At 41.7% G+C, this 72,089-nt stretch overlaps 2 pseudogenes; one reads left to right on the top strand and one right to left on the bottom strand.

Moving 5' to 3' along the window:
• Positions 1 to 45,078: 45,078 nt before the first annotated feature.
• LOC132693286 (ADP/ATP translocase 2 pseudogene) lies at positions 45,079 to 46,077 on the bottom strand (annotated as a pseudogene).
• A 13,085-nt stretch (positions 46,078 to 59,162) lies between these two features.
• LOC144616072 (thymosin beta-10 pseudogene) lies at positions 59,163 to 66,396 on the top strand (annotated as a pseudogene).
• The last annotated feature ends 5,693 nt before the right edge of the window (positions 66,397 to 72,089 follow it).

The following is a 72,089-nucleotide window of genomic DNA, read 5'->3' as shown; positions in this document are numbered from 1 at the left end:
TCCACATCAGGCTCTGTGCTGACAGCTCAGAGCCTAGAGCCTGCTTCGGATTCTGTGTCTGCCTCTCTCTCTCCTTCTCTCTCTTGCTCTGTCTCAAAAATGAATACATGTGAAAGAAAAATTAAAAAAAAAAAACTGAGCATGGCGTAAACGTTAAGAAAAAAAGAAACCTTGGCCAACTCAAAGCAAGCTAGAAGGATTGGAAGTCTGTAGTGCACTGAGGCTAAGCAAAGCAAAAACAAAACCCAAAGTCAAGTCAACACGTAACTAGGTTGATTTAACCTGCCACACTGAAAGCCTAGTAAATGATATGGTATGCCTGTTTCCAAACATTACTATTTACCCCAGACTGTACTGTTCTATACAAGACCTTTGGCTTTCATCCAAAAATAACAAAGCACACAAAGAAGCAAAGTCACCATCAAGAGACAAAGCAATTGGCAGAACTGAACTTAGCTGTGACACACTGGTTTAAATAATTATGATTAATCTGTTAAAGGCTCTAATAGACATAACACAGGATGTTAACTATACTGGCCTTAAAAGAATTTTTTAAAAGGTTCTAGACAGCATGTATGAATACACAGGTAAGTAAATTCAGCAGAAAAAAATGGAAACCATAATAAAGAATCAAATGGAAATGCTAGAAATAAAAAATAACAGAGATGAAGAATGTTTTTGATTGACTCATTAGTAGATGCAACACAGCTGAGGAAAAGACATGTCAATAGAAATTTCCCAAACCAAAACACAAAAAGAAAAAAAGAAGAAATATTTGCAGAGATAATGGCTGATATTTTTCAAGGTCAATAAAAATTTTAAAAAACACATACCCAAGAAGTTTAGAGAACACTAAGCAAGACAAACCAAAATTAATAACAAAACAAATTCCTAGACATTTATTCAAACTGTCAAAAACCAAAAATATCTCTCTCTGTCTCAAAAATAAATAAACGTTAAAAAAAAAATTAAAAAAAAAAAAAAAACCAAAAATAAAGAGAAATTTTGAGGGCAGTTAATGTAAAAAATCATACCACATACAGAAAAACAGCGATTAGAATTACAGTAGATTTATCAGAATTTAGGCAAGCCTGAAGAAAATGTATATGTGTGTGTGTGTGTGTGTGTGTTTGTGTGTATCTATATATATATATACATACATATATATATATATATATATATATATATATATAGACCAAAGGACAATATGCAAGGTCAAATGTATAGTGTATATCCCTTAATCAACTCAAGGTAGATTTGTAAATCGATTCCCCTAATAGACTCAATTATGTAATTCAAACTCTGCCAATGACCTATGTTGAGACAGATCCAAAGCTCCCTCAGGCCTACCTGAGTCCTCTGCTTACCCTGTATGAAGGTTAATTTTATGTATCAAATTAACTGAGCCACCAAGTACCCAGATATTTGGTCATCAAATGTTATTCTGGGTGTTTCTGTGATGGTGTTTTTGAATTGGATTAACATTTAACTCAGTAGACTTAGTAAAGCAGATTGTTCTCCTTAATGTGGGTAGGTCTGTTCTAATAAGTTGAAGCCTTGATGAGAACGAAAGGCAGACCCTACACCAACTAAAAGACAAGACTCCTGCCTAATGGCCTTTGAACTGAGTACATTAGCTCTTCCTGTTTCTACAGTAGCCTGAAGTCTTCAGACTCAAACAGGGACAACAGCTCTGCAGATCTGGGACTTGCCAGCCTCCATAATCACTTAAACCAGTTCATTTAAACAGATAGATGATAGATAACAGACAGAGATCCTATCACTCCTGTTCTCTGTAGAACCATAACCAAACTAGATGCAAAGGAACTTGAATGAGCCAGTTCTTAAATAAAAGTTTAAAGAGGCCTTCTTCCAGTTAATACTGTTTTTCATCCACACCAGAAAAAAACACTGTCCTTCCTTTTAATGATATCTTATTCATAAGCCCTTTGGAAATAATATAATAAATGTAAAAGGAGGACCCTTTGGATGCACCTAGGGGGCTGAGTCGACTAAGCATCCGACTCTGGCTCACGTCATGATCTCGTGGTTTGTGAGTTTGAACCCCACGTAGGGCTCTATGCTGGCAGCTCAGAGCCTAGAGCTTCTTTGTATTCTGTGTCTCCTTCTCTCACCGCCCCTCCCCCACTCACATTCTGTTTCTCTCTCTCTCAAAACAATAAACATTAAAAACTTTTTTTCATAAAAATTAAAAATCAAGAAAATAAAAAGAGGGCCTTTAGGGAATAAAAATCTACTTTTATCCTAAGTGATTTGAAACTAACTAATACAGCACAGAGAAAAGTACTTATTTTCCATTGGAAATTCTCGCAGTATCACCTTTACAAAGAATTATTTAATACTTCGGTGGAACTGATAACGAAGATGGTGGTGGTAAAGATGATGATGACGATGTGGGTGGCTCAGAATGTAAGTTTCCATGATATTTCTCACTGAGATATTTCTTTTAGTGTCTGAAAAGCGCTGATAAGATAGAGAATGAGCTGAACAAATCAACCTAAGTTACGATGATCCCATTATTAGTTTTATATCAAACGTTCCTGCATGGAAAATTACTTACCCTGCAAAAAATGTTGGTCAGTGAATTTAACTTGAACCCTCGCTAAAGTCTGAGAGTTAGTTAGGAGATTTAGTAGGATAAGTTTGTGTGAATGGCTGGGCATTTTTTTATTACCGATTATTTTATTATTTCATGGCACCATGCCCAACTCTAGGTTTTCGCCAGTGTGGAAATAACGATTTTCCACTAAAAGGAAGTAACAGGGACTGTTTGAAGATTCGTGACTGTGTTTTTTATGTACAGCCTTGAATCTGAATCAGGAGTGTGTCCCGATAAAATGTGCATAGTTAACGTTTGCTTTGTTTTTAAGGAGAAAAGTGTTATGAATGCACGAACATTGTGCTAAGTATCTTGGCCGTTTTCACAATATTCGCAGAAGCTAAACGACATTCTAACCCTGAATGTAGGGATAACGCTCAACATGATTATGTCTACTAACTCCACCAATTATCCTTTCCCAACTTCACCTGAAAGGATAGACATTGCAGTGGTAATGGTACAAAAAATGGAACTCAGTCACCAAACTTTCATTTAACAACAGCAAAAGACAACAAAGAAATTAGCAACCTTTAACAATGTAATACAGTTTATACAGATAAACATGCAATAAGTTTTGAGGAAAAAAATCTAGAAAAATGTGACATCCTTATTCCATCCCTTGTTTTCATTTCTCCCCAGTAGGTTTGTTTACCTCTAGAAATGTTATTTCTTTATCTGACCTGAAATAATATGGTTTACTTAGGAAAATGTGAGAATTATACCGCTGAGAGAAATGATCGTACAATTTTCTTAATATCCCCCCCCCACTTTTCAAGATTGATCTCAGCACAGAGTCACTGGCTCCATTTCATTTTAAAACTGAGAACTTAAAGCAAATGACATTTATCTAGGAGAGGTGCCAAGCAGGAAAGAGTAAAGAAAGCCATTTTAGAGTCCTGTGCTCATTCAGGAAAAACATCACCTGATGTTATCTGAGACACAGTATTTTTTTAATGTTTACTTGTTTATTTTGAGGGGGGAGGGGCAGAGAGAATCCCAAGCAGGCTCTGTAATGTCAACACAGAGCCCGACACCCGGGGCTCAATTTCACAAACCATGAGATCATGACTTGAGCCAAAATCGAGTTGGATGCTTCACCAACTGAGACACCCAAGTGCCCCTGAAACAGAGTGTTTTAGGTTGTATCTAAATGTCCATAGAATGTGCTGAAGAATGGAATAGTCATCAGTCAACTGGCTCTTTCGCTTACATAATGCCAAGCAATTACTTTTGGCTTGTTTATTTATTACTTATTTATTTATTTTTACTCAAAGTTGAATCCACCCACAGCTAGGATGCGAACTTTTCTAGTCTTGTTTGAAAGACAGGTTCTTGAGGAAAACAGTCAGAAATCTTTATTCGATGTGACTAAGGCACTTCTTAAAAGGAGCAGACTCACCTTAAGAGTAGAGCATCAGTCAACTAGGCCCAATGGCAAAGCCTCAGCGATGATGGGAGACATGAAAATTTACATATGGCCAGAGTCGGCCACTTAGCATATACAATCTATAAGAAAGGAGTTTTTGTTCCTCGTAGTGTTTTCAGCACCTGGAAAAATGCCTACCACAATAGTAAATTCTCATTAAATATAAATATTGAATGAATGAATGATTGAATCCTCGGTCCAGTTCTTCATAGAATTGCATTTGAGTCAAGGTGTTTTAACTATGGTGATCTGTAAGTGGAGAGACAGAGGAGAGAAAGATTGTGAGCAGAAACGTAGAATTATTATCTCTCTGTTTCTATGTTTTGCCCAACTGTTGGGGCAAAAAGCAGAAGGACATTCTGCCTTTCTGTAGTAAATCCCATGGTGCATTTCCCAGATTCCTTCTTTCAGGATAAGAGTGACTGACTCCCCCAACTGCTGGAAATATTCGCTGATGATTCATGGATGGATCCTTCCTTAGGAATTGCCCGCAGTGAAAGGTAGCTCTCTCCCTGCCAGGGTAGCCCACTTCCAATAATGGGTCAAGATGAGGGTACACAGGGGTGCCTGGGTGGCTTGGTCGGTTAAGCGTCCGACTTCGGCTCAGGTCATGATCTCACGGTCCGTGAGTTCAAGCCCCGCGTCGGGCTCTGTGCTGACAGCTCAGAGCCTGGAGCCTGTTTCAGATTCTGTGTCTCCCTCTCTCTCTGCTCCTCCCCTGTTCATGCTCTGTCTCTCTCTGTCTCAAAAATGAATAAACGTTAAAAAAAAATTAAAAAAAAAAAAAAAAAAGGTTGAGGGTACACAGCCTGGTCCCTTGCCTTAATGCAGGTCATATCTGAATGATCATCCCAGCTCCCAAGATCCTGCATTGCAGTTCAATTTCTGCCTCTGCTAGTTCTGCCTCTTTTACTTCACTACCAGGGTAGCTGCTGAGAACACCCTTCAATTAACCTTTGCAGGCAGAGGTCCATATCAGAGTCTGTTTTCAGGGAACCTAAGTCTCCCTCAATAAGATAAAAAAAGAAGGAGGAAGAAGCACCTATCCCACTTTATTTCTAGAACCACATCATGCTTTCACCAAAATAATATAGTTACAGTTATTTCAAGTAGTGACTCTGATGCCAATCTGATGAATATTTCTTACATTTACATCAACCTGAAGAGGAACTTCAGCGATATGTCATGATGGTCAGTGTTTATCATAACTCATTTAAACTCTTCCCCCCAAAATTCAAAGTGGAATATCTTCTAGTTATAAAACTAATGCGTGTTCATTTTAGAAAATGTACACAATAAAGAAAAATATAAACAAGAATGTAAACATCACTTGCAACTCTTCCACCAATATAGAATTATAATTCAACTGGTATATACCCTTCAAGATACACCTCTGCATATACAGACTCATCACACCCATACACACTCATCTTTTAAACAAAACAAAAAGGTTATTGCCCTATTCTTTTACCCATTAAACCATATAAAAATATGACATCATTTTTACTGACTGCTTAATATTGCATTTTAAGACTTAAACAGAATTTAATTCAATCCTCTACTGATACATTCAGATCTCCCTGATTTTTCAGGATTCAAAAATTATGTGAAAATAAATATCCTATTCTCACTGATCAGATTAATTCCTTTAGATTGTTTACTGGAGGAAAAATTACTTCCAAAAGAATGTGCATTCTTTAAAATTTTGCTACCTCACGTACAATTGCTTTCCAGGATATTTGCATCAATCTGACTAATAGTCTATGAAAATGTCTTTACCCCCACATCTTTTTTCATTCTTTTACTGCTTTTCTAACTGAATATGTAAAATGCAACCTCATTAGCATTTCAATGGACATTTCTATTAAGTATGAAGACATGTTTATCATATCAGCATATACCAAAATTGTAAGAAATAAGACACGCTCTTGATGACAAAAATCAAGATTCAAAAAGATTAGATCACGCTGAAAAAAATAGGCTGAACAAATAAATGAATTTAAATAGGGGTCAGCATAAGGTTTTAAAATAATACTTTTCAATTAACCACAGAACAGGATGGAGGAGCATTTTGTTGATGTTGTTTATGTGCTTGTCTGTTTATTAGTTTGTTCTAACTAAGTCAGTACAGGGGCGCCGGGGTGGCTCAGTAGGTTAAGCATCCAACTTCAGCTCAGGTCATGATCTCACGGTGCACGGGTTCATGGGTTTGAGCCTCATGGCCGGCTCTGTGCTGATAGCTGGAAGCCTACTTCAGATTCTCTCTCTCTCTCTCTCTCTCTCTCTCTGCCGCTCCCCCTATTGCATTCTGTCTCTCGCTCTCTCGCTCTCAAAAATAAATAAACATTAAAAAGTTTTTTTAAAAAAGCTCAAAAAAGGCCAAGTATTTAACTGAGTGAAAATTCAGACTGAGCCATGATGAGATGCAGCTACCAGAAACTTCAAGGGAAACTTAGTTTTCAGAATCCAGGACAAGGATGCTCCCTCAGTGTTCTGAAATGACTACCTTAGATCTGAAGCCTTTTGTTCAGTCCAACATTTTCAAGGGCCCATCGACTAACTATAACACCTCCAGAAACTAGGAGAATAAAGTGCCTATAAAACAGATCATAGAAAGAATAGTTAAAGAGATCAATAATATTTTATCAAATAAATAAAATTTAAGATGGCTTGGAACATGGTAAGAATGGAGTGGAGGGCATAGGGATGTAACTTGGCTACCTTCTTTCTTTTTTTTTTTTTTTTTTGAGAGAGAGTGTGTGTGCTCATGAGCATGAATGCACATGCACAAGTTGGGGAAGGGCAGAGGGAGAGGGGGAGAGAGAGAAGCTCAAGCAGGCTCCACACTCAGCACAGAGTCCACCACTTGGGCTCAGACCCACAACCATGAGATCATGACCTGAGCTGAAATCAAGAGTTGGATGCTTAACCAACTGAACCACCCACCTGCCCCAGAACTTGATTATCTTTAAATATTTCAAGGATGGCCATTCAGAAGAGGGATATGATTTCTTTTTTATAATACAGAAGGCAGAACTAAAAGCAGTGAACAAAAGTACACATAGGCAGATCTCATTTCAACCTTAGTAGGAAATATCTAATGATTAGGTATGTCTGTTCAATACTCTGCCTTCCCTCTTTCCAAAAAATGTCCTGTTTGAATTGCAAATTTCTTTCCAGCATTCAGCTCATGTCAAACCCCCTAAACCAAAACATTTAGAAAACACAGGAAAAAACACGAATGATTTTATATGGCTCTATTTAACTTCATTGCTTCCTCCAACACCAAACCTTTATGAAATTTGCACTAATCAGATATAACCTGATTTCTTTCCAACACGCTAAGCAAAGGAGTTCTCTGCAACTTCTACTTTTGTTCTCATTTCTCCCAGGAACCTCCTTCCCATCCCCAGGCTAGTTGCCATGTATACAGATGCAGATTCTAACACTTCTCTACATGTAAGAAAGAGAAATATTCAGGATGATCCCAAGGATCTTTGTCCCTTCTGCAGTATAAAGAGAGCCCATCATGCTTTCTGGGAAAAATTCTATCTAAGACGGATCAGACACCCAGCGAAAGGAGATGACAAAAATCTTCATCACTAGGCCTCTTTCTTTCCTTTCTTTAAGATGCTGCTAATAAAATCTCTCTATCACTCGAACTTAGCTTCTCAAAGACAGCTTCCAAAATTACTCAAGGGTCTGCCAAGTGTGCTTCGCGTCCTCAGTGCACTAATCAGGGGTCCTTTCTTAGTTCCTTCGGAGAGCATCAGCCTACACCTGTCATGGCCAAGCCAGCAGATGCCAAGAACACATGCACAGAAAGAGTGCCCTTGGGTGACAGCTACAGAACAAGTGAATAAGAAGACAGTCGTGCCATACGTTTGCTCTACATAAAGAGCCAAACCAAAAAAGTTTTAACTGTGTGTATATATGGAAGGACAGAGTACCTTTCTGAAAACAGATTCACATGAGAAGTAAAATCTGCAGAATGACTCAGAATATTTCACTCATTGTACCCAAATAAAGAACTATAAAGGATGAAAGAGACAGAAAGAAGGGCAGCCTGAATTTACAAACAGATGAGGTTCCAAAGTGCCTTCAGAAATCAGGATGTTCTTGGGGCGCCTGGGTGGCTCAGTTGGTTGAGCGTCCAACTTCGGCTCAGGTCATGATCTTGAGGTTTGTGAGTTCAGGCCCCACATCGGGCTGCTGCTGTCAGCCCGGAGCCCACTTTGGATCCTCTGTCTCCCTCTCTCTGCCCTTCCTGTGCTCATGCTCTCTCTCTCTCTCTCAAAAATAATAAATAAATATTAAAAAAAAATCAGGATGTTCTCCCATGGACACAACCTTGCATAATGCACATTGATTTCTAGGCAAATCCACAAAAGGCTTTTTTAACCCAATTTACACCTCGATGTGGTACTAGAGTGGTACTAAAACTAAAAATAATAACATGTTTTAACACTTAATACAGGCTAGTTATCACCTCATCTCATTTTTGAGTTACGTGTTATTTGTCATCATCATTATCTCATCTCAAATAGGTGGGAAAACTGAAGCTGAAGCTCCTAATGTTGGCGAAAGATCTGAAGACAGGTCTTCTGACAGCAGAAACACAACATGTTAGCCACGATACAACGTTACCTCCAACCTACCCACTATATATCATTTCTAAGACAAGGGGTCCAGAGTTCCAGCTGGAGGTACCAAGAACCTATCACCTCTGTAGCCCTAAAGCAGTATGTAGCTTCCACCTGTGCCCAGCTAACTCTGAACTAAGCAACGAGAATGGGTATCCCTCTATACTGAGCCAAATAATCATGAGGGAAGTGCTAATACATTGTGTGGAGAGTAAGAGGGAACGTGCAAAGAGTAGAGAAGCCAGCTCAAGCTGCTGGTGGGGAGTCCACAATTGAAGAGGTTTTTAAGAAATTGGGTCAGGGGCGTCTGGGTGGCTGAGTCAGTTAAGCGTCCCAGTCTTGATTTCGGCTAAGGTCATGATCTCACGGTGCCTGAGTTAGAGCCCTGCATCCGGTTCCAAGCTGACATCACAGAGCGTGCTTGGGAGTCTCTCTCATCCTCTCTCTCTGCCCTTCCCCTGCTCTCAAACACTCTTTTTTTCTCTCCCTTTCTCTCTCTCTCTCTCAAAACAAATAAATAAACATGAAAAAATATTATTTTAAATAAATTAGGTCTTACAGCAGCAAAGGGGACATCCCAATTTGGTGCTGCCAATTTGAATGGATTTTTGTGCAAATAAACTTAAAAATTTTTAATATGCCTCATTTTCTCTTTTCATACCTGGTTCCAGTAAACATAAGCATGAAAACTTGGAGAAATTAACCAACCTTTTTGAGCCTCATTTTTTTCATCCGTAAAGAGGGACTATTATGCCTCACTTGCAATGTTATCGTGATAATTAAACAATCTAGCATGTGTAATGCTTGCATTGTATCTGTTCATTTGATGGGAGTTTTATATTTATTTATATACCCAATCAATGCCTAGGTCACAGGGGACACTCAGCAAATGCCTGTTGGATACATGAGCGTGCAAGAACCATCCATATTTAAGCATTAAAAATTATGGTTCAGGAAACTTGTCCTTCGTTTTGTAAAATACAGATTTTGATCTGAGGAAAACATATTTTTGAAAACAGCATGTTGTTTGAACTGAATTGGGAGGAAAAGAGACATTTCAACCATTTATCGTCTGTTGATTCCTACCCACGTTTTATTCAGAAAATATGCCCACACAGAGGATATCCCTGTGGTAAAGCATTAACAAATTAAGCCAAATGTCATTAAGTTTGCCTCATTCCTCGTTCACGGGGGACTTTAATAGATCATATAAGCAGGCATGCTAATTCTCTATGCTCTATATTTTTCCAGTTTTCAAATGCTCTCTACTTTGCCCTGCTTGTTTAAGGATTGGCTACTTATCAGGCTGCTGTGGAGTCCTTTTTGCTGTTTTCTGAAGTTTAAGGAGAGAGATGTCTCACTTGAATTATGCAGACATCTCTGACTTTGCCATTCATATTCATGAAGCCCCCTGGTTGTGTTTCTTCTGTGTGGATTGCTCTTAACAGATCATTCTCCCTCAAACCCTTTGCATTCACACAAAGCCTCTTCTACAACCAACAGAAACATTATCGGCAGGTGAAATCTCCATTGCTGGTGCTTAGACAGGAATGCTAATTGGTTTCCAATATTAACCATTATTTCCTCTAAACTCTTCCTCTAAATATTTCGCCTGGACCTATTTGGATTTACTTTTCTAAAGACCAGAACGTCTCCATACCTGAAGAGAAGTAGATGAAGCAAAGACCACTGTGACAGTTTTATAAGCGTAAAAATTACCTCCAGATTAGGGTCGACGCCAGCATGACTGGAACAAGAACTCTTTTCCTGCCTCATTCTTAATTTTCCTAGTTCATCCTGTGCTTGTAATTTATGTTTCCTGGGCCGTTAGCAATGCCTTCCAAGAAGATGATTTGAGTAACAGGCTTTTAGAATAGGTCTTAGAAATCCTATTCTTGCCCGAACTCCTTCAATTTAGAAATAAGATACATACAGACGTAAGGAAGAGATTTAAGGAGTACATGCCCAGCTAGTGACAGGGCTGGAACTAGCCTCCAAGTCTCCCGACTCCATACTGGTTCCAGCAGGGAGGGGAATCTTCATGAAGTCAGGGGAGAACCTAACAGACACCGTTCCGCAGGCTCCAAAGCACCTGACTTACAATCTTCCTTTTGAAACCGCTGCCATGGCATTAAAGCCACCTCAATCTAGTAGCCTCCTGGTTAACTTAACACAGACTGAAGACTCAGGTCTGACTCGGGAGTCCCTGAACTTTCCATAGTGGTGAGGTGCTTCCCAACTGGCTGTAAAGACAGACATTTCTTGAAGAGCACCACGTGGCTTCAGGCTCTGTTCAGCTGTTTCTTTTCCTGGGGGGGCGACAAGGGTACAGTTTTAACAGAGTTCTGTGTGATCACTTTGAAATCATAGGCACTGATCTCCTTAAGCCTTAGTTTCCTCATCTGTGAAATGGGGGTGATAATAAGCCTGCTGCCATGCAGTGAATATAGATGAACGAGAGAGAACTGGAGTCGAATTCTTATTTCCGAGTTTAGCATTAGCACGCATTCAGTAAATGATAGCTTCTATTCTTTGATAGGTAGATACTCCCGCAAGGTTTTATGCAAGAGTGCCTACCCCAGGCTTTTATGTATGTGTGTTGGAGGAGAAAGTATTTTATTTCTATGTCTTTGTATGATTTCCCTTCTGAAATTGCAGTGTTTCCTTACGGCTTGATGTTCTGGGTACCATGTCCACTAGCCATAAACTCAGATAGAAAAATGAAACTCTTTCTGTTAAGTTGACTTGAAATTGAAATTTTTCTGTAAATGAACTTATTTTCTTCTCAAGCCTCAATTTTTCCCTGATGGCAGAAAACTTAATTCACTCACTTCTGGGTAAAACTCAGACAAATCCATTGATGTCTTACTCAAATCAGAATCTTGGCAAACCTCAGTCCTTCAGGGTTTCCTCTGTCTTTCTCTCCTTCTCTGTGGTTTTGGCCCTTGATCCCTAAAAAGCATTTTCACTCAAAATGATTGTCTCTGCCATGCATTTGTAAAAATCTACTTGATAAGATCAAATACTCAACCTTGAATGTTCTTCCTCCTTTAGATTTCTGAGGCTGAAAACCATATTGTATAGACAGGGTTCATAGAGGACCCTTCCTGCTGCCTGGTAAGTAGGGGGAAAGAGGGCAGAAACTTCTGAGCAAGAATAACACCTCACTTACTATGTCCAAATATCACCCCACTGCACAAGAACAGAAACCTACTCTAATTCACTTAAGTAAAAAGAAAAAAAGATGCTTGTTTTTAAGATGCAAGGATTTTGTGGATTTCAATATCAAGAAGCAAATGCAATCTGGGGGCGCCTGGATGGCTCAGTCAGTTAAGCATCTGACTTCTGCTCAGGTCATGGTCTGGTGTTTCTTGAGTTGGAGCCCCGCATCGGGTTCTGTGCTGACAGCTCAGAGCCTGTATCCTGCTTCAGATTCTGTATCTCCTTCTCTCTCTGATGCTCCCCCGCTCACGCCATGTGTGTGTGTGTGTGTGTGTGTGTGTGTGTGTGTGTGTCTCAAAAATAAATAAACATTAAAAACATTAAAAGAAAAAGCAATCGGAAGTATGGACATCAAAGTGCAATCTCTCCCTCCCTGTGCCCTGCCCTCTCTGCCCAGGACTTGTGGTTCATCCCTTCTGCCTCTTCCTAAGTGTCTGCCCCAGTCTTTTCTTTCTCAACCTGTTCTCTTTGTTTATCTTGCACACAGCTTCAAAAGCACTGCCTCAGCTCTATGTAAAGACTTTACGGCTCAGCCCCTGGAGCTGGTTTCGGTTGTCACCGAGTTTCTTAGTACAAGTGTCCCCAGAGAGACTCTGATTGCTCAGGCTTGTCTGGTGTAGTCAGACCTCACAGGCTGCTGACAAGTTTGTGGCTTAATGGCCTTTGGATCAGTTATCCATTCCTAGTGCAGTAAACTATTGCTATGGCAGGTACCCTGAAACACAGCTCTACTACTGCCTACGGAAGAAAAGGCATTAAAGATATTGCATGCTAAAAGTAAAGACAAGAGCAAGCCGGTCTTATTAAAAAAGGCTCCTTTTCGGGGGGGGGGGGGGCACCTGGGTGGCTCAGTCAGTTAAGTGTCTGACTTTGGCTCAGGTCATGATCTCACTGTTCATGGGTTTGAGCCTCACATCAGGCTCTGCTCTGACAGTGAGGACCCTGCTTGGGATTCTCTCTGCCCCTCCCCCAATCACACTTTTTCTCTGTCTCAAAATAAGTTGATTAAACTTTAAAAGGAAAAAACAAAACAAAACACTGCTTTTATGTAGGACTATAGAGGAAACTATGATTGACTGCCCAATAGTACTTCCTTAAGTTTTCTGGGTCATGGATGGCAGTCTGGAATTATCTATCTGTGTTACTTCTAATTGCCAATGTTTTCTACTTTAGAATATCTACTAAGAGAAAGACACTATGATTGTAAAAATGTGTACTCTTTTATTATAGATCTCTTTTTAGAGATGAGAAATAAGAATTTTAAGTTATTTTTCTTTCGAGTAATATTTTTTGTGCAAGGATATTAGCTGGGTGACCTGGGAGAGACCTGTAAACTGCCATGATCTGTCACTGGAGGATAAAAGAGGAGACGTAAAAAGGGTCTAAGGGATGGAATTAAAATAAAATGAATAAAATAAATTTGTAAAAGGGAGGGCTGAGGGAGGCCAAGAGGTTCTCAGGCTACCGTAAAATTTTATTTCATATCGACTCAGCCTGAGAGAAAGGACTCTCAAAAGCTTTCCATGATAATATTTTGGATCTTTGGAAAATATATTTGACAGGCATTTCTATTATTCAGGAAGTAATTTGGAAGCAGGGATAACACACTTATGTGAAATGAAAAGAAAATAAAGTTTCTAGAAAAAATTGTGTTAGAATTTTTATGACTTCTTACTGGATAGCATTTGTGATAAGATTCTTTCTGCTGTTTTAAATGTGAAATTGATGGGATTTGTATTTAATGAAGAACATGCCAGAAATCCCTCTAAACAGTCAGCCTATAACAACCCAAATAGCAATAAGAAAGATTTAGGAAAGGTAGAAGAGAGACAAAATGGAAGTAGATTCTAGTGAATCTTACCTTTATTCTTTTTTAAAGTAACTGAATTGGGACATCTAAGTGGCTCAGTCAGTTACGTGTCTGACTGTGGCTCAGGTCACGATCTCTCGGTTCATGAGTTTGAGCCCCGCATTGGGCTCTGTGTTGACTGTGCAGAGCCTGCTTCGGATCCTCTGTCTTCCCCCCCCCCCCCCCACTCTCTGCCCCTCCTCTGTTCACACTGTCTCTCTCAAAAATAAACATTAAAAAAATAATAATAATAAAGTAATTGAATTAACAGAACCAACCACAAGAGGCAGATGGGTTAAATCTCAAAATGAGATTCTTAAGATGATGAGTAACCATTTTCTCACATAGGAACACCTGAGAACCTTCCAGGGTGGCTACACTTAAAATGTCAATGGCCAATTGTATCAGAAGAGAACGGGGAAAGAAGAAGCAGTGGGAACAGGCAAACACTGGCTACAAGCGGTCAAACTGATTCTCATGAGTTCATTAAAGTTAGTTCCTATTTCTGTGATTTCTTGACATGATCGAAATACCTAAGAGAAATTGCCAAAATCAGAGAAGAAAGTCAGCAGGCATGGAAAGACCCGTGGAAAACTTAAAAACAAATCCTGCCTTGAAGAGAGACGAAAAGAGCGCATGCCAAGATCTGCAAGATCTGATGCCAAAGTCGGTCAAGTTTATGTTTGGGGGAAGGTAGCCGTTTGAACAAACCAATCCTTTCCTTTTTCATCAGCGCATTTTCCATCTGTAAAAGTAATTATGGGAATATATTTGCAAGACAGCCACAAGCCGCCATCTGCGTGTAATCCCTGCATGTCAGTTACATACGCCGACACTCTGCAAGCCTTAAACCCAGCGAGGACTCTTCTCAGGTAGAAGATGTGCCACTGCACAAGCATGCACCACTCAGAGCTGGAGTGATGGCTCAGGTGAGCAGCGTGACCGAGCAAGATGCGACACCCAATCTTGGGATACGAAATAAGTTGACTTAGAAGTTGTACCGTCTGGAACACTTTAAAACCCTAAGTGAGATGTGAGTCCGTGGAGTCCTTGCACGAACGATAAATCTTTAATATGTGTGCCAACGCTCATATGGAAGAAATATTTGTTGAAAAAGTATCCTTTTCCCTCCAAAAGAGCTCTCCATAACTGGCAGAGTAAACGGAGTGTAAAAAGTATCTACATTACATATAAGCGTCCCATGGGAAATAAGCGTTTCCAGATGCAGCCACGTGATTCTTTTGCTACCAGGTGACTTATGGAAGTAATCTAGAGGTAAAATAAAGGAAGGGTTTCTGCTGTGTTTTGTTTTGCTTTGTTTTGGGTTACGAACGGAAGAGCCTTCAATAATTATTGATTGCCAACACCGTTATGCCTTCCTTAGCTTAAAAGAGAAATTCAACTAAAAGTTATTCTTCTTCCTGAATAGGGGAAACAAGCAAAACACACGGGACACAATGAGGACAGAGGACTGATATCAAAGGAAATGCTAACGGTGTCCGTGAGTAGCACAGAGAAAGTACTCACAACTGATGACACCTGAAATGACATCCAAGCACTCCAGTTGGAAGACTCAAATCTCAGAAGCCCCGAGTCACGGCCTAAGTGAGTGACTGTCAAAGTGTGGTCCCTGAACCGAAGCATTAATATCACGTAGAAACTTGTTACAAGTACAAATTCCCCAGGATCCACCCTGACCAACTAACTCAGAAACTGTGAGGGAAGGTCCCAGAAAGCTGTTTTAACAAACCTAGGTCATTCCGATGCATGCTAGTGTTGAGAACACCAAACCTTCTTGTGCCTTTACCCACTTTCAGTGGATGTTTTTTAGGATGTTTAGGGCCAGTTTAAATGACCTAAGACAATTAAATATAATTTCAAATCTGCCTGTTTGGAAAAACTTTTTGTGCTATGTTCCTCAACCAAATATTTGAAACACTTAAACTTCAAAATGAAAAATATCTTCTATGCAAAAAAATATGAATTATAAAATTATATACATGTAATTGCTTGTATTATATGTAACTACTATGCTGTATATAATTGTATATGTAACTAGTATGCTGAACAAGTAGAACTCGAAAGGGTGAAAATTCCAACTTTATTCTTTATCATAAATACCCCCTGAAAACCCCCTCATCTTTTTCCTTGCCCCAGATAAAAACCTGAGTGGGTCATGTAGCTTTTCAGTTGCTTCTAGACATAATGGCAGTTCAGTGGAACAGAATATTCTACCGTGTCCCCTTTAGCTCAGGCCGACTTCAGGAGCAGCCTGCAGTAGGGAAGGGAGTGGGGGGCGGGCCAAACCTTTTCTGTTGCCATGATGCCGGCGCTCCTTCTCCAAGTTCCCTTGTTACCGTTCCTAACTCCTTCACCCCTCTGCAACCTTTACCCCAATACCCCCACCCCATCGGAGCAGGATGGCAAGGAAGTGAGGGAAAAAAGAAGAAAAGGTGTTGCTTAAATAGTTCTATGATCTAGTGCTGGTGCTTTCTGGTGCCAGTGCATAGTCAAGGCTGAAGTCCATCCGACTCCACAATTTCCTCATGGGTGATACATTACTGTCTGGCTAACATTTATCAGTCTTCCATTCCCCACTTCCAGCCTGGTGGTGGATCCACTTATTGCTTTGGCCTTCTTATTCTGACAGGACCTCCTCTTGGAAAGGGTCCTTCATGTAGCTTCCACCCTGCTGCCTTCTGTGGCATTCACCTGGCCAGTAGGAGCTCACACATCCTTACCAAGCCACTTAGTGCTCCAGTGTTGTCCCCTGCCCTCACCCTGCCATTAGGAGCGGTTCCTACTGTAGCCTGTGCCTTTGGTTCTCAGATATAAGTCAACCACCAGCCTCTTGTGTACATGTAGCAAGCCAGGATTCAGTTCCCCTCAAAATCCTTCTCACTATGAGGGGATAAGGAAGCACTCCCCTATCCACACCCCTGAAAGAAGGGGACAGAAAATGTCTCCAACAACTTTCGACAAAGGTCCTTTCTCACTCCCTTTCTGCAACTTCAACTCTTAATATCTCTTAGGAAGGGACAGGGTTACGGGTATAGAAGCCAACTTTTCCACTTCCTTTGAAAACGCTGCATGCATAATTTTTCTTTTTTATTGAAGTACAATTTTACATAGCATTATATTAGTTTCTAATGTACAATGTAATGAATCAATATTTGTATATATTGTGAAATGATCATGCCAATAAATGTATTTGATATCTGTCACCTTACATAGTTACAATGTTTTTCCCCCCCTCAGGATAACTGTCAAGATTCACTCACCTAGCTATCTTCAATTACTCAATACAGTATTATCAATTATAGTCACCATGTTGTACATTATATCCCCATGACTTCTTCATTTTAAAAGTGCAAACTTGTGCCTTTTGACTCCCTTCACCCATTTTGCTCACCCCTATGCTCTGCCTCAGGCAACCACCAATCTGTTCTCTATATACATGGGCTCAGGGGGGTTTGTTTTGTTTTCTGTTTCCTTTTAGGTTCCACATAAAAGTGAGATCATATGGTATTTATCTCTTTCTGTCTGAATTATTTCACTTAGCATAATGTCCTCAAATTCCATCTATGTTGTCACAAATGGCAAGATTTCATTATTTTTTATGGCTGAATAATATTCTACTATATATGTACATAGTAGATACCATAGATATTCATGTATATGTACATATATACTATATACATATATACATATGTATATATGTATATAGTACTATATATAGATATACACACACATGCCACATTTTCCTTATCCATTCATCCATTGATGAACATTTAGTTTGTTTCCATGTTTTCACTCTTGTAAATAATGCTACAATGAGCATAGGGGTGCATGTATCTTTTCAAATTAGTGTTTTTGTTTTCTTTGGATGAATGCCAGAAGTAGAATTTCTGGATCATGCTGTAATTCGATTTTTAATTTTTTGAGGAACCTCCATACTTTTTTGCATAGTGGCTGCACCAATTTACACTCTTGCTAACAGTGCACAAGGGTTCCCTTTTCTCCACATCCTCACCAACACTTGTTATTTCTTCTCCTTTTGAGAAGAGCACTTCTAACAGGTGTGAAGTGATGTCTCATCGTGGTTTTGATTTGCATTTCCCTGATGATTAGTGAATTTTTAATTATTTTTTTGAGAAAATGGCTTGGAGCCCCCCAGACCAGTGTACACTCCTTACTCATTGTAAACTCTGGAAAAGCATTTAACTTCTTGAGATCTATTTGTAAAATGGGGAAAATAATATCTACCCAAGGTCAAAATCATAAAAAAAAAAAAAAAAAACAAAAAAACAAGAACAGAGTGTTAAGGAATGAAGCACAAAATTAGTTCAAATGCCTTATATAAGGAAGAAAAGGTGAATTCATAAGCGAAAGAAAAAATGCATCAGCACGAAATCTAGACATGTCAGTGAGTACAGCTTTTCTGCATGTGTATGAACGTGAGATGTTTTCTAGGCCAATCATTGCTGTTTAGAAGAAAGCTAAAGGCAAACTTGGAACAAATAGAACAGTTATGTGTCAGGTTAACTTGACACATGAAGGCTTGGGGATGTGTGACTTTGTATATCACTACCAAAGTAAACTTTGAAGCAACACTCAAATCACATTTCATATGTCAATTTCAGACTTGTGCATCAGCCATTGACAATTTCAAGTTTTCACTTGGGAAAGCTGCCTGACGCCAGTGGTTCCATTCTGTAGCGCCATATCTTTGTGTGTTCACCAGTATTATTTGGGCCAATATTTCCATATTTGTCACATGTTTCAACTCATGATTGTATACAAATTAGTAGAAAACAAAGAACATATTTGTCAAAATATGCTCACTGGGGTTTTTTGAAGAAGCTTATTCAAACTTGCTTAGGCAAAAATATCCAAGGGCTCAAATATCCCACAGCACCCAAGATCAGGAATTTAGGTTTGGTCTCAGTAAGAACTGAAGCCAGGGTACTTATCAAGACACCATTCATTCATTCATTCATTCATCCATTCAATCAACAAATATTTATTGAACACTGTGACAAGCACTGAGAGATTTCATTGAACAAGTCAGACAAGGTCCCTGTCCTCAGGAAGCTTACTTTCTAGTGAGAAAGGCAGATAACATGAAGAACCAAAATTTGAGTCACTTTGATTCAGGCTATGAGAGAAACAAACAGCGATGAGATAAAAAGTAACTGGGGAATAACCTTGTAGCATGAATGATCAGAACAGGCATCTCTGAGCAAGAGATTAGAGCTGAGCTGGGAAGGATGGGAAGAGAGTGAGTGAGATGTACAAAGAACTTGGGAAAAAGACATTCCAGGTAGAGGGAATAAAAATGCAAATAATTGGAAGAACTCATGAGCTTGACTTGTTCCAAGCACAGAAAGGCCAGAGAGCAAGGGGAAGAAGGCAGGAGAGAAGGGTAGGGAGGTGGCCAAGACCTACATCATGAAGGGATGTATGAACCTGAGTGAAAAGTGTGGGTTTTGGTGTTGGTGCTGTGGGAAGCCACTGAGATGTTTTCAATAGGAAAGTACCATGGCTTTTAGACAGATAAGGGTACTTTTGCTGTAGCGTGGGAGTGTACCTTAGCAGAACAAGAGTGGATGTAAGGAAGCCAATTAAGAGGCTTCAGTAGTTGTCTATTGAAAGACGATAGTAGCATGTTAATGGGGATTGGAAAAGGTGATCTATTTGTGCCATATACTGGAGAAAAAACCCATAGGACTAGGCACCGGACTGAATAGTAGTTAGGAAAAAAGGAAGGCTTGAGGACAACTCAGGCTTGGATTGAAACAGCTGCACGATGAGTCATGAGTGACGCCATTTTGTGAGAAGGGAAGCAGGGAGAGGGGCAGCTAAGGGCAGAAGCACTGAGAGCGTCAATCTGGACCAGTGACAGCCAGGCGAACATATAGGTAAGAAGTCTGGATTATGGGAGAAAACTCCTCTCAAAAACAAATTTGGGAAGCTTTAGAATGCAGATGGCATTTAAAGAAATGGCTACAATCACCCCGAGTAACAGTTCAGAGAAGAGCGGAAGTCTTAGAACTGAGCCCTGAGGAAGTCCAGTATCAGTCAGAGAGAGGAGATGGGGTCAGCAAAGACGAAGGAGAAAGAGTGGTCAGGGAGGCAGGAGGAAAGTTCGCAGTGGGTGTGGTAACAAAGACCATTGTAAAAGGTGAAGGGAAATGAGGATGGAGAGGTTGGCTTGGATATAGTTGAATTAGGTCATCACCGTCTTCACATGAGCATTTTTTCTCCCCTCCTTCCCCACAGAGTCTCTATTTCTGATTTTTTTTCTTCTTTGTGTGTCTGCTTAATTCTTATTAATACTTAGTGTTTACTAGGGTGCCTGGGTGGTTCAGTCAGTTAAGGGTCTGATTCTTGATTCTGGCTCAGGTCATGATCTCAGTTTGTGAGTTTGAGCGCCATATTGGGCTCTGCACTGGCAGTGCGGAGCCTGCTTGAATTCTCTCTCTCTCTCTCTCTCTCTCTCTCTCTCTCAAAAATAAATAAACATTAAAAAAAAATACTTAGTGTTTACTATGTGCTCTGGCATTATTCTAAGTCTTCCTGTGTATAATAAACTCACTCAATCCTCAAGATAACCCTATGAGATAGCTTTGTTTTACAGATGAGATGATTCTTAGAAATGTGAAATAACCTGCCCAAGCTCACTTAGCCCACTTGTGATAATGCAGGGATTATGAACCCAGGAAACCTAGTTCCAGAGCCTATGTTCTACACTACAAAGCCACTGAGACTGATCTTTTTTGACTGCTCTAATGAGAGTGTATTACTGGTTGAAAGAAAACAAGACCTAACCCAAGCAAGCCCCCGTTCAGGAGGGGAGATCTTTTCCAAGCAATCAGGCTTTGTATGCACAGCTTACCCATGGCCATGATGGCCACATCATGCTCAGATTTCTCTGCTATGCTAAACACCACCTTCCTTCTGCTCACTCACGTTCCTGAGATTAAGAATCAATCAATTAGCTCATCTCATTGAGCCAGGCCACAGCCATAGTAGTCACGGGCCAGCCTATGCAAAGATCTTTCTGGTACAGGATGCCCATTCCTCCTCCAATTAGACTTGACCTTTGGGACAGTGTCATACATACTAGCATGAGGCTGTAATGGCAGAGGTTATACAGGGTAAATTTCCCCAGAAGAATGTGCAGGCAAGCAGGTGCCCTGAATTATATGTGTACTCCAGCCAATTAATTTTTGTTCGTTTGATAGTTATGTTGCACGATGATAGGAATTTGCTTAAGTTTTTTGTGTGATTTTATCCTTTAGATGGTCACTTTTTTCTCGCTCATTTTGATATATTTGCTCAGACATAGGATTCCACTTGTAGCTGAAATACGTCCATTGCTGTTTCCCTCCTTCAGACAATTTTGTCATCTCCCAAAACCTCTAAACCCTAGCCTCAAAACATGTAGCCCACTTAAAGAGATGAAATCCATTGGACCCGCCATCTTCCATGAAGACCCACACAGCAGTCTTGCAAGTGCAAGGCAGACACAAGGACTCCCTTAAGCCCTGGGGCTTTGTTACTTTAATGGAAAAGCCCTTTGAAGTGAGTCAAAACATGATTTGTCAGTGGAAGGACGATAAAACCCCGAAACTAGAAAAATAGGAAAAACCAAGGCCTGCAACTGACTTCTTCACATGCAAAAATCTGTGTTTTATTTTCACTTTGCAAGAAGCTAGCGGGGAGTCTCTGTCAGTTCTAGTGCACTTTCAGTGGCTCCCCCTCTTCCGGGCCTGAAGGGCAGTGCTCCCTCAAGGAAGGATGCCAGCACTTCTGTGAATCAGTCAGTGGGTTCAGATACTGGCCTGGTGCAGAGCTCTCTCTCTACTAGACCACCCAGGGAGCAAGTCATTGTGGGCTGTGACTCACCTCCTGTCTTTCTCTGCACCCTTTTGCACTTCAAACCTGATGCCACATCTAGAAACCACCTATTTGATGGGCAAAGCAAAGTTCAATTGTGTACACAGCCAGCTTGATTAAATACATAATGAAAACAATCATAGTGCTCAAAGCATCTGCACGATGCTTTAGAAAGCCATTACAGGCATTGCTCTTGGTCATTACAGTGGGCACCATTTTGTTCAGCAGTTGCTCTATGCCAGACATCGTGTTAAGTGGTTTATACAAATAATTTCACTTAAGGATTTGATATCCGCAAAGAGCTATGAGACATGTGGATGAATCTTATTATCCCATCTATTTAATGTGGAAACTCAGGTTCAGAGAGATTTTGCGATTTGCCCAAAGTCATAAAGTCAGCATATAATGAATCATAACTGGAATCTTTTTAAATTCCTGGCCATTTATTCATTCATTTAAAACTTCATTTATAATATTGATTGAGGTTGTTCAATGTTCCAAATACGTACTAGCTGCCAAGGATACAGAGATGAACACCATGGACCTGGTTTTGTTTAGGAACTACAGCCTGGTTCATTAGTTTCCTGAAGAAATAATTAATGAGTACTTAATGAGTAGCAGACCCCCTAGAAATAGCAATGAATAAGACAGTTTTTCCCTGCAAAAAGCCACAAAAGGAGGTTCTTAAATCTTACTGTGCATAAAAATACCTAAGGAGCTTGTTTAAAATGCAGATTACTGGGTCCAGCCTCCAAAGCCAAGAAAGTGTATGTTAAACCAGTATCCCAGCTGATCTCTATAGAATTCTCCACGGACCACACCGCGGGAAGCCCAGCTCTGGTAAGTGAGACAAAGGAAGAGGCAATCTGCATGGAGCAGAAAGACGCTGCAAGGGGAGTAGTACCAGAGTGCTGGCCGCTGACCTGGCACAGAGCAAGGCTGCTGGCCTAACTTTGGAGAAGGTAAGACGAACGAAGGAGGGCTGAAGAACAAATAGAGCAATCCACACCAAGGGATTAGAGTGGGATGATGCTCCAGCCAAAACCCAGCCTGTCCATTCGAGCTCTAATCTCATTTAAGGGCAGAATGGGCATCTGAAGGACTATTCACAGCCTAATCATGTTACATATGCAAGAAATAAATTTCGATAATTTGGAGCTAGTAAACATTTGGGGTCTTTGAGTTACAGATATTGGCCCTGCCTTACCTAACACCTGGGTATATGTTACCACGGGCTAATTGTAGACCATTATGGAGTGAAGGTTTGTGCCCCACCCCACCCCCAAAACTTCATACATTGAAATCCTAACCCCTAAGGTGATGGTACTGGAAGGTCGGACCTTTGGAGGTGATTAGGTTGTGAGCCCTTATGAGATTACTGTCCTTATAAGAGCTTGTTCCCTGTCTCTGCTCTTCACTATGTGGGGATCCAATGAGAAGATGGCCATCTGCACACCAGGAAGGGATCCTCATCAGACACTGAATCTGTTGGCGCCTTGACCTGGGACTGCCCTGCCTCTGAAACTGTAAGATACAAATGTTTGCTGTTTAAGCTACCCAGTCTATGGCAATTTATTACAGCAACCTGAACAGACTAAGACACAAACTAAATGATGGTTTTTTTGTCTGTTTTGTTCACTGCCATAATTCCATTCCCCCAAGCAGTGCCTGGTAATTATTAGGCATTCAATAAATATGTGTGGAATATATATATATATATATATATATATATAGAGAGAGAGAGAGAGAGAGAGAGAGAGAGAGAGAGAGAGAATGGCTAACTCTGGTGATTAGGATGAGAGATGGAGGGGACAGGAGACCTCTTTTCCCTCCACACACTTCCGCAGAGTTTAATTTCGCAAACCAGCATATAATAATTTTATTGTGAGAAATTTTTAAAGAACAGATTAAAGATGGTGGCCAAGTACCCCAGCTCTTAAGGAATGACGTCATAGAGGGCACTGGCTCTGCCTGTGAGAGATGGAATACATCATTTTATTTGCATATGCATTGCTGGTCTGACCCACTCGGCACTTCTCAGGCTCTGGAGGAAACACTATGATGTTTATGATGATATATGATATCACTTTTTGTGAAATTCCATGTAGGTAGCATATTTTGCAGAAGTGCCTGTCACTCCAGCTCCGCCCTGTGTAGACGGATGGGAGAGAATCCCCTCCAATGACAGTTTCAGCACAAATCTCAGCATCTCTCTGCAACTCCATGGGGGGACAAGATCTAAAAATGAAACCTGTAGGGGCCTATTAAGTGAAGCTTGGCATCAAAGGAAAGGTCGCCAAGACAACTGGCATTTTATCGGCTCATGTATCTCTGGTCATATCTACTGGGATGAACAATCCAATGTGGCTTTCTGTATGGTGACAAGTGTCTCATCAGATTTATGTGTTTTTCTGGATTGATAAATATTTTGGCACTGCATAGACACAACAGTTGGTAGTGTTTGCTCTGGGAAACTGAGAAATTGGGTTTATTTTCACAAACTTTGCATCTAAACAAGTGCCAGAAGACGCACCAGAAGACTAAATTTCTACCACTTACAAACCTTATGATCTTTGGATAGGAGTTGTCTTAAATCTCTGCTCAGCCGTAAGGAAAGTCTTACATCCCAGCTGAGTCTTCCTTACATCTGTAAAGATGTTGTGACAGTGATTAAGTAATAAGAAAAGTCTTCAAAAATTTCATTTTTTAATATTTAATATTTTTAGCATTAAATTTTTATATTCTTATTTATTTATAATTTAATTTACCTATTTACAACTTATTTATTATTTTATATTTTATCTAAAATATTTAAATATTTTTAATATTCAATAATATATTTCATGCTATTATTTAGCATTATATAGCATAATGCTATATTTAATAGCATGAAATATATTATTAATTTATATATTAATTTCAATCAGCTTGATTGAAAATTTAAAACAACATGTGTTATAATAATAATAATATCCTAAACTGGACCATAAGCTCTATAAAGAAGAAGGTCTATACCTACCTGCCTCACCATCGTTATCCCCAAAGCCCAGCAGTGCCTGGCATATGCAGGTTGTATGGGTCATGGGTCAATCAGAGAAGAACCACAAGAACCATATAAAATAAAGAGCTCATTGTCTGCAGCCAATGTGGGACCTGACATTGTGATAGGTAAGCTGGAACAGTAGCTAAGATAGTAGAGGGGCACCTGGGTGACTCAGTCGGTTAAGCATCCAACTCTTGATTTCAGTTCAGGTCATGATCTCACTCAGGTTCGTGGGTTCGAGACCCACGCTGTCAGCACAGAGCCTGCTTGGGATTCTCTTGCTCCCTCTCTCTCTCTCTGCCCCTCCTCTGCTCTCTCTCTCTCTTTCTCTTTCAAAAATAAATAAATAAACTTTTTTTTTTTAATGTTAAGAAAAGAAGACTATCTGGATGTAAAACAGGGGAGAGCAAAGGTAAACAAAGACTGGCCACATCTGTCTCTCGCCAGCTCCAACCTCAATGACTCGGGCAACCTGCAGGAGAAGCTAATTCCATCGACATTATGCTGCCTGTACCCCATCCAAGGACTAGAGAAGCTGAAGCAGACAGTCTAGCAAGAGCTGGAGAAGCTACAGGCCCCGATGCTGCCCACCCGGCCACCAAAGTCAGCCAGCAGATTGGTGACAACATTCACAGGCTGCTGCAGTGACGGGCACCTTGCACCAAATTTCAGAGCATAAAAAATAATGGCTGTGTTTCTTTTCTGTCTTCCAAATCTCAAGCAAATTTCTTTTATGGACAACTAACCCTGAAACATACATGGAAGAGAATTCTGGAGAGCATAGTTCCAGTCTAGTGATGCTGGCATAGTACAAAGCCACCACATGGGCACTTAATAAGTTCTTCTTAAATATATGAGTATACTTCAACATAGAAGCATAGACATCTTAAAGTAAAAACAATTATGTATGAGACTCATATGGATGTTTGGAGCAGGAGCGTGACACAACATTACAGTGGTTGACAACACTGGAGGCTCTTCACCTGACTGAGACCTGTCTCCTCCTGTTCTGCCTTGTCTGCATCTTCTTGACTGAAGAGAAGAGCCATTGAGGAGGAACTGGTCTGTGTAGCAGTTGGCAGAGGTGGTCAGAGACCGAATGGACGTTGGAAGATTTGATAAGTTTCAAAATACTCTAAAACTTGAAATGAAGTGCAAAGAACCAATGGGGTTTCCACTTACATTTCAGCAGAGAGTTGGAATATATAGACCCACACATGAAGACTCTGGTATAAAGACCTCCACCATGTCCCAAGCCTTATAATCTCCTTCATGTTGTTATTTTTTTGCTTCTTCGTACTTTTCTGTAGTGATTAGCAGTAGATTCCTCAATGAAATTGGCTTTATTTGAGGTGCAAGAAGGAAAAGAGGGTTGGGATCGACCAGTCAACCAATTAGTCAACCTTTCATTCACTCTAATACATCTTATTATTCCTTATCATCACATCTTTATTTTTTAATTTTTTAAGTTTATTTATTTATTTTGAGAGAGAGAGAAAGAGGAAGGGAGAGTGGTAGAGAGAAGGAGAGAGAGAGAATCCAGAGCAGGCTCCACACTGTCAGCACAGAGCCTGAGGCGGGACTCCAACTCACGAACCGTGAGAGCATGACCTGAGCAGATACCAAGCATGGGACGCTTAACCGACTAAGTCATCCAGGCACCCCATCACATCTTTATTTTTAGATTTACACACAATTTTTGGAAATTTCCTATTCCTTTGTGTTTTACCATGAGTTTTAGTTCCATGATGTATAGTCAATCCAGAAATGCAGTTCATAGGAAATATAAAATAAAAATACATCCTTAACCCATCAAAGCAGGGCACAATCATAAGTTAAATTCCATACTTATTCTAAACATTCCTGACATTTTGACCACAATTAATTTATTTCCATTTTTTTAAAAATACCATGCTTTTAACTTACTGTATATATGAAAATGGTATCAGCCTAGAAAGCTAACTCTCCAGTATATTAAACAAACATTATCGAACCCCCACTATGTGTAGCATGAGCTGGATGTTGTCACATTACTTCATCCTCATAATTGGCCTTATGAGGTAGTTGTTTTTATTTCCCTTTTTTTAGATGAGAAAACCTGACAGACTCCCAATGATTTGCCCAAGAACACATAATTTATCAAGTGGACAAATCATAATTTATACCTTTCTCTGTCTGATTCTAAAAGCGTATTTCTTCCACATTGCGTTAGTGAAAAAAAAAATTATAAATATTCAAAGGATATGTAAATAAACCTTCATTGGTGAACAAGTAATTTTCTAATGTCTTTCGAGAAAATAGACTTCTCTCCCTGTGTATGTGAGCAGCTTGTAGAAAGGATTAAAAAAAGACACCAAGGAGCCCTCTCAAGACCCGGTGTAAATCTGCGACAATGACATTTTCCTCCTTTGTAATTTCCATTTCATGTCTGCAGCAGACATCCTGGGCAACGGGGTTTTGACATTCCTCTGCCTTTTGCTTTGTCCCTGACAGCACCCGGGTTTGCACTAATCCCTCAGAAACATGCAGCCTGCGGAGTCTTATTCTCCAGTTAAACTGTTCCCAGGAGGAGCTCAGGTGCCACCCAACAAGGTCTGTCCATATGCTCATTACCTTCCTCCAGCCTTCTGCCTTCTAGCTTCTCCACAGCTTAAGAAACGTTACAAGGCTTATCTTAAACAAAAACAAATTACCAAGAAGACATTTTGAAATCCTATTTTAAAAATCGGAATCGCACTTGAAACCTAAAATATACTTTTTTCTGGCAATCTGTTCTTTCTGGTGAACCTGATGCTATAGATATTCAGGGTAGCCATATGCCAGTGACTGAGGCATCCGCAGGTGTTACTGAGATGTCAGGAAGCTTCTTTGGTTCAGAAAGATGGTTACTGCAGCCCAAGGAGGTCTGTGAATTAAAGAATTCACCTCATCAAGTGCCTGGATGGCTCAGTGGGTTAAGTGTCTGCCTTCGGCTCAGGTCATGATCTCGCAGCTTGTGGGTTCGAGCCCCACATCGGGCTCTGTGCTGATAGCTCAGAGCCCGGAGCCTGCTTCATATTCTGTGTCCGTCTCTCTCTCTCTCTCTCTTTCAAAAATAAATAAACATTAAAAAATAAGTTAAAAAAATGTATTACTTGGATTAGTATGAGCATGAGTTGGCTTGGGGTCTTCTGGGCAGATGTTTTGTTTTTTTTTTAATTTTTTTTTCAACGTTTTTTATTTTGGGGACAGAGAGAGACAGAGCATGAACGGGGGACGGGCAGAGAGAGAGGGAGACACAGAATCGGAAACAGGCTCCAGGCTCCGAGCCATCAGCCCAGAGCCTGACACGGGGCTCGAACTCACAGACCGCGAGATCGTGACCTGGCTGAAGTCAGACGCTTAACCGACTGCGCCACCCAGGCGCCCCCAGGCAGATGTTTTAAAGCAAACTATTTTACGGGGGTTCTCATGAGGTCTTCAGAGATTTGTATCACTGGGGTTCTCTGACCAGTTACCCTGACCCGGCTTACACACCTCTCTTCTGGGTGATCACTCGCTTTTCCTTCACCAACCCTCGGAATCTCATATACATTTCTGTCTTCTTGCTGCTAGGGCCCCTTTGTTCTCTCTCCCTCTCCCCTCCCTCTATGTCTCTCTCTCTCTCTCTCTCTCTCTCTCTCTCTCTCTCTCTGTCTCACTCTGGCTCCCGCTCTTGGTCTTTCTGTCAGTATCTGTAGTCCATGGAAAACTTTCACAGAGCCTTTGCCTTGAAAAACCCTGGGGGTGCAGGCTATACCCCAAAGCAATAGAAATTCCCCTTGTACCACCAAAGCAGTTAGTCAGTTCATCTTTCATCCTCTAGATTTCCCTGGTGAGAGTGACTTTTGCCCACTAAACCCCCAGCTGCAGGGGTCACACACTGAGCTTTCTGAGTCTTCTCCTTAAAGTCTCCCTCTCTTGGGGCACCTGGGTGGCTCAGTCAGTTTCACTTCCAACTCTTGATTCCAGCTCAGGTCATGATCCCACAGTCATGACATTGAGCCCCGTGTGAGCTCTGTGCTGAACATGGAGCCTGCTTAAGATTCTCTCTCTCTCTCTCTCTCTCTCTCTCTCTCTCTCTCTCTCTCTCTCTCCCCCTCCCCCCCCCCCCGCACACTCTCTGTCTCTCTTTCTCTTTCCCCAAAAAAATAAAATCAAAAAAATTTTTTTAATAAAATGGTAACACTATGACAGTGAAAGGTGTAATAAATAAATAAATAAAATGAAATAAAAAACAAAGTCTCCCTCTCTGGTCTCGAAGTTAAGGAGCTATAGTCCCCACACGCTCCTCCCTTTAGGACGTTCACAGAGAGCTAGAGCTCAGAACACAGCTTTCTCCAAAAACCTCTGTCTCACGAAACTGTTATGTGGTAACAGAAAAATGATAATACTGTATTTTTTTTTTAAGCAAAGGGATAATCGATATAGAATTAAAGATAGCGATTACCTCTGACAGGGTCACAGATGTAGTTTCAATAATTTTGGAAGTGTTCTTGTTTGTTGTTTGTTTGTTTACTGTTTGTTTTTGAGAGAGAGAGAAAGACAAAGTGTGAGCAGGGGAGGGGCAGAGAGAGAGGGAGACACCGAATCCGAATCCGAAGCAGGCTCTAGGCTCTGAGCCGTCAGCACAGGGCCCCACGAGGGGCTGGAACTCACCGACGGTGAGATCATGACCTGAGCTGAAGTCAGACGCTTACCTGACTGAGCCACTCAGGCTTCCCAGCAGTGTTCCAGTTTTTATGTGGTGGGTTCACATAAGTACTATTATCATGCATTTGAGGGCTACACAGTCCCAAAATATGCTGCTTTGGCATATTGATTATTTTGAGGTAAAGACACTTGCAAAGTAGCAGATGTAAGAAGGGCCTTCTGGCTTTCCTTTCTCTTCCTGAAGGTGGGAGATGAAATGCCCGTGTGAAAGACGCCCTCCCTAAGGAGGTAACGAGAAACAAGGAATGGAGGCCAAGAGAAATTGGTGCAAACCAACTAAAACAACTTTTACCTTCCTTTAACCTCCTCATATATTTTAGTTATTTTTCCACAACGGCCACTCTTTGTTCAACCTCATGTGTAAGCACATAGGCCACTTCCTTCGGGCTTCATCTTCCTGTGCAGTCTCCATCTCCATGTAAAATTATGTTAAATAAAATTTGTAACTTTTCTCCTGTTAATCCGTCTTTTGTCATTCGCAACCAGAAACCCTAAGAGTGTAGAAGAGAAATTTTATTTCCCTTACACACTGTGACCTATATTTCTTTTTATCTATTAATGACCACATGATAAAAAAGGAATTTTAAGTATGTGGGCATACAAGTTATTAATTGCTGCATAACAAACCACCCTCTCAGGTGGCTTAAACAATGATTTATTCTTGCTCCCAGTTTTGTCAGTTTATTAGGCATATTGTGCTCCATATCGCGTAGGTTGGAGTCACTCACGAAGCTACATTCAGCAGGTGGAGGGGCTGGGATGGAAGGTCCGAGAAGGGCTCACCTTTGCATCTAGGGTTGTGGAAGTGGCTCTTACCTGGGGCATTGTGATTCTCCTTCACAGGCCTTTTCTCTCTATGTGGTTTTGGATCCTCAATGGCCTTTCCCATCACCTTCCTCTAAAGCGGGAGGGCCCAGAATTCCTCCACAGCATGGCAGCTGGTTCCAAAATAGCAAAAACAGAAGCTGCCTGGCTGTGCCCATAATTGGCAGTTTCACTTCTGCCATTAAACCTGTTAGTGGAAGCCTGCCACGTAGGTAGTCAAGTGCAGGGAAAGGGAAATAGAATCCACCCCTTGACGGAAAGAGTGGCCTATGCATACATAAAGGGAAGGATGTGTTGTCTGCTATCTGTGAAGAGTATCAACCACATTAAGTCATGGAATGTTTTTTTCCGTAGAAGAAAGGACTGTGGTCTGAGTTATAAAAACTGATCTATAGACATGAATCTGAACTTAAGAGAATTAGACTAATTCCACCTGTTCAAACTGTCATCACGCATACATATATCTCTAAGGTAAAAGCCTTCACATATTAACATCAACAAGGAGAGATTACATGGAAAATAAAAAAATAATAGTTTAGAGACAAAGGAACATGTGTAAAGATAGGTTGTGGTGCCATCAAATTATGGGTACCTGGCAAACTAGACACCCCCCCCAGAACTAAATATTTGCAAGGTGCAAGGAGGAATGTTTGACTCCAAAACTATTTGCAAAAATGAACATTAAGCAATAGCTCATTGTCACTGATGCAAACTTAGGCAGCCAGAGAAAACTCATCATTCATTTGCTCTAAATCAGCTTTATCATTTTACTACCTTATTTCTGTTAGCAGAATCACTCTTCTTCCATCAGTGAAACTCAAATTCCCTAAATGTGGTGACAGTTTTCCTTTTGTTCTTCCTATCAATCTTTCCTTCAGTGTGTTTCTCACATTCATCCTTTGTCTTCAGCTTGTATCCACAATATAGCCCAGATTTTTATAGCATTAAAACAAATAGACCATAATTTCCTTCTGTCTCTGATTTCATGCCCATCCCTGACCCAGTACACTTGAATAATGTCATTCAAAAAAACCTTCTTCAACTGTCCACACTCCCATTCAAAAAGTTTTTGACTCTTTGCCCTCTTCACTGCTGCTGGTGGGACCAGGAAGATGGTTTTCACAATCAGGTCAGAGATTTTTTCAGAAAGATGCCTCTCTTTGGAGATTCTATCTAGTGGCTGCTCTCTGCCTGCCCCACCCCCCAACCACCCTACATGCACTCAAAAAGAGACTGATAATTACTTGTGGGAGTGTTTCACAGCCATTATGATGGTGTAGGGAGAAAATAAAAAAAAAGGAGAACCACTGGACTATAAGGTAAAGTCCAAATTCCTCATCAGGTACTTGAACTCATACCTTATCTATTTATGTTTTTAATATTTTTCCCACCAACCTTGACTGAAAATCAAATACTGATAAAAATAAGATTAAAACAGTAAGGGAACTTGGTCCCCAAGCTCCTAAGGCTTAACACATAATAGAAGAGAAAAACACTAAACAAAGTCATAATGTTCAGAAAAACACCAAGGTGCTAAAGGCCATGAAAGAATGCAGGCCCAGGGCTCCACAGGTGAGAGGAGACCTCTTGCATTCTCAGTCATTTTGAATTAACAAAGAGTTTTTGGGGGTGCCTGGGTGACTCAATTGGTTGAGCATCTGACTTTGGCTCAGGTCGTGATCTCATGGGTTCAGGCCCTGCATCGAGCTCTGCACTAACAGCTCAGGGTCTGCTTCAGATTCTGTGTCTCCCCCCACTCCCTCGGCCCCTCCCCGACTTGTGAGCGCATGTTCTCTCTCTCTCTCAAAAATAAAGAAACATTTAAAAAAAATTTTTTTAAGAGCGTTTCTCAAAAAAGAGAGAGAGAGAGAGAAAGTTTCTCCATTTAGATGTCATATAATAACTTACTCCCTATGGAAATGTTATACGAGCAACTGTTTATTCTCTTATTTGTAGGCTCACCTCATGCCAAACAAGGGTGTGGGCTAAAAAGAAGACTCAAGATCCAAAACAGCATAACAATTTTCTGACAGATCCTAAAAACAAATAAGATATATTCTGGTAGATTTTGTTAACCACCCTGCATGTCTAAAACGGGAAAGAAAACAAAACAGAACAAAAAAAGGAGAGACTGTGGGTATGTGTTGTTCATTCATATTTTGTGGGTTGTCTTACTGTTTGTTTGGTTGGCTATTTTTATTATTAATAAGCAAAACAGAAAAACAGAGTGAGTCACAAATAGAAGATACGTATTTAGGGTCTCTGGCTAAGGATCAGGAGATGACAAAGAAAGAAAGGAGTGAGGACAGTGGCTCTCTTGAATCTAGAAAGGGCTGACTCACACAAGGGCCTCAGTTGTGTTCGTACCTCTCTCTTCCACCAGGGGGAATGTATCCTATGCAAGCAGGTCTGGTGTGTGAGATTATCCTCCCAAGCAACCTCTTCGGGACTACAAGGTGGAAAGAACAGTCTTTGGGACCAGATGGTCCTAGGTTTGACTCCCAGTTCCATCACTTTCTAGCCATATGAGCCTCCATTTCCTCCTCTGTGAAAAGGAAAAGATAAAACCTGTCTTGCAAATTAAGAGATGATATATGTGAAGAGACTGGTTCACAGTTGACTTTCAATAAACTACAGCTATTATTTGTGTTAACACTAGGCCAAGGTCACCATTATTGACCACGTAACCACATATCCCACTGAAAACAGCACAGTGAGACCAACCTGCATTACCAAACCTTCCCAACAGCTCAAGGAACCATCAAAATTCACTAGCTGCAGGATTATACGCAAAGGTACTCACTTCTCTAGCTTTGTTACTCATACACTTGGGGATTATATCATTTAATTCCTACGAATTCAGAGAAATTGTTATTTTACAGTTCAGGTCAGGTTAGTGTTTGGCATATAGAAAGTGCTCAATAAATGGTAAATGTTATCATTACTGTTCTCCTTTTACAAATTAAAAAGTGAGGAGGGGTGCCTGGGTGGCTCAGTCGGTTGAGCATCCAACTCCAACTCTTGATTTCAACTTAGGTTATCATCTCGAGGTTCATGAGTTCGAGCCCAACATCAGGCTCTGCGCTGCCCGTGGGAGCCTGCTTGGGATTCTTTCTCTCCCGCTCTCTCTGCTCCTCCCCCGCTTGCCCGCGCGTGCTCTCTCTCTCAAAATAAATAAACTTAAAAAAAAAATTAAAAAGTGAGGAGAAAAGGCAGACACTGTTATTTTCAAGGTTTTGAATTTCCAAGCATCTTATTTATCAAATGATATCGCCTCTTACCACCATCCATGAGCACAGATAAAATTAAGACCCTGCCTTTGAATTATTTTTTTTGGATCTTTTTTTTTTTCTTTCTCTATTTTTTTTTTTTCTTGCAAAGGAGGCATTAATGTTTTTACAAAGAGTCCTACTGGATTATCTATTTTATAGGCACTATTGGGAGCTCATTTTAAAAGATTTTTGGTTAGGAGATGGTAACAGAAGCACAAATAAATTTCAACATTACCACCTTTCCCTTAGATGACCATGGTTAAACTTTCCATCATGTGCAAGTAAATACAAATTACTTAGTATATATTTTGGCCGTTAGCCCTTCATAGTCTAGTTTAGCTTCCTCAAATTCCAGAAGGTGTAGACCATTTAAGATGCCTCATCTGAGGGACTTCAGAGTCATTTCACCTTCAGGAACCTCTGGGATCTCTGTGTGATAAAACTAGGTCATGTGGCAGGTGTAGTTCTGGACGGTGAGGTGTGTTTCCTGTAAATATGTAAACGCTAGGTGGCTAATAGTGGATACCCTACTCTGTTAACAACGTGGGAGGCAGAAAGAACAGGAGATTATGGTGCATAAAGCATTTAGGTTTGGTTTCTTATTTTAAGCTTTCATTTGGAGGGCAGATTGAGGGGCGCCTGGGTGGCTCGGTCGCTGAAGAGTCCGACTTCGGCTCAGGTCATGATCTCACGGTCCGTGAGTTCGAGCCCCGCGTCGGGCTCTGTGCTGACTGCTCAGAGCCTGGGGCCTGTTTCAGATTCTGTGTCTCCCTCTCTCTGACCCTCCCCTGTTCATGCTCTGTCTTTCTCTGTCTCAAAAATAAATAAACGTTAAAAAAAAAAAAAAAAATTGGAGGGCAGATTGAATTGAGTCCACACAAATGTGACTTCAGCTGAAGGCCGTGTGGGGTATACACTGCAGGCCCATCAACAGTTTAAAAAATATCATTTAACTCTAGGTCAACACTTAAGGAGACCCTACTCTGCACCAAGCACTGGGCTGGACCTTGTAACCCAGTTGTTTGAAGTAGAGCCTTATTTTTTTTTTTTCCCTGTTTCTGAATTTCCAGAGTATTGACCGGCACTTTTCTCCATACTTTAAGCCTCGCGCTTTCTTTGTCAAGCCACCCTTTGCCTGGTGCTGTGGTAAAGAATCATGAGTTCCCGTTCTGCAGCAGTTCATCAGATAATTGTTCTCTTCCTTTTACGGACTTGATGTAGACACAGCCAATCCAGCTCATTCTGGTCAAGATAACCCATTTTCCTGAAAATACTTCTCATTTTTTTAATACAGAAATTGGTTTTTTAAGACAGAGAGAGGGCACAAGTGAGTGGGGGAGGGGCAGGAGAGGGAGAGAGAGAGTCTCAAGCAGGCTCCATGCCAAGCATGGGGTCCGATGGAGGGCTCGATCTCATGACCACGAGATCATGACCTGGGCAGAAATCAAGAGTCAGATGTTCAACCGACTGAGCCACCCAGGCACCCCAATTCTTTTTTTTTTTTTTTAAAGTAAGCTCTATGCCCAACATGGGGCTTGAGCTCACAACCCTGGGATCAAGAGTCAAATTCACTACCGACCGAGCCAGCCAGGCACCCCAGTAGTTCTTTTTTTCTTATCTGGACTGAAGCCCATGTGGCCCTCACCGGACTTTCCAGTAGTCACAGTGCCGGGCAGATAAAAGCTACGTAATATGTATTTGGCTGATTATACTTAGACTTTAATTTTCTATTCACAGAAGTATTGCTTCAGCTTTTTAGAGATAGATCTCGCTATATACTCTGAAAAGACTCCTCTGAAAGAGCCCTCACAGTCAAACCTGAAGTCTGAGGGACAGAGGACAAATAGGGTAGCACACCTGTGCATCCAGATTGACCAGAACTGTGGACTCAACCAGGCCACCGATTAGCAGGATAACAGTAGACAAGCGGCTCAATCTCCCTGAACGTCTCCTTCCCGACCTGCACATTGAGAACAATAACCCCAACCTCATGAGGGTACTTTGAAGATTAAATAATATAACGAATGTCAAGAGCAGGGTGCCTATGCCATTTAATAAACATTCACTTCCTTTTTAATCCTCCCCAAATTTAACTTTGTCCTGAAGTTTGCCAAAGAAAGGAAAAGGTCCCCCAAAGTTGCTTGCTACTTCAAGGATTATAGATTCTCTCATTGCCCCGACTACTCAAGAAGTGTCAGGCACGTTCCAAACTCCAAAGGAAATTAAATGCTGTTCCCCTGCCACCCACCAGGGCCCCAAGGCACATTAAAATAACATCAGGGCAATAATTTAAGCTGCAAGTTGGGCTGGCAGGGAAAGTACAGGCCCCACTCCTCAGAAGCTTAGCTACACCTATGGGCACAACCACAGCAAGGCTCCAGCTGGCTGACGTCACAGTCTAATGTTGTTTTTGCCCCTGGCGCCCGTGGGAAGGAGCGGGAGGGTGAGGGAGGAGTGTGGTGCCTCGGGCGCATTGGAGAAGCCTGCTGGGGACCCCCAGTGGTCATCGGGAGTCATAGGTTTCTCTACGGAAAGAAAGCTTGTAGCCTCAGGGAAAATACCCGGGATTCAATTATGTTTGTCTTCTTTCGCCAGTAACCAGGGCTTTTTCTCAGAAGTTAGTGGCGTGAGAAAGCAGCCACTTGAAAACCTCCTACACAGCCCTCAGGTCTAGAAATTGGCGTCCTATTGATGTGACAGGGACATCAGAAAGATGACTTCTGACTGGGAGGGTGATCTGAAATGGTCTTCACAATCCTCGACGGGAAAGCAGGAGGCAGAACAAGCAGATTGAGGACAGGAGAAAGTATGAGAGGATCCGTGATGAGCCCCGCTTTTCGTGAGGATGGCCGTCACCGCGACTGCATCCGAGGGCCTACTCCTCAGACCCATTTCCACGGACACAGAAGAAGAGAGAGAACAGGAAGTCAAGGGTGTCCTGCTCATCAACAAATTGTTGTAGCTCCTGTATCTCTGTTTCCTGAGTCTTTAGGCCTCTAACCCTCGTGAGAATAAAAAACAAAGCTATGTGATGCTAGGAATAAGTAATAAAGGGTGCAGCCTAGACTCCAAGGTGTCTGGCCAACAGAGATGGACCCAACAAGAATTTATTTACACAAAGTACCAAGACTCTCCTGGGTAGGAACTTTTCTTTTTTGGGGAAAGACTGAGTGAGGTACATGTTAGCGTCAAGGAGGGCTATTGGGGGTGGTTTTTGTCACTCTGATTAATCTCCTACTCAGTCTTCCCTTTTCCTTGCAATGACGAGGCCCAAAGCTCACTCCTCCTTCAGTAGTTAGAGAAGATGTTAAGTCACCAGGTGTGACACCTTCTACCAGAAGAGGCACTGGGGCGTCAGTAGTGCCCAGAGATAGCATCCTGGGCACAGTCATTAAGGACCCCACTTTGTGAAAGTTGTCTGAAGCCTTAGTGTCTCTGCTCTCCCTGCTGACTGCCCTGCCCTAGTGGTCACTAGAGGTAGAGCCATCACTTTGGGCACCAACAGCGGTAGGAAACATGACCCCAGACGTCTCACATTTCCTCTTCCCAGAAGAGGAAAATGGCAGACAACATAGGGAGCCAAGGAGCTAATTAGTTTGTTCATTCCTGCATCCTTCAAATGTGCTTGCTGTGGTGGATCAGATGGTGGCCCCCAAAATAGATGTCCATATTCAACCCCCTTTAACCAGCGGACATGACCTTATTTGACAAAGGGACTTTGCGGGGCCCCTGAGTGGCTCAGTCGGTTAAGTGTCCGACTCTTGGTTTTAGCTCAGGTCATGATCTCAGGGATGTAAGACGGAGCCCCAAATTGGGCTCCACACTGGGCGTGAAGCCTGCTTGAGATCCTTCTCTCCTTCTCTCTTGCCCCTCCCCTGCTTGTGCTCTCTTGCTCTCTCTCAAAATAAATAAACTTAAAAAAAGAAAAGGACTTTGCAGTTGTAGTTAAGTTAAGGATATTGAGATGAGATCATCCTGGCTTACCTGGGTGGACCTTAAATCCAATGACAAGTGTCCACAGAGGAAAGGCACAGAGAGGTCGAGGAGAAAGCCATGTGAAGACAGAGGCAGAAATTGGAGTTGTGTAGCCACAGGCCAAGGAATGTCAAGCCACCAGAATCTGGAAAAGGCAAAGAAAGACCTCTCCTCACAAACCCTCCAGAGGGAGCATGACTCTGCCACCCCCTGATTTCAGACTTCTGGCCTCCAGAACTGTGAAAGAATACACTGTATTGTTTTAAGCCATCAGTTTATGGTAATTCTTAAAGGCAAGCCCAGGAAACTGATACATTTGCAAACAAAAAAACAAAAAATCAAAAAAAACATTTACTGAGCATATTCACTATGCCAAATACCTTGCAAGGTACTGGGGATAGAGCAGTAAACAAAACAGACTCTCATAGAGTTTATCATACCAGGAGGGAAGAGAGAAACATGCTGGTGAATAAACAAGAAACTGTCTGAGAATGAAAAGTCCTACAAATAAATATGTCAAGCATGATGATTTGATAAAGAGTAATCGAGGAATGCTGCTCCAGACAGGGTAATTCAGAAAGGCCTTTTCGAGGAGGTAACATTTTAGCTGACGCCATTCAGAAATGACCAGAAAAAAATTGGGAAGAATCAGAGTCGGGATGTACTTTTTCCAAGGAAAGTCAGGATATACTTTTTCAGGATAGGCAGAAAATGCTATTTTGTAGCTACCATTATGCCCCCATAAAAGCCCCTAAATTGTTTGTTTGTTTTAGAATTTATTTTTTTTAATGTTTATTTATTTTGAGAGAGAGAGAGAGAGCACTCTGGCACACATTTGGGGGAGGGGCAGAGAGAGAGGGAGAGAGAGAATCCCAAGCAGGCTCTGTACTGTCAGCGCAAAGCCCTGCTGGGGGCTCATTCTCACTAACCGAGAGATGGTGACCTGAGCCGAAATCAAGAGTCATACTCTGAACGGACTGGGCTACTCAGGCACCTTCCCGAATTGTTTTTTAAATTGTGTTTCTTGGAGCCCTAAGGTGTCCGGCTAAAACCTCTCCAGGAGCCACAGCTGGAGGGAGATTTGGAGGGGATTCAAGCAGGCCTTTATACCCCCGATGTCCCTGCCATCAGAAAAGCAGCAGGCCCTCCAACTTTATGTACATACAGCTTCCAAGTAACCCTTTACTGAAGAAAGTATTCCATGGCTTAGAGAAAATTTGAAAAACACTGCCTCAAGTTGTCGTAGCCTAGGAAACATGAAATAATTCTATGTAGAATGTGTTTTATCCGGGGCTTCCTGCCTTCAAAGAAAGTACAGCCAGTAGTTCAAGTTCACCAGGATCTGCACAGACAAAGGGAAAGGCATAGAACTTTATCTCTTTCTCCTGGATTGTCTCCTCTTTGATTGACATCCACTCCTCCAAAAGATCCCATTTTCTCCTCGGGAAAGGAGGCTTTCCTTAACTAACGCTTACTTAACGAAAAGACGTACTTTCATCTTGTGGAATAGATTTTTTTTTTTTTTTTAAATTAAGTTTCTTTATTTTCGACAGAGACAGAGTGAGAGCATGAGCTGGGGAGAGGCAGAGAGAGGGGGAGACACAGAATCCGAAGCAGGATCCAGGCTCCGAGCCATCAGCACGGAGCCCGACGCGGGGCTCGAACCCACGAACTGGGAGATCATGACCTGGGCCAAAGTCGGACGCTTCACCGACTGAGCCACCCAGGAGCCCCGTGGAATAGATTTTTAACTTCATCATACAATAGTTTCGTTTTCACACTTCGCCTAAATATTGTCTCAGGATCCCACCCTGGTAAGACACATGGATGGCTTCACAGCAGTGCTAAATGAAGTCAAGGACAACCAAATAGAACATCCTGTTGGCAGCAGTCTCCTCCCCTCTGTAGGGGTACACAAAGAAATAAGCAGCAGAAATAAGAGGGTACACTAAAGGTGAAGAACTCTGGGGGCAGGTGAGTGGCTCAGTCAGTTAAGCATCTGACTCTTGGTTTTGGCTCAGGTCTTGATCTCGAGGTTCCTGAGTTCAAGCCCTGCATCGGGCTCCGTGCTGACAGCTGAGGAACCTGCTTGGGATTCTGTCTCTCTCTCCCCCTCTCTGCCCCTCCCCCATTCACTCTCTATCACCCTCTCTCTTAAAATAAACATTAAAAAAAAAAAAATAAGTTGAAGAACTCTGTGGATTTGGCTAGGCCAAATCTAGACTTCTTAGACCCCACATTTACCTGTTAGCATTAGATCATTTGTGAGTAACAGAAAAAAACTGAATAACAGTGGCTTAAATAAGAGCGAAGGATTTTTTTTTTTTATTCTTTTTAGGCTTATTCATTTTTGAGAGAGAGAGAGAGAGCAGGGGAGGGGCAGAGAGAGAAAGGGAGACACAGAATCTGAAGCAGGCTCCAGGCTTTTTGAGCTGTCAGCAGAGCCCGACATGGGGCTTGAACTTACAAACCATGAGATCATGACCTGAGCCGAAGTCAGACACTTAATTGACTGAGCCACTCAGGCACCCCAAGGGAAGGATATTTTTATTTCTATCTCTAAGAAGTCTAGGTAGTCAGGCCAAGTCCAGTATGACTCTTGACCCTGGTAGGGACTTGGGTCCCTTCTATCCGTCCTGCAGGAGATTTCTATCCCAACATCACTTCGTGTTTTAAAATGACTGCTCTCTCCAAATTTCTACCAACAGGAAGGATGAAGCGGGGGGAAAGGACATGTCTTTTCATTCTCAGGACACTTCCTGGAAGTTACTCTCAGTACTTCTGCTTAAATTTCATTGGACAAAACATAGCCACAAAGAGCTGAGAAATGCAGACCTGTTTTCCAAGTAGCTATCTTAAAACTAGGGCTTTTAGGGGCACCTGACTGGCTCAGCCTATGGAGCAGGCACCTCTTGATCTCATCAGGGTTGTGAGTTCTAGCCCCATGATGGGTATAGAGATTACTTAAAAATAAAATGTTAATTTTTTTTTAAATAATTATAAAATGGGGTGCCTGGGTGACTCAGTCAGTTAACCATCTGACTCTTGGTCATGCTCGGGTCATGATTTCCCGATTCATGAGTTCAAGCGCCACACCGGGCTCTCTGCTGTCAGCACAGAGCCCACTTCAGATCCTCTGTTCCCCTCTCTCTCTGCCCCTACCCCTCTCAGTGTCTCTCCTTCTCTCTCAAAAATAAACATTTAATAATAATAATAACAGAATATAATTAGGGCTTTTATTACTGCCTTCTACCTTCCTGTGTAGCCTCCCTTTGCTCTGCGCTCCGTGTCCCCTCCCATGCCCTGAGCTCTGTCATGTGGACTTGCTCCCAGTGCCTTGAACAAACAGATCAGCTCCTCCCAACAGAAAGTCTTTGCGTGTCGTTTTCTTCTCTGGGTCACTCTTCCCCAGCCCCACAGCACCCTTTTTACCTATTTAATTCCTACTTATCCTTCAAAACTCAGTCAACACTCTCAGTCCCAAACAGGGTCAAATGTCCCACTCCATGATCTCAGAGGAGTTTACACACTTTATCTGTGGTATAACCACGGTTACATTTTGACATTTCCTTGCGTGGTTATTTGATTCATGATCATCTCCTCCTTTAAACACTAAGTCAGCTTGTCTGTCGTTCACAACTGTATCCCTAGTATCCCCTGTATTCTTTGCTTAGAATCTATATTTAGAAGATGCCCAAATAAATGAGTTAATGCCATTTAACTTTTGTGCTTCATAAACATGGTGCAAATTTCCCTGAAAAAAAAAAATCTATTTATGATAAATACAACATATGTGACTCATTACAAACTTTTCCTTCCATTTCATCTGCCAAATTATAAAATAAAACATAAATTTTTTTCTCCTTCATAATCTGGAAAATCTGTAAGGTGTTTTTTTTTTGGGGGGGGGGGTGAGGAGGGTCTTGTATTGGTGAAGTTAGGGATGGGAGAGTAAGGGAGGAGGGTTTGTTTTATTTCTGTCTTTAAGTCTTCCCAATAGCTCCAGGACCTGAGGGATTTTTCTTCCCAAATTTATGTGTAGCTTGCTTTACATTTTGCACTGATCCATCCTTTAATATATTTCTTAAATATACTCACATCAGAGTAGCAGCCTTGCTTTAATATTGAGCCAATCTGACCTTTGGTCCTGTAACTTCAGTAGTTCCCCATGAGCACCTTTATTAAAAAACATTCTGGTCTGTAATTGACGAACACTCACTGTTTTGGGGGTGGTGATGGAATTGACGCTTGTTCGGGGGATCAGAATTGCACAACTCCCAACACTAATCTTTCACTGAAACTGAGTCACATCTTTCTGTATCCCCTTTGTGTAGAAATAACCATGAATAATAAAATAACTATGGGAGAGAGAAAAAAGAATCAAGAACAAGCTACATATGCAGTGTTTTCCCATTGTAGCCTTCTACGTGATTCCATTGTTAAGTTACCTTGAATCATATATTGTTCTTAATACTGGTAAAATAATAATAGCAGCTAGTATTTATTGAGCACTTACTACATGCCAGGCAGAACCGTCAACATAAAGCATGAGAGAACAGTTGGTTAGTCTAATATTATAAAACCAAATACCCTAGAGCCCCCTATACTTGAAATTCACTGTGTCTGACAGCATATGTATATATAAATAGTACAGAAAATCCTCTACCCATGAATTGGTTGGCATAATTCATAAGACTTTTGTTTGACCTCTTTTCCTTCCACATCCAAATCTTGACATGTATCATCATGGATACCCTTCCTTCTCACTTGGGTTTCAAATTAGTAACTAAACCATCTCTCAGGGAGCAAAAATTTTTCCCTATCCTTCAAGATTCTTCTAGCCGGTACAAGAATTGAATTGACATGAGACAGATTAACAGGAAAAAGAACGAAACAAACCAAAAACACCAAAGTTTAATTACATGCACACTGAAGCCACATAATAAAATAATAATAATAAAATAAAGAAATGACCAAGGTATGCACTTTTATGCTTTTTAGACAAAGAAACATAAATCTGTGAGGAATTGGGGTGTCTGGGTGGCTCAGTGGATTAAGCGTCCAATTTCAGCTCAGGTCATGATTTTGTGGTTCATGAGTTCAAGCCCCATATCAGGCGCTGTGCTGACAGCTCAGAGCCTGGAGCCTGCTTCGGATTCTGTGTCTCCCCTCTCTCTCTGCCCCAACCTGCTCACATTCTGTCTCTGTCTCTCTCTCTCTCAAAATAAATAAATATTAAAAAAATTTTTTTTAATCTGTGAGTAATTGATAGGACAAAGAAAATTTATATTCAAGAGCTTCGTAAAGAGTTCTAAATAAAATTTGGGCTGGAGGCTAGAATAGTAACAGGATTTGTTTAGATAGGCTTCTTTGGCTCTGAATTTCTTTGTCTCTGACAAAATGGATGTCCCTCTATCTCCTGGTGCAGGGAGGGCATGTTTCCCACAGGAGATTTATTTCCTGCTTTTTGGAGCCATAGCAGGAGGGGGTCAGAGTGTTCTTACACTGGCTGTTTCTTAAGTAACTTTAATTCAAATAATCACTATGTGGCACATTTGGGGGCAGTCTGTCCTGTGCCCCCACACTACCTATTTAGGTTCTTAGGGATTTATTTCTTAGGTGTGTTTCCCCTACCGAAGGAGAGTTAAGTGAGAATCTAATACATTGATAAGCAACCCACAGCCTGCAGGCTTCATGCGGCCCACTTGGTTTCATTACCCTGTTCCATAATATAACTTCAAGAAGAAGTGAGACTATTAGTAACGGCCAATGATATTGCCCCCGTATATACATATTATAAAACATTCTCCATGGTTTTTTCTTGCTCTAGGTCTCTATCCATTCTGTTCCCGCTGTCTGAAACCCCCAGCCTCCTCTTCTTTGGCAAATTCTGAATCATCCATCATCAGATCTTAGCTCTCATATCTCTCTAAATCCAAATATCCAATGGATGCTCTCATTGTGTAGCATTTACCATGATCTACCATACAGGTGCTATTTATTGGTCTTTATTGCTCAATGGACTATAAACTTCAAACAGTGAAGATCATGTCTTCTATTTGCCTATTTCCTTTTTAACATAAAATCCAAGTAGAATAAATATCTGTTGAAGATGTATACACACATATTGACTATTTGTCACAGCCCTGGCTATAACCAAGGAGGTTATGTCTTCAACACTGCTTAATGGCTAGGTCTAAGTTGCCCGATTCTCAAACATAAACTGTACCACAGATTCTTTTTCTTTCATTGCAAAAGCAACAGCAATCCAACCGTGTGAACATAAGCAAACCCATCCAACTACTCCATCCCAAAATAAATGGCCATTTTAGGATTCCTTGCCATCAAGTGTATCTCCAATCAGTCTTTAGTTAGAGAGACTGAAAAAATTATGGGGGACCATTTAATATGAATGTGAGAACTTATCTAAATATTTGAATACATTCATCATGTTTCTTAAATGCTCACAACTTGCAATGGTTCCTTAATATCTGTAGAATAAAAATCCGTATATCTGAGGCAGGCATTCAAGGCTACTTACAAACTTGTTCCTCCCTGCCTTCCCAGCCATTTCTTCCCAACTAAGCACACACTCGATGTTCTGGGCAAATAAATGTGTTTTTCTCCATATGAGCCCAAAATGTGCAATCTTTTGCACTATAATGGTAATAACTGACCCTCAAAGAGTTTATTATGTGCCAGGCTCCCTTCTAACTGCTTTACCTTTTTTTTTTTTTTTTTTAAGTTTATTTATTTAAGAGAGAGACGTCACAACACGGGGCTCAATTCCACAGCCCTGGGATCATGACCTGAGCCGAAATCAAGAGGAGTATGCTTAACCCACTGAGTCACCCAGGTGCCCCACTAAATGCTTTACTTTATGTTAGCTCACTTAATCCTTACAACAACACTGTTTGGTGGATATTATTATGATCCTCATTTTAGAGATGAGGTGCCTCAGGCACCTTGCTTGAGGTCAAAGTTAGTATACAGCAAAGCCTGGCTATGAGGTGACTAACCGTGCATGTGTCTCTCACCATCCAGCAGACTCACCCGGGGCTGTTCACAGACGGTGGCACAATTCCAGGAGAGAGCCATGGCGCAAAAGTCTGGTTGAGACCGAGGCTCAGAATTGGCACAGTATCTTACCCACTGCAATCTATTAGGCAAACAAGTGATAACACCAGCTCATATTCCAAAGGAGGAGGCATATTCTGTTTCTTGAAAGGACAGCAGCAAAGTGACATGTGGATACAGGGAAGGAAATTATGGCAATCAGTTTGCAAGTACTCTACCACACACGGCCAAAACTAGGTGCCAAGAAAGGTGAGAGAGTCTTCAGATGGCAGCCATGAGCTCATGAGCAGAAGAACAGGTTCAGCGGGAACAGATTAGCAGTCTGTAAAGACTTCTCTTGTGTTCTTTCGGATTTTTTTTTTTTTTATTTCTTCAAATTTGTTTATCAGGAGTGACTGAAAAAACGACAGTTGAGTCCCATCATCACGAGAATGGCTTTAGGAGAAGACTGGTCAGATGAATAGTATTGCTTCCCATTTCCAACCAGTCAATAGTTGCCATTGATAAATAGACAGCCAACAGTCTGTCAAGAATGCTCAAGATATGTTATACACTACAACATGCCTGCTCACAGGGTGAAAAAGCCAGGAAATAACTCACGTGAACTTCTCGATTTCATCATGCAAGACAAGCACAAAAGCACCACCCAGGCCTCTGCGAACATTGCACAAAGCCCCCTTGAGAAAAGCTTTGGCTCCTTCATCATGAGCAGTATTCCTCCGGCAGTCAAGCATGCCTGTGTACATGATATCAGTTCCTTGGCGCCCTGACTGTACCATCACACGGCGACAAAGAGTGTCAACCCGATAGAAAGTCAACACAGCAACCTCTGTGACGGATTGTACGATCATCCAGCCGATGGAGATGTGAGAACTCTTGGGATCTGGATGCATTCCCTTTGCAGTGTCAGATACTGAAGTAGGCAGCTCAGTAGATGAGGTTACCCTGCGCAGAAACATTAAAGCCTTTCTACAGGACCTTAATCCCATCAGATTTGTAGTTCTTAACCAGGCAGTCACGGAGGCCCCTGAATTCCCTTTCAGCTCCAGCTTTGCCCACGTCAGCTGCTGGAAGGGTATGGGCAAAATCAAAAGGAGACACAAAACACAGAGACGTGGCCCCAGAGGCGCCACCTGACCCGATTCCCTGCAAAGTAACACCAAAACTGGGTTCTCTTGTCCACACCACCCAGGAAGATCTGCTTGTATTTAACTTGAAAGGCAAAGTTAAGAGCCTGAGTGGGGAAGTATCTGATGATATTGGCCAGCCAAGTTACCACACCAGAAGGACAGGACTCCCTGCTCCTTGGAGATATGAACCACACAGTCTATAATGCCCGTGTAGTGCTTATCTGCGGTGATTTGCCTGCTGGCATGTTGTACCTGCAGCAGCAGCTTGATCCGCTCGATGGGTGCTACCGAGGGGTCTTGGAGGTGGCCGCAGACACTCCACCCACCAGGAAGTCCTCGACAAAGGACACAGCACTGGTCATGTTGAAAGGAAAGAGGAGGCAGGAGATGGCAGAGCAGTTCGTAAAGAGTTCAGTTGTCCCCTAATTCTACACAAATCACTACAGAGGTTTCTGGGGGAACTTGACAATTTGATTTTTAAATTTATGCAGAAAAGCAAATGGCTTTTTTAGATAAGAAAAGCCAAGGCAATGCTAAAGAAGAACAAGATGGGGACACTTGTCCTTGCACGTGTCAGGACCAATGGAACAGACCAAAGGCCAGAAACAAACTCATGCATATATGGAAGCTCAATTATAAAGGAGCATGTATCACATCATCTGTGGGAAATTAAACACTTTGCAAAAGGCAAAACCAGAATAACTTTAGAAGGCAATATAGAATATTTTACAATATGGATGAAAAGAAGGATTCCTTATGCAAGACCCCAAATCACCAAGCAGTTGGGGAGGAAGGCCACATTTACCACACTAAAATTTGGGCTTTCCAGGAGTTCATCAAAAGACACTAGAAAGAACATGACCAGACAATCCAGTGTAGAAATGGAACAGGGGTAGGTCAATAAAATAGAGCAGCAAAGCAGAAATGACTCACACTGATCACAAGCCACAAATTGAGAAAGAATATTTGCAATATAAACAATCAATAAAAGATTGTTATCCAGAATTGCTGAAGAACTCTTCTAAGGAAAAAAAGCAGAACAAAAGATACACCAGTTATTTCATAAAAGAGGAAATGCTAATGGTGAAAAAATATGTAAAAGATGTCCAGTCTCATTCATAATTAAGTAAAAAAAAAAAATTGAAACCAAAATCAGATGCAAAAGCATGCCTCCTTGCTTTTGCAAATTTTAAAATATCTGACAATGTCAAGTGTCTTCATAATGAAGATGTTTAGCAACAGAAACACTCACACACTGCCAGTGGGAGCACAATACGGCGTGGAAAACAGTTTGACACTATGTAATAAAGCTGCACGTAACATATTCTACATATTCTATACCTCACAGTTTCTCTCCTGGGTATATGTGCTACAGGAACTTTTACAGATAAGGAGACATATATAATAGTCATGGAAACATTGTTCATAGAAGCAAAATCTGAAAAGAAAAAACCCAAATATCTAATTCTGAAATGGATACATAAAATACATATATATTTTCATACTTTGGAATTCTGTCTATAGTAGTTAAAAGCGAACGGATCAGCAGGATGGAATCTCAAAAACCAAAGCTAACAACCCCAATGAAAAGACAAAAGCAAGTCGTAGAAAAAACTAAGCTGCATGGTTCGTGATAATAAAGTGCAGCCCAAACTCAACAATACTGAGTGTTAGGATTCACTCATAGGCAGCAGCGCTGGTGTATTTCATTGCCAGTCTGGCTAAGCTAGAAACTACAAATCCCAGAGTTCCCTTCCCTATGTGGTTGGAGGTCAAACCTGACCAAAAGAGGAACTTAAATAAGATACTGGAGGCAGAAGGGGAGCAGCAGCCCGTTTTCTTGGAAGGCACATGCAGTCAAAAGCGGCGATGGTGCTGGGTTCCTACTTACACTCCTCTCCTCTCCGCAGCTGTCAGCCCTTCTATCCACTGCTGGCCCTTCGGCCAACTGCAGGCTGATGGCAGCGGACGGGAAGAGGGACCACCTCGCAGCGGCCGTCCCTTCCCACCGTCTCCTGCAGCTGCCTCTTTGCAGCCCCGCTCGATGGCCCGGAATCTTACCTTCTCCTTGAGACTGGCGGGCCCATCCGCACGCAGCGTCAGAAGGCTGGTTAGTGGTTTTTCCTCCATCTTTCCCACAGTCCCTTCCAGATCTTCACTAAAGGTAAAAGGTGTTAATTCCTAGAAGAAACCCCTTATCCCACATCGCTATAAAGGTGAGCAAGGGAATATGTTGCACAAGTTTCCTCAAGTGGGGAGGAGAAAGGGCAGCATTAAGGAGGGCCACAAGGCACCTGGGTGGCTCAGTCGGTTAAGCGGCCAACTTTGGAGCAGGTCATGATCTCACAGTCCGTGAGTTTGAGCCCCATATCGGGCTCTGTGCTGGCAGCTCAGAGCCTGGAGCCTGTTTCAGATTCTGTGTCTCCCTCTCTCTGACCCTCCCCCGTTCATGCTCTGTCTCTCCCTGTCTCAAAAATAAATAAACATTAAAAAAAAAAAAAAAAAAAAGGAGGGGCACAAGGGACATCTGAGTCACCAGAATGTTTTTTTCTTAAGTTGGGTGGTGGGTACAAAGTATCCATTTTATTAATATTATTTACATTGTACGAGATATGATGTTACAATTCAGAGTTAAAAATGAAGACAAAAGTGGGTGGGGGAAATAAATACAAGGGATTAATTAAGAGCACACGTACCTCGATGAGCTCTGAGTAATGTACAGAATTGTTGAATCATTATGTCATGCACAGGAGGAGAATATAACACTTTATCTTCATTGTACTTCAATAAAAAATATATTTTTTAAAAAAGTTAAAAAGGGACGCCTGGGTGAATCAGTTGGTTAAGTGTCCAACTCTTGACTTCAGCTCAGGTCTTGATCTCACAATTTGTGATATCTGTCGGGCTCTGTCCTGACAGTGCAGAGCCTGCTTGGGATTCTCTCTCTCTCTCTCTCTCTCTCTCTCTCTCTCTCAAAATAAATAAGCATGAAATTTTTTTTCTAATTTTTTTAAGTTAAAAAAATAGAAACATGTAGTGAGGTTTTCCAAACCAAAGAGTCCAAATCTTTGGGGAAAATCAATATGAATTTAAATGTGAGAAGGGCACCTGGGTGGCTCAGTCGGTTGTGTCCGACTTCGGCTCAGGTCATGATCTCGCGGTCCGTGAGTTTGAGCCCCGCGTCAGGCTCTGTGCTGATAGCTCAGAGCCTGGAGCCTGTTTCAGATTCTGTGTCTCCCTCTCTCTGATCCTCCCCCGTTCATGCTCTGTCTCTCCGTGTCTCAAAAATAATAAACGTTAAAAAAAAAAAAAAATGTGAGGGAGAGAAGGAGTCTCAATGGTAAAAGGAAAAAGCAATGTGAACTCCATGGGACTTGTTCCCTGTACAGAGAGAGGAAGAAGCTGTCAGATCGAGACCAGATACCCCAGACCCTGAAGGTGAGATGACAGACTGCTCCCGAGGACAGAGGGTGGGCAGAGGGCTGATGGCGTCAGGACGGGCAGGGGGATGGCAGGGACTCTCCCCAGTAGACAGCCAGGTACTAAAAGCAGCAAGGTACCTTGATTTTAGCTGGAATGGGAGGCGTTGTCAGGAAAAGGCAGTGTGTCCCACGTGGGTGGCCACAGCCAGAAGCAGTGTTTACAATGGAAGTGCTGTCCTGGAGAGAAACTGAAAGACACAAGGTGGGATTTTTCCAAATGGCCCCTTACTGGAGAACCAGAGAGCTGGAGTGAGGGGTGGCCCTCAAATAAGGAAATCTGGGGGAAATTATGATAATAACGCCAGCAGCTACCATTTTAGGAATGCTTACTCATCTCCCTGACATCTGAGCATTGGTCCCTTCTCTTTTCTAACTAAACTCACTTCTCTGACCATCTCTTTCAGTCTCATGGTTTTCTTTTCCCTTTTTTTTTTTTTTTTTTAATATTTATTTATTTTTGAGACAGGAAGAGACGGAGCATGAACGGGGGAGGGTCAGAGAGAGGGAGACACAGAATCTGAAACAGGCTCCAGGCTCTGAGCTGTCATCACAGAGCCTGACGCGGGGCTCGAACTCACGGACCGCGAGACCATGACCTGAGCCGAGGTCGGCCACCCAACCGACTGAGCCACCCAGGTGCCCCAGTCTCGTGGTTTTCAATAGCAGCTACTGCTGATTTCCATTTCAGCCTGGATCTTTCCCCTGAACTCCAGGTTTTCATATCCAAAGGCTTCCTCGGGGCACCTTGGCTCAGTCGGTTGAGCAACCAACTTCGGCCCAGGTCCCGATCTTCCCGTCTGTGAGTTCAAGCCCCACATCCAACTGTGTGCTGTTAGCGAAGAGCCCACTTGGGATCCTCTGTCCTCCTCTCTCTGCACCTCTCCCACTTACCTTCTCTCTCTCTCTCTCTCTCTCTCTCAAAAATAAACATTTAAAAATTAAAATAAAATAAAATAAAATAAAATAAAATAAAATAAAGGCCTCCTCAACATCTCACCACAGATGTTTAATTGGCATCTCAAAGGCAACTGTCCAAAACTGAGGTCTTGACCTTGCCCGCAGCAACTACCCTGCCTCCATCAACCTACCCTAGCCCCACACTTGCATCTCCCTCCATTCTTCCCATCTCAGTAAATGAACATTACATCCTGACTGTTGCTTGGGCAAAGAACATGGCATCTGTCTTGATGCTTCTCTCTTTCACCCTATATGTGATCCCTTGGCAAATTCTGTTATTCTAGGGGCACCTGGTGGCCTAGTCAGTTAAGCATCTGACTCTTGATTTTGACTCAGGTCGTTATCTCACGGTTCTTGAGTTCAAGCCCCACATCAGGATTCTCTCTCCCTCTCTCTCTCTGCCCCTCCCCAGATTGTGCAGGATATGCTCACTCATGTGCCCTCTCTCTCTCTCTCTCTCTTCCTCTCTCTCTCTCAAAATAAATAAACATTATTTTTTTAATTCTGTTGCTCCAGCTACACTGGTCTCCTTAATTTTTCACTAACCCATCAGATCTGCCTCAGGGCCTTTGCACTGATTATTCCTTCAACCTGATACACTTGGTCATGAGAAAATTGCCTGGCTGGCTGGTTCCTCTGCCTCGTTTGGTCTTTACTCAAGTATCTTCTTAATGAGGCCTCCTTAATTCCCCTAATTAAAATCACAAACCAGCCCCCCAACAGTTTCCCTTTTTTCTTTGCCTTTGACAGGAACATCACCCAAGGGGTGATGTTTTAAACTTGGGGGTTTTAATTGGTAAAATAAGAATGCTAATGGCCTCTACTCACAAGATTGCTTAAAACATGAGGTAATGCATATAAGGTGCTTAGAACAAGACTCAGGGTGTAAACGAAAGCTCCATATATTAGCCATTATCATTGTTATTTCTCAGACTTATCTCCTACTGGGCTAGACTCTAGGTCTTAACGGTCTTGGGTAGACAGCATGAACAAAATTTGCTCTCATGGAATGTGTGTGCCATCAGTCTCCTGGTTGGATAAGCCAAATCTACTTCTAGACAAAGAACCCCTGGGACAGCAGTTGCCCTTTGCACCCTTCAGCCTCCACACCCCCCACTTCTCCACAGAGAAGCAGAATTTGATGGTCACAAGCCAGAAGAACATGAGCACATTCTGTGGTACATGCCATGCCTGATCCTGCTTAGACCTGTCATCTCACCAGTGAGGGCACTGGGACTTAGAAGTCTACAAAGTCAGATGAGGGGAGATCCAGGAAAGGAAATCCAAAGCCTGGTTCCAATGGAAAGTATCTGTAAGTATTTCAAATAGAGAGTGACAACCCAGGGAGTCAGTCTTTGAGACAATAAATTGCTACTGCCTAAGCATCCATTGAAAGGCCAGATCAGGAAGGAAGAATGAAAAGAAATTTGAGGAAAGCTCTCTAGAAAATATTGAATGGAAGCTCACTCAGAATTAAAATTGCATGATAGTATATACTACTTCATGATGGGACATCTTACTGTTGCAAAATGCAAAACGCTACTAAATATTGTACTACTAACATTGTAGCGTATCTATGTTGGTTGAGAACTGATAAAATCTGAAAACATAATCTGGAATGAGGGCAGAAAATAAGGTTGTGCAAATGGATTTGTAAACTAGAAAATGAAATGGCCACAGGATGGCAGTACAAGGTAAGAGATAAGGATAAGCCGTGTATTTTCTTAACCCTTGAGAGTGTTTTAAGATCTACAAAAACATCAAGTGCCTGAATATAATCTGGATAGCATTCTTAAAATTAGATTTAAAAAATCTTAAACACCAGAACTCTTTGACTAAAATCGGTTTCGAGGAAAATGATGCCCAGTTTTGGTTATGACATCTTACAGATTCTGTGCCTCCTGTATCTCTCCCTTCAAGTTCGAGCCAATATGATTACAAGTAAATTATAAGGTAACCATGTTACATTTTAAAGGGAATTCAAAAGCCTAAGGCAAACTTTCCATCTCAGTTTCCTTTGAGTTCTCGACTTTTGATGCTCGACCTCTGACTTCATCCCATTTCCAATTAAAATCATTATCTAAATCCTTTCAGGCAGTTAAGGGGCCTTGACTGTCTTTAGTTCAAAATTGTCTTCATGCCAAAGAGGCACATTCTGGGGTGGCAGATTCTATTGCCCTTCAGGGGCAGGGAATCGAAGATGAGCCTGGAAAAGTAGCAGGAAGCCTGGCAAACCTTATTAAAAATGTAGATGTCATTCTGATGGCATTAAGAAGTCACTAAAGGGGCGCCTGGGTGGCTCGGTCGGCTGAGTGTCTGACTTCGGCTCAGGTCATGATCTCGCAGTTCGTAAGTTCAAACCCCACATCGGGCTCTGTGCTGATGGCTCAGAGCCTGGAGCCTGCTTCGGATTCTGTGTCTCCCTCTCTCTCTGCTTCTCCCCTACTCAGGCTCTGTCTCCCTCTCTCCCCCTTTCAAAAATAGACATTTTTTTTAAATTTTAATTAAAAAATAAAAATAAAATAAAATAAAATGTCACTAAAACTTTTACTAAAACAGGAGTGACGTAATCACCTTGCACTCTAAAAAGATTAGCTACGGTGTGCAATGAATTGCCCACTCTGCAGCCAATCTTACCACTTTTGGGTTAAAAAACCTCAAGTGCCTTCCAACAGCCCTTAGAATAAAAAACCAAATTTTCACTTTTTTTTACAGGGCCCTTCTAGAGCTGAGCCTGAAGGCTAACTTACCTAACTACCTGGCCCCTAAATGCTAGTCTCTTCCTTTTTCCTGGACATCATTCAGCCTCTCCCGGTGTTCCACTTGGGGCATTCTTGAGCCAACACCCCTCGGCTTGCCCTCTGCTTGGTGAATTCCTCCTCAACCTTCTGGCCTCAGATTAAAGACCCTCTGGGCTCCTCCGGAAGCTTTTCTCTGCACTCCCAGACTTTCCTTTCCTCTGTAATGAGATCCCAGAAGCCCAATACACTCAATATTTGAATGATTACCCGTTTAATGTCTCTGTCCCCACTAGGCTATAAACTGGACAGAGGCAGAGGCTGTGGGGCCTCACGGCAGGGTCTAAAGAAGTGAGCCACCAATGACAGCACGGAATAGACAAGCTCAGTGAGTGGATATAAACAAATGGAGGAAAAGACGCCTCCTGGAAGCACGATTCCAGTTAAAAACTATTCTAACAACGGAGAGGAGATGAAAGGGGTGGAGATGGAGAGGAATGGGCCAGCTGCAAGAGCTATTTGAGATGTACGATCGACAGGACACGAATTATATTTTATATGCTCAGCTAATTGCACTTTACCTGGCGGCTGCGTGTCTTCTCTGGCATAGGTTTCTTCTTGCAGCCCAGCACTACCATGAAGTCCCATTTAGCTAATGCAGTGGGAGAATCGTGACCCTAAAGAATTTATGAAGCTTGAGCAGACTGATGTATCTCCTTTTTCTTTCTGGTAAGCTCCACCCTGCCCACCCCACGGCAAGGCAGAAGAGAAATCAAATGCTAATTCCTCTACTTCAGAAGATAATAGCAACTGAGACTTTGGATGAGGGCTGGGTGCCTTTTAACTTGAAAGAACATTTCCTTTCTCAATACCTCCCTTGAAATGTAATGTCTGTCCTTGAGAGATATCCTTGAGTTTAACCTAATTGGTCCATAATTGGAGGAGCCAGGATATCAGCAGCTCTCAAGACAGGACTTTCAAAAGATCCACCCCTGAGGACTCCCACGTGTCCTTAAACACAAACAGTTCTGACGGGAGTCCAGTCTTTACCTGTGACTCCAGGAGAAACACTGAGGGAATCTTCTTTATAACCCCCAGAAAAATTTCTCTGACATGCTTCCAAATTTTCTAGCCTCTTCAAATTTCTCTACATGTTCTTTCTTAACATGATCTCCTAAAACTCCCTTTCTACTCCCTCAAACCTATCAACTTTTTTCTTTCTCTACTCCTTATTCTGTGCACTTTGCTTCTCCTACCAAGAATCTCGGCCCTTTTCTTTTCACCGCAGAGTTCCTGTTGAAGACCCCTCCTATGGCTGAGGAGTTTACACAGTGCACGGAAGCACCCAGCTCAAGGATTAAGTAGATGCTAATAGCAAACTTGGGCTCTTCTTACCCCCACGTGGCTGCTGGTATCCCCCACCCCAGCGGGGCTTCCCCCATCTTGGTGTCCTTTGCCAGGTATCTGCTCAGAAGCAGACCCTCCTCTGGAGTGTAGGGAAGGGTAGGGAGCAGGAGCAAATAGTTTTCCCTTTTGGGGGTGGACAGGAGAAGAGCTGGGCATACTCACAGGTGAATCACTTTGTACATAAAATTAAGTATAGGGACACCTGGGTGACTTTGTCCTTAAGCATCCGACTCTTGATTTCCGGTTCAGGTCATGATTTCAAGGTTCGTGCGTTTGAGCCCCAAATCGGGGTCTGTGCTAAGTGTGGAGCCTGCTTGAGGCTTTCTCTCTCTCAAAAATAAATAAACAAACATTAAAAAAAAAACCTGCTTGAGATTTTTTCTCTCTTTCTTTCTCTCTTTCAAAAATAAATAAATAAACATTAAAAAAAAAACCTGCTTGAGATTCTCTCTTTCTCTCTTTCAAAAATAAATAAATAAACATTAAAAAAAAAAAAAACTAAGTATAGATTCCTTAAGCTCATACACTTTATATCATAAGGCCACATCAAACTTACAAATTCTATCTTAAACACTAAAAAGCGCTAAATTCAAATTTACACATCAATTTAATACGAAAATTAAAATCGTTTTACTCAATCTAAGTTGCCACATCTCATCTATTAGTACATGATGGCTTTGAGTTTGTGATATATGTATATATTGTCCTGTGCTAGGTGATGGCTCAGTTTTGTCATTTGTCACCACTCTTCTCTACTCAAACTACTGTTCTACGAAATGATCTGATCGTTTCTTCAGTGCCCAAATGATGCTACTTGGCCTTGCTTCATTTACATAGAAGTCTGCTTCTGTTTTTTCTCAGCCTGTGATGATTGAAATGGTACTGTTGGGGGCCAGCATAATTATGAACACAAACAGAAGCAAAGAAATGGAGACAGCCCTCATTTAGAAGGTGATCCAGGGGATCCCAAGTGTATGCAGATACTAATTTCTTAGATTAGCGTCAAAATGGGGGTGGGGGGGGAAGCGTATTTTTCAATTTGTTATAGATTCTTATGATTTCTCGGAGGTCTTGAGACCCCATTGGAGAAACACAGCTCTAAGGGTATTGCTTGATGACTGTCTGTCCCAATATTCATATAACCACTCTCTTTCAGCCTTCTACATTATCACTTCCCCATAAGGGAAGCAACTGGCTCTTATCCACTTATGAGATCCAGCTTTTAGAAAGGAAGTCTATCTTAAATGTTCCCCAAAAGTTCTAAAATTCCAAGTGGCCTCTCCCTCCTGTTTCTGCACTCAAAGCATTTATTAAACTTAACAATTGACAATCCATCACTAAAACCTTTTCTGTGTATTGCATTATCTACTGTTATTATTTAATGAGTGAATGTCTGGTCTCTACTAGATTTGATCTCCACTACAACTCCCAAAGAGCAGTAACCAGAATCTTTTTTTTTTATTTTTAAGTTTATTTTTTTATTTTGAAAGAGAGAGAGCCAGAGGAGGAGGAGGAGGAGGAGGAGGAGGAGGAGGAGGAGAGAGAACACCAAGCAGGCTCCATGCTGTCAACACAGAGCCCACCATGCGGTTTAAACCCACAAACCATGAGATCATGACCTGAGCTGAGATTAAGAGTCAGATGCTTAACCAACTGAGCCACCCGGGTGCCCACAATAACCAGAATCTTGTTTTAAAATTTATTTGGATCCTCACACTATGTGGAGACATAATATTCATGCTGACTGATAAGAAAGGTTATCATTTTTATAATTTTGTGCTCTTTTTAAGACACCCACACAGGTCCTCCTGTGATGTTTCTCTATAATTCCTCTTGACTCTGCCAATAATAATCAGTCATTTACAGTGCGTCAGTTTGGATCCTCTGAGAAACAGATGCCAAAACAAGATGAGAGATGCAAGAGATTTATTGGAGGAAATGTCTGAAGGGAAACAAGCAAGAGAAGGCAGGAAGAGCCTTCAGCCCATGATAGAGGTCTGCCATCTGCGGAAAGAGAAGAAAGAAGGGATCGGGCAGGAAGAGCCTCAGAGAGAAACACAATTCTTAGAAAGTCTTAACCACCCACTGCCGGGGTAGCTCAGCCGGTAAAGTGTCAGACTCTTGATTTAGGCTCCAGTCATGATCTCACAGTTCATGGGATCAAGCTCCAGATGGAGCTCTCTCTCCCTTTACCTCTCTCTCTCTCTCTCAAAATAAACACTAAAAAGAGAAAAAGAAAATCTCATGTAGCCAATGAGGCATCCCCACACCAAATGTGAGCTGGCTCTGGCATCCCCACAGTGATCAGTGATTGGCTGGGAGCAGCTGGGGGAAGTGTGACCTCACATCTTTGCAGGGATGAATCCAAGGGGACAATGGTTGAGCTGTCAGTTCACTGTGTCTCCCACTGCAGATTCTCTTAAAGAGATACTGGCGGGGGCACCTGGATGGCTCAGTTAGCTGAGCAGATGCTGACTCTTGATCTCAGTTCAGGTCTCGATCTCAAGGTAGTGAGTTCAAGGCCCATACTGGGTGTGAAGCCTAGTTTTAAAAAAGTACCCACATGGCTGCTACGTATAGCTTATTGTGAGTAGTATATTTTCAAGTGTGGATGCCTCTGAGGATGTTCACATACAAACTCTTGTTCAGATATCTGCATTTTAAACTTGATGGCAAATTATGAGATAAACCTTGCATTGCACATGTGAGAGATTTGGACAAAGAAGGAATTAGGGGCCTCTGATAAACGCATAAGACTCTAAAGACTTCCAAGGAAGAAAGAAAACAGTCTCCCACCTTTCCCTTCCCAGTCCTGAAGCATCTCCTCATAAAGCTCTTCATTAAGTCAAAGTATGTCACATGACAGTCAGGTAACTCTTAACTAAACAGTGCCACTCCTACAGAGAGTGAAGTTTGGGAATCGAGTATCCAACTTTTTCCCATACCAACCAATTTTGCAGAATAAGTTCCATGTCTCAACTCAGTCTTGCTTCACTGTTCGGGTACAACCACAATGTGTTCCCAATGGAGGGGGCACTCAACAACTTGAGAAAACTCAAACGTTCCGTTCAAGCCAGCCTCAAGTAAAAGTAGGGTGTCTCTGGCACATTTATGTGTGTGTGGTATGTATGTATGTAAGTATGTGTGGAGTCAGGCTACATTATAAATAATAAGAGTTTTTGAATAAATGTTTGAGAAAAATACACTAGAAATACGCGGGTTTTTTTGTTTTCTGTGGTGCGTATGTTTTCTGATAATAGCCCAAGGAGAGAAGGCGAGCGGTGTGTAGATCAGTTAGGCTGCTGTAAAAATATACCATAGGCCGGATGGCTTAAACAATAAACACTGATTTCTCACAGTGCTAGAGTCTGGAAGTCTGAAATCGGGATGCCATCACGGTAGAGCTCTTGGTGAGGACGTTCTCCCTGGTTTCTAGACAACAGGCACCTTCTTGCTGTATCCTCACACAGCAGAGAAAACGAGCTAGCTCTCTGGTCTCTTCTAAGGACAGTAATCCCATCACGAGGGCCTCACGTAATCCTAATCACCTTCCAAACGTCCCATCTCCAAACACCATCACATTGGAGGTTAGAGTTTCAACACATAAACTTGAGGGGTGTGGGAGACAACATTCGGTCCATAGCAGGCGGAACAACGGAAGAGAAGGGGCATGGAAATGTCTTTGTGTTCTTAAGGGTATCTTAGAGAAGAAGGCACACCTGAGGGGACGCCTTGTCATCAGCCTCCAAATTGACACAATTACTGAAGCTCACTCTGTTTTTGGTTTTGTTTGTTTGTTTGTTTGTTTTTTCTTTAACCTACAGGAGCCAAGGGTGTAAAGTAAATGAGCAAGGAAGACCTGAAGAAGCATTGCTGAATACATGTGGAGGGATGGACACTGTGACAAATTCGAGAGGACTTGGCCCATTTAAATAGGACAGTGGCAGTGTAGCTTCTGTCTCATGAGAATGTAGTTTTGCCATATCCCGTAGTGCTTAAAGGAGATAGAGTAGCGTAGGTTCTCATGTGGTGTCTTCTTATGATTGAATGTTGGCTTAAAAAGTTCTAGAAAACACTCTTTAGTCCAAACAAACAGGGCTACAAACCAGTCTTATTTCACAGGCCACTAAATGTCAGCCTTTCCTCTGCTGTGATGACTTTCCCAAAGATATTTCCAGTACAATGGCTTGGAAACATTTAAAGGGAGAAACTCTGGCAAGTTAAATTTTCAGACTAAAGAAAGGGGAAGATATTGGACACTGTGCCTCCTCGGTGCCCCCCAAATGTCAAAGGTACACTATGCCCCGTTTCGACTATGTCCAAGACTAATTCTGATTAGAAAACACGGTCTAAACGAACACTTTGATTTTCTGCAAGAAGCACATCCATCTTCCGTAATAGTTTTATTTCGCAACACATACAAACGCGCACAGTTGTTCTTTTGGTAAGTACTCCAGTTTTATTTAAGAAGTAAACCTCTTGGCTTAGAGGAGCTTTTCCCCAGCTGGTGTATTATAAGAATGACAAGCCTTCTGGGCTCACCTTGGACCTCACATTTGGCTGGTCATGGACTGCATGTGCTGTCAGTCACCACCCCTAATTTGAAAGCGACCAGTATAAAGGAAAAAAGTAATTATCTGTTCGGGGCCTGATTCTATTGCTTAACTGCTTGAATGGCTCCAGAAAATTCCACTGGGAACCACAGGCACAGAGTGCGAGAGCATCTCATCTTTTCTGTTGAAAAGTTAAAATAGGGCATCTTATCACCATGGTTACAGAGTTCTGGGGGTAGTCCTGGTCCCTTACTAACCAAAAAGATCAGTTAAGTGACCAACAGGGAATCTGAACGGCGGCTGCACTGACATGCCGGTAACAGCAAAGGAGCCCACAGGCAAACTGAGGCATCTCGGAACTGACATGTGCCTTCACATATCAGGGAAGAAAAGTCTTAAATGTGTTTTCCACTGCGTATAATTGTAAATAGCGGTGGGAATTTGTGTGTACTTTAGCAACGAATTCGAAGTTACAAGACTCATTATAAATAGATAGAAGGATAATTTGCATTAATATTCATTACATGAATTTAAGATTAACAAAATTAAATTGAATCTGAGAGAAACAAAATGTACAGTCTTCCCGAAAAAGTAGAAACAAAAACAAATGGGCCTATTCCGTTAACACCGAATATCGGGTGTTAGTATTGGGTATCTTCTACGCAATAGACCTAGTGTTGGATGTGGTGGCTCATACAGCCATGAGAGGCAATATCCTCATTGCAAATTGCTCCTAAGCTAATCAGAGATTTGTGATGGAAAAATTATTAGCCAGCATAACAAGTGCTAGGTAAATGTTATCTATAAATTGTTAGAGGGCCCAAGAGGCAAGAATAATTGTTTGGGGGAATGCAGGGAAGCTTCCAAGTGGAAAGGGCATTGGGGCAGGTCGTAGATGATGGGCAGGAGAGAGCCTGTGCAAAGGTCCAGCTATGAAAGGGCGCCACCTTATAGGCAGTGACAGTAAGAGAACCCCGTTGCAACTAGAGTTCTGGAAGTCCATGACCAGGGCAGGGGAACTCATTTGAAGCCAGAATCGGCAAAACCTTTCATACTAGATTTAATACTGTAGGCGACAAGGAGCCAGTTGGACTTTAGTCGGAAAGCAAGATGATCAGACTTGATCTCAAAAGTCTCCCCAGCCGCCATAGGGAGAACCAGAATAGTTAGAAACCTATAGGAAATATAAAATGAGCATACTGCCCTGATGTGATGTGCCAGCTTTTGTGTTGTTCAAAGCATTCTTCTTTTATTACATATGTATTCGTAAGAAAATTTTCTGAAAATATACAGATCAATTTTATAGTAGACTGTATCCATATCCCCAAGGATTTTGTGTATCACATCTCATGTGATACCTTTGTATAGTCTCTAATAAGAGAATGGGCTTAATTAACCACTTTTTCAGAATTCAGAGACCCGAAGATTTGTTCATTTGACTCTCATGCGTTTTGCATTTCAGAACCTTGAAAATATGTCCCTGCACAGAGCTCAAAGAAGTTCGGGATTATTTTAAAAACTGACAAAAGAAAAAAAAAATATATCCACAGCATTCACTTGGAAAGAAATTAATTCTGGCATCCATAATGTATTCTTAGGAAAAGAATTGCAGAAAAAGAAAAGTTATGCTATAGAATAAAAAGAGGGTAAATTCAACAACAACAAAAGGGACCCCTGTATTATACCTCATTCCCTGGGTAACAGGAAATATTTCTTACCTTCCTCCTCCACCACCCTGACGAGTCGTGAACTCCAGACATGAAACCTAGACATTTAATCACAGCTACATTCACCACTAATCATCAATAGACGCAACCCCGGTAGCTTGTGTCAACCATGGGAGCCCCAGGCAAAAAGAATCCTCAAGAGTAACAGGAATAAGACTTCACTCAGAGCCCTGTAATAATTTCCTGCTGAGTCCACAAGAGAAGGTAACTGAATTTAATTTGTGAAAAAAGACGACTGTGACCATATATGCAAGAAACTTGCTAATCATCCACATTATCTATTGTATCTATTGTAATAATACAATACCCCATTCTCCCCATTTTACAGATGAGAGAACAGCCCTAGAGAAACCAATGTTCCTTAAGTCACATAGCTGGTAAGTAGCCCAAATAGGATTGGACCCATGACTTCTTGATTCTAAAGCTGGTCTCTCATTTGAGGAGAGCTACAAGGAGGAATTCAAGTGCCAGCTGAGTAAGACGAGTGAATTCCATAGTTTTTAGGAGACAGAGTCCCCCTGCCTGGGCTGAAGGGTCCAGGAAGACTTCCTGGTGAGGGTGGCATTTGACCTGAGTCTTATGTACTGGACAAGTCAAAAGATGATGGAAGCCCATTCCAGGTTTGAATTTAATAGCAAACATGAAAAGATATAAATCTATAAGTGACATTAAGACATAAATTTGTACCTAATTATCCGCTCAGTAAACGTATTATGCACCCATTATACGTCAGATACAAATAGTGGAGATAGGGTGGTGAACAAGAACGTTGTGTGAGGACAACTACGTTTCTTTAAAAATTGTTTTAAGCATCCCTGCCTTTCAGGCTTACTAGGTTAACTAATATAACTACAGCAAGGAGTTGGTAGAGAAGAAAAATAAGACAAGGCTGTCAATGCAATTTAGAGTGAAAGTTGTGGGATAACAAATTTGTAATTATGATGGCTCTTTTCATGTCACACCTCAATATAAAATAATTTTGATGTGGCTTACGAAGATACTATGGTAAACAGAATGAAATGTAAAACTCTGAGGAAATTGGAATGAAGAAAGAAATATATAAAAAATAAGATGAAGTCGGAGTAAAGTCAGTCAAAAAGTTGAATACCTACTGGAAAGGGCTATAAATTTGGCTTCATATTTTCTATACTTTCTAAACTCCCCCTCCCCAAATCATCAGTTATGATTCCATAAGACAAAACAACTATTCAATTAAAAAATGAAACTTGGGGCGCCTGAGTGGCTCAGTCGGTTAAGCGTCCGACTTCGGCTCAGGTCATGATCTCACGGTCTGTGAGTTCGAGCCCCGCGTCGGTCTCTGTGCTGACAGCTCAGAGCCTGGAGCCTGTTTCAGATTCTGTGTCTCCCTCTCTCTGTGACCCTCCCCCGTTCATGCTCTGTCTCTCTCTGTCTCAAAAATAATAAACGTTAAAAAAAAAAAATGAAAAAAAAAAATGAAACTTAAGGGCACCTGGATGGCTCAGTAGGTTAAGCATCCGACTCTTGATATCAGCTCAGGTCACCATCTTGGCTCGGTTCATGATCTCGCTTTTGTGAGATCAAACCCCACGTTAGGCTCCATGCTCTGTGTGAAGCCTGTTTGGGATTTTCTCTCCTTCTCTCTCTGCTCCTCCCCAGCTCCCACACACACCCTCTCCCTCTCACTCTCTCTCTCAAAATAAATAAACATTAAAAAAAATAAAATTGAATTTAATTTCTGATAGCAGGAATAAGACTAGCTAACCTTTATTGCTTATCATTTGCGATTAGAATATGGGGCTTAATTACTTTATATATGTATTTTCTTGCTTGGTGATCATAGAAACTTCACGCAATAGGTACTATCGTAGTCTGCATTTTATAGAGAAGAAACTATGCCTTAGGGAAATTAAATAAATTTCCCCAAAGCACCTAACCAATACGTGGGACTGGCAGTCTCGGGTCAAGCAAACTCTTTATTACCCCAGACCCAGGAACTGAACTGCTAGGTCATATCTGAAATAAGTTTTCCACCTAAGTCGTCAAGAAAATAGAGCAAGCAGTGAAACGCAGTGCATCTCATGTTTCAGTGAGCATATAAACCACCTGGGGATTTTAAGCTACAGATTTTGATTCCACAGATCTGGGGTGGGTCTTGAGGTTTCTAACCAGCTCTCCAGAGATACTCATGTCGTTGGTCCAGACCACACGGCAACTCGCAAAGCTGTAGCAAATAATATTTCTACAGATTCCGGGGGGTTATATATTACAGCATCTCTCAAAGGAAATGGATGGCCTATAACCAAAGCATTTCAAGAAAAGCATCGTTTTTAAAAAGCAAAATTAGGGGCGCCTTGGTGAATCCGTTGGTTAAGTGTCTGACCCTTGATGTCAGCTCAGGTCATGATCTCGTAATTCTTGGGGTCAAGCCACATGTCGGGCTCTGTGCTAACAGCATGGAGCCTACTTGGAATTCTCTCTCTCTCTGCCCCTCCCCTGCTTGTGCTCTCGCTCTCTCTCTCTCTCAAAATACATAAACTTTAAAAAAAAAAAAAGCAAAATTATGCAAGGAATGTACTACTGGAACGGTTTGGCCTAACCAAGAAATTTAAAGTATCTAGAGAAAAAAAAAATGGGTATTCTATTAATAATATACCTTATGGTCATACTAGTCTGTATTTAATTGCAACAAAACTGTAATGAATCCCAGCAACTAGAGACAGGTACTGATGACTAGATCTCAAGGAGGTGGGTGTTAAGTGCTAATTACACATATGGCTCTGGTTTACTTCGAGAAAGTAAAAGGGGCCAAAGCAGAGGGAGGCTCAAAAGGGAAATGGCCTCAGATTTTCGGGCCTGGAAAACAGATTTTGGTAAAATAACTGCTACATGGCAACATCCAACATCAAGAACCTCTCTTTTTCAATTAACAAAGGATGGGAGAGAGCTTCTGAGACGACTGTTTCACAGCCTACGATTTTATAACAAAATTGCATCCGTTCAATTGCTAGTTTGCTTTTAACTTCAAACCTGTTGCCAAGGAAACATCAATATCTAAGCACGTTCGAGGCAAATCTTTCTTCCTGTTTTTGAAGTGAATCGGTAGCAAGGTAACAGCAAGTTATAGAGTTTCACTAATCCAGGAGTTAGTTGGATTTAATCCCAATCACTGCAGCCTTGATAAATCAGGTGGACCTTCTCCTGCCTCAGTTTCTTTACCCATAAAGTGACTACGATTATACTGTTGTACTCTCTCACAACTTACTTCTGCGGCATAATCCCTTTATCTAATGGACACTTTGCCATCTTATGATGCGTGGTCAGGAATCTCCAGATTCAAAGGCTTCTGTGTGTTTACACTGGGAAGGAAGGGGACTAAGAACCCGCATGTTCTCTTCAGGAACACAGAACTGAAGTTACTTAATTCAGTTAACTTCAGTAACTGAAGTTACTTAAATTCCAGTTAGTTAACATACAGTTTCAGCTATAAGATTTAGTGATTCATCACTTCCTTACAAAACCCAGTGCTCATAACACATGTCCTCCTTAATGCCCATTACCCATCTAGCTCAACACCCTCCAGCAACCTTCAGTTTGTTCTCTGTAGTTTAGAGTCCGGTTTTTGGTGTGCCTCCCTCTTTCCCCCCACCCCCCATGTTCACCTGTTACATAGAATGAAGTTTTTAAAAATCCCATCCCTGCAACCATTATGTGGTTCAGGTTTCTCAGTTTCATGGTGCTTCAGAACTAAAAGCCAAGGAAAACCTCAAGCTGAGGTGTGTCTAACAAGGTTCTTCTGGGTCACTGGTTCCTAGGTGGAAATTCTCACGAATGGACAGATTCAGGTAGCATGCCTTGGAAGCTTATGCAATTTGAAGGCTCTTTCTAGAAACAAATGCAAACTTGTGAATCCCAAAACAAGTACAAGTGTATCAAGGAATAAGAAAAGAAATCACAACAAATAACAAATTGAAAACTGACAAACGCTGTCAACATCCAGGAAAATAACGTAATTTTATTAACTTCCTGACACACCTTCTATTAGCCTTTTTTTTTTTTTATTGTTCTTTGCACTTCATGCCCTTTGAGCAACTTTTTGTATGACAATTATTTTATAATTTCCATAGAGAGAATGGACTTCAGTATCTCCAGAAGCAAGTTTGTTCAAAATATATCGATAGTTTAGAGAAGCTTCTTTCAACGTCACGGCTCCTTACTCATAACTTCATATAAATTTTTAAGATTGTGGTCAGTACTGGGAAGGCTTTTATCAAGTGTTTCAACATGTGAGTTCTAGGGCTTGGGGGAATTTTCTACCAGTTACATCGAGTTGCGTACATGTCAAACCATTTCCTCCTCTGCCAGCCACATGCCTCTGACGCTGGGTACAATGCACACATTCAGCAGCTTGACCACACCTCTGACCTCGCACCTAAGCAAATCACCGTGGGAGCTGCTTTTTCTAGAAGTCATTCCAACACCAAGACAGCTAGCGAGCAGTAACTCACTTGTGTAGAAGTGCAGGTCAAATGTATCCCATAAACCCAAACAAAACAGATTCCCAGACTCAACTTTCCCATCACTGAAACCCAAAAATGCCTCCAGTGCCCCCATGCCAGTTGATGGGAGGGCATGCGATAGAAAGCAAGTCAAAATGGGAGAAAGTGATCCTAGCCAACTGCAGTTAAAATATCTTATTGTGATTACAAAATATCTTCCTTTGACTCCCTGCTAGTGAGGCCCTGAAGCGTAAACAGCATTTGCTTCATTGTAAGTCCACTTCTGACAGAAAATGGCTCTTCTCTCATTTTCTCATGCCAGGCAACTTTAATATACTCTCCATCAGTTTGTCACTTCGTGCAAAGAGTGCCAGGTGCCTTTTTGTTTTTAAGTTTCTTTATTTATTTTGAGAGGGAGAGTGAGAGCATGAGCAGGGGATGGGGTACAGACGGAGGGAGAGAAAGAATCCCAAGCAGGCTCCACACTGTGAGTGCGGAGCCTGATGCAAGGCTCAATCCCATGACCATGAGATCATGACCTGAACTGAAATCAAGAGTCAGACACTTAACCGACTGAGCCACCCAGGTGCCCCTGTGCTATGTGCTGTTTTAAAGATTAGTTCATGACGAGGCGCCTGGGTGGCTCAGTCAGTCGAGCATCTGACTTTGGCTCAGGTCATGATCTCGAATGATCTCACGGTCTGTGAGTTCAAGCCCCAAGTCGGGCTCTGTGCTGACACCTCAGAGCCTGGAGCCTGCTTCGGATTCTGTGTCTCCCTCTCTCTCTGCCCCTGCCCCGCTCATGCTCTGTCTCTCTCTCTCTGTCAACAATAAGTAAACATTAAAAAAAAAAAAAAAAAAATTAGGTCTCTTGCAGCAACGGGAGTGGGAGCACCAGTCGCCGAGCTCGAGGCAGAACTCCACAGATCACTTTAAGAAATGGGCAGACAAGCCAGACATGGGGGAAATCGCCAGCTTGGATAAGGCCAAGCTGAAGAAAACGGAGACGCAGGAGAAGAACACCCTGCCGACCAAAAGGACCATTGAGCAGGAGAAGCAGAGCGAAATTTCCTAAGAATCTAAAGGATTCCCCACCCCTGTCATCTCTGAGACACCCTAGTCGTGGAGGAAGAAGAGCCACCTGCAAGATGGACACAAGCGACAAGCTGCACCGTGAACCTGGGCCCTCCGTGCCGATGCCACCAGCCTGCGGGTCTCTGAGCCCACCCTCCCGGCCCCAATCGGACTGCCAAATTCTCCAGTTTGCCCTGGGATATTATAGCAAATTATTTGTATGATTCATGAAATTAAAACACACCTCGTGGCAAAAAAAAAAAAAAAAGAAAGAAAGAAAGAAAAATTAAGCATTAGCTCCTGTCACCCTCACAACAAACTGGGGGCCAGTTATTATTGCACAGCTGAGGAAACTTGGGCTCTGAAAGGTGAAGTCATTTTGCTCAAGGTTGCAAAACTAGCACAAAGCTGGTACACGTGCAAGTGTGCGATCTTGTTTTCTTGAGAGAAAAGCATGAGCTTAAGGCAGAAGAACAAGAGGATTTACTATGCTTTCTTTAGCACCAGCAAAACAAACAAAAAACATGGAGAGATCTCAAAGTCTCGCCAAGAAGCTAAAGTGCTGCGTCAACACCTTCTAGTAGTAAGTTGGACCCTAGGCTGGGAATCCAAACAGTTCACTCAGGGGCACCAGGGTGGCTCAGTCAGTTCAGCGTCTGACCCTTGATTTCAACTCTGGTCAAGATCTCAGGGTTTGTGAGTGCCAGCGCCCCCCATCCCAGGAGACCCCACGTTGAGCTCCAGGTTGACAGTGGGGAGCCTGCTTGGGATTCTCTGTCTCTCTGCCTCTCTCTCTCTCTCAATAATTAATAAGTAAACATTAAATTTTTTTTCAAAAAAATAGTTCATTCAGATATTAGTGCTGCCTTTGGGTAACTTGTGTAAACCATTCACCAACAGTTGAACTCAGTTTTTATCATATGCCAAATAACACTTTCCAGTAAATTTTAAAATACCTTATTTTCATTTTTGAATCAAGATCCAATGAACCTTACTAAATAACATATATATGGCCTGATTTGATATTTCTTACTAGAGCCATCTGTATAGATTGTACCCTAGAAGAATCTGGGTAAGTAAAGCGTGATTATAATAAAATTATTCTGCTTAAACTATCGGTTATAATTCTCTTTGGTTTCCTGGCTAAGCTTATATCCATTATCCCAGGAAATCCTAGAGTGACGTCTTCCCACCAAAACCCTAACTCTACTCAGACCACTGAAAGCCACTTACTCATTATTTACGTTTGCAGTATTAGTCTATCCCAAATCCCTCTGAGAATGTGGCCACACTAGAAAGTTCAACTCCAGGAAACCATAGAACGACTCTTTCGTGGGGGATCTTAAATGCAATACGTGCTGCGTGTATGACCCAACCTCCCTCCATCACAAACACTTTCAAACGGATGTGCTCCCCATGATTACTCATCAGAGAAATGCAAATTGAAACTACAATAAGATCCCACTCTGCAGTGACCAGAAGAGCTTACATTTAAAGATTGATGTATCCAAATGTTGGCAAGGATGTGGAAAAAACTGGAACTCTCAAAAACTGACGGTGGGAATGTAAAATGGCACAACCACATGGCAGAAATATTTGGTAGAACAAACTAAAGCTGAACGTACGTGTACCATATATAGCCCAGCAACTCTATGCCTGGGAATGTATCCAAAAGAAATGAGTGCATACCCCGCCAAAAGACATGTACATGGAGCACCTGGGTGGCTCAGTGGTTAAGCATCTGACTCTTGATTTCAGCTCGGGTCATGATCTCACGGTTCAAGAGTTCGAGCCCCACGTCGGGCTCTGCGCTGACAGCATGGAATAAAGTGAAATAAAGTGGTAATTTAAGTTATTGAAAAAGCCTAACTGCAATTAGAAACGCCATATAAGGACCCACTGTAAAACCCCTTCAATTTTGACTTTCTTACTCCTTGAGGGCTAAATAGGGCATGACCTGTCCATCCATTGAACCGGTTGAAGCCAAACCCTTCATGCAAAAGGGTTGGGATTCATGCTGAGATTCCATCTCTCTCCCTTTTTCTGTGCCCGTCCTGTGTGCACTCTCTCTCTCTCTCAAAAGAAATAAGTAAACTTAAAAAATAAAAAGACATGTACAAGAATGTTCACAGGTATTCTTTTGTAATCGCCAAAGACTGCAAACAACCTAAATGCACACCAAAAGTAGAAAGGGTATATTGTGGTATAACCACACTCTGAAATACTATGCAGAAAAGACAATGAACTAACTTCAACTGTAGGCAACAAGGATAAATCTCACAAACAAGCATGAGTGAAAGAATACAACTACAACAGACTGTATAAGATAACTTTTATTTTTTTTAAAAAAATTTAATGTTTTTATTTATTTTTGAGAGAGAGAGAGAGAGAGAGAAAGAGAGACAGAGCATGAGCAGGAGAGGGGCAGAGAGAGAGGGAGACACAGAATCCAAAACAGGCTCCAGGCTCTGAGCTGTCAGCACAGAGTCCGACACAGGGCTCGAACCCACAAACTGTGAGATCATGACCTGAGCCAAAGTCAGGCACTTAATCCACTGAGCCACCCAGGCACCCCATGTATAGGATAGTTTTTATAACCAAATTCACACACACATATGACAACATTCACAAGCAGGCAAAACTAATCCATAGTGATAGATAACAGGAGAGTGGTTACTTGGGGGTATCGACTAGGAAGGAATATTGGAAATCAAAATCCTCTGAGTGGTGGCTATGTGATTGATATATATGCAAAATTCATTGAGTTACAGGCTTAAGATCTGTGTACCATAAATCTACACCTGAATGTAAAATATTTTTTTAGGGGTTCCTGGGTGGCTCAGTCAGTTGAGCGTCTGACTTCGGCTCAGGTCATGATCTCAGTTTGTGAGTTCGAGCCCGGCATCGGGCTCTGTGCTGACAGCTCGGAGCCTGGAGCCTGCTTCCACCTGAGGACCTGGGTGGGGAAAAACACACATTGTAAATCAATGCTGGGAGTGTCTGACCATAGCAAACTCCCTCCAGCAAAAGTTTCCACTTAAGAGCGTAACAGACACACCTACTCCCCCTCAGGTTTCCCTCAGGAATCTGACACAAGACCTGACTAAAAATAAGTAGCAGACCATAGAACGTATGACCCACGAGGAATGATATGGCCACAGGCCACCCTTCATACGCTGGAAATGAGCCAATTAAAAAGGGATGAGTAGGCATTTAGAGTGACCTAGCCAGGAAGGGCAGAACCTGAGAAGGAACAAGGGAGAAGGAAGAGGGAAGGTAGAGACCATAACCTCATAAAACAAAGTCCCTTGCCAATTGTCGCAGGCATTCATTTTCGAATGCCCCATCTGTATAAAGAGAGCGTTCATACTATTCTTACTTTCTAATCTTATCTTATAGTCTAATAAGCTCTTGCCTGCTGCTCATATTATTTTGTGTTCACCTCTTCATTCTTTGAAGCATCAAGAGAATGAATCCTGGGTACTGAGGTAAAAAAAAAAAAAAAAATCTGCAATATTAACATCCTAAAACACCTAAAATCAATGTTAGTTCTTTGGAGATATTTGCAGACATCACCTAAAGGATTTTTTTTTTGTTTTTAATAAAGACATTGAACATCATTTAGTGGTTATTCTAGGGTAGATTCACAATGGCAGGCTTTGGTTATCACAGTAAACAAGACTTTGAAACACTACTTTAAAATGCACTATAGAAAAGTGGTATCATTGTGAAGATAAAAAAAAAAATGCAGGGGCGCCTGGGTGGCTCAGTCGGTTGGGCATCCCACTTCAGCTCAGGTCATGATCTCGCAGTCCGTGGGTTCGAGCCCGCATCGGGCTCTGTGCTGACAGCTCGGAGCCTGGAGCGTGTTTCAGATTCTGTGTCTCCCTCTCTCTCAGACCTTCCCCCATTCATACTCTGTCTCTCTCTGTCTCAAAAATGAGTAAACGTTAAAAAATATTTTTTTTTAAAAAATGTGTATTTACATGATGATCAAAATGATTGCCCTAGTATCACGCAAATGGCTATTCAAGGCTCAGGATACATTTTCCCAAGCTTTATCTCAAACAGCATCGACTGAAATGAAGATTATGTCCTCTGAGAAAATGTAAGAAACTTTAAAGTGGTTCTGGGGATGATGAAAATCTTACCAAAGTTTCAAGTGAATAATTGAGCTTATGGATTTTGGTTTTTCTATGTTGCAAAGTTTTTAATCGCTCCATAAAATATGAACGCAGAATAAAAATCAAAACAAAACAGTCTTGGACCATTTCATCTATATCCTTAAGTTTGAGCACTTGTGGGCAAAAACTGTTACTGAAAACCAACCTCCATGCTTTGAAGTCAAAATACAACAACGTAAAGAGTTTGAGATAAAAAGGAGCAATAGCTTTCTTGCTTTGCCAGGCAAAGGAGGCTGCAGCAGACTCTGTCCTTCAAAACCTGCAAACCCTCCTTGAAGGAAAGGACTGCGGAGGGGGGAGCTTAGAGGGAAATACAGGCCCTAACCGTGTTTTTAACCAGAATCATACATGCTACCACTCTCCTTCATCTTGTCTTTAGGGGGGTACCAGGTTGCTGACACAAAAGGCTAAGAAGGGGGTGGGGGGGAGAAGAGGATTGGGGAAAACAGGGAAAAGTTACTTTAAAAAAACGAGCTTTGCTGAAGCATTAGGGCAGCCATTTTGATTTTTGTTCAACTTTATGGTTTGAAGCAGTTTCATAAGAAGACTGCCTGAGATTCAGTCATCTTGCATATATATATGGACGGTATAAAGGCATTCAAACTTAAAAATGAAAAAAGTATTTGAAAGACACAGCTGAATCATTTTATTGAATTCTAGTTTGACACTCTTTTCATCCTCACATGTTTCTGATTTTGTATTCCCAGGAGAGAGTTACGTTATAATCTAAATGCAATAAATAAAGGTAACTTTATATATGGTTAAAAGTGCTATTTTGGAAGTTTAGGAATATGTGGCTCATGCTCAAAACAAAAAAAGAAAGAAAAAAGAAAAAGACACAGAAAATGTGGCTGAGTATTGATAAGCTAATGTAAGTTCTCACTATATACTAGTAATAAACCAAGTACCTGCTCTTAAGGAATCTTTGAAATTGTTAGGAAAAAGATTGGGGACAGTAATGTTGTAGAATTAGTTAAGAAGTTCGAAATCCTATCCTGCTACTCACTCCATGACCCTGCACCTATTACTTAATCTCTACACCTTTATTTCCACATCTGTAAAATGGGAATGATAATAGGCAAAAAAAATGGGATAAATTAGAGAGGGAAAGGATTAGGACCTGAGGTCCCTGAGTGGCGAAAGACATATTTTAGAACAATGCTAGGATTGGTGACTACAGCAAACACCCTCAGGTGTAAGGCTTCTCTTAAGAATGTAACAGGGCGCCTGGGTCGCTCAGTCAAGCATCTGACTCTTGATTTCGGCCCAGGTCATGATCTCACGGTTTGTGAGTTTGAGCCCCATGCCGGGCTCTGTGCTGAGAGTGCATAGCCTGCTTGGGATTCTCTCTCTCTCCCCCCTCTCTCTCTACCCTTCGGCCACTCACGCTGTCTCTGTCTCCCTCAAAATAAATAAATAAACTTAAAAAAAAAAAAAGGAATGTAGCAGACTTATTCCCCCTCAGGTATGCCTCAGGAATGTAACAAAAGACCTGACTAAAAATAAGTAGTAGACCATAAAATGTATAACCCACAAGGTAGGATATGGCCACAGATCACCCCTCATACAATGGAAATGAGCCAATCGGGAATGGACAACCCAGCACCTAGAGCTACAAAGCCAAGGGGGGTAGGACATGAGAAGGAACGAGAGGGAAGGGAAAGGAAGGGGGGCTACCAGAACCTGATAAAAGAAGGACCCTTGCCTCTCCAGCATTCACCTTCAAATTTCCCCTCTCTGTAAAGAGAGGTTTCCTACTATTCTTACTTTCTAA

This window comes from Panthera onca, chromosome B1 (assembly GCF_046562875.1).
Source record: "Panthera onca isolate mPanOnc1 chromosome B1, mPanOnc1 haplotype 2, whole genome shotgun sequence".
In the NCBI taxonomy this organism is placed as follows: domain Eukaryota; kingdom Metazoa; phylum Chordata; class Mammalia; order Carnivora; family Felidae; genus Panthera; species Panthera onca.
The sequence above is the reverse complement of the archived record's forward strand: the minus strand, read 5'-3'. Positions and strand labels throughout refer to the sequence as shown.